The 72,089-nt window shown below is 38.6% G+C and overlaps 4 protein-coding genes and 1 long non-coding RNA gene across 5 annotated transcripts in view; 3 read left to right on the top strand and 2 right to left on the bottom strand.

Moving 5' to 3' along the window:
• Nucleotides 1-2,171, top strand: part of LOC149844321 (protein YCF54, chloroplastic-like) — a 4,308-nt gene extending 2,137 nt beyond the window's left edge. The window contains exon 3 of the mRNA XM_090002140.1: nucleotides 1,784-2,171. Within this exon, the coding sequence (XP_089858266.1) occupies nucleotides 1,784-1,976 (193 nt within the window). The 3' untranslated portion in view covers nucleotides 1,977-2,171. The remainder of the gene's footprint in view (nucleotides 1-1,783) is intronic.
• Nucleotides 2,172-33,149: 30,978 nt separating this feature from the next.
• Nucleotides 33,150-38,575, top strand: LOC149844320 (UDP-rhamnose/UDP-galactose transporter 6-like). The gene is made up of 6 exons (XM_090000499.1): nucleotides 33,150-33,608; nucleotides 33,873-34,188; nucleotides 35,810-35,994; nucleotides 36,119-36,319; nucleotides 37,180-37,341; nucleotides 37,889-38,575. Exons 2-6 carry the CDS (start codon nucleotides 34,059-34,061, stop codon nucleotides 38,216-38,218), a joined length of 1,008 nt encoding a protein of 335 aa, XP_089856625.1. The 5' UTR covers nucleotides 33,150-33,608; nucleotides 33,873-34,058; the 3' UTR covers nucleotides 38,219-38,575.
• Nucleotides 38,576-42,740: 4,165 nt separating this feature from the next.
• Nucleotides 42,741-47,182, bottom strand: LOC149844319 (reticulon-like protein B8). Its single transcript, XM_090001075.1, has 5 exons — nucleotides 47,059-47,182; nucleotides 46,611-46,637; nucleotides 43,580-43,664; nucleotides 43,197-43,338; nucleotides 42,741-43,077 (listed from the first exon to the last, which is right to left on the bottom strand). Exons 1-5 carry the CDS (start codon nucleotides 47,180-47,182, stop codon nucleotides 42,829-42,831), a joined length of 627 nt encoding a protein of 208 aa, XP_089857201.1. The 3' UTR covers nucleotides 42,741-42,828.
• A 1,596-nt stretch (nucleotides 47,183-48,778) lies between these two features.
• Nucleotides 48,779-49,472, bottom strand: LOC149844318 (uncharacterized). Its single transcript, XR_016431190.1, has 2 exons — nucleotides 49,429-49,472; nucleotides 48,779-49,120 (listed from the first exon to the last, which is right to left on the bottom strand). It is a non-coding gene; the product is annotated as an uncharacterized LOC149844318 (long non-coding RNA).
• A 12,445-nt stretch (nucleotides 49,473-61,917) lies between these two features.
• LOC149844317 (uncharacterized) lies at nucleotides 61,918-64,689 on the top strand. The gene is made up of 2 exons (XM_090001073.1): nucleotides 61,918-62,465; nucleotides 63,950-64,689. Exons 1-2 carry the CDS (start codon nucleotides 61,918-61,920, stop codon nucleotides 64,401-64,403), a joined length of 1,002 nt encoding a protein of 333 aa, XP_089857199.1. The 3' UTR covers nucleotides 64,404-64,689.
• Nucleotides 64,690-72,089: the final 7,400 nt, after the last annotated feature.

Here is a 72,089-nt window from a genome sequence, read left to right as displayed (position 1 = left end):
TGTTTCAAAGTCACTGTTACTTTCGAAATCTGTTAGCTACTCTACATATGATAATAATTGATTTATCTTTTGTTTGTGATCAACCTTCAATTTCTTTGTAGGTGAACTTATTCCAACTCCACAATCAAATTCGTTTAGAAATAGATTATTAAAAAGCCGATAACTGTTCTCTTTTCATCTTCATTTCTGAATTCTCCAACACTAACCTTCTCCTCATCTTCACTTCAGAATTCTTCAATACTAACTGTTCTCATCTTCGCGCCTCAGGATTCTCCAACACTAACTGTTCTCATCTTTATCTCAGAATTCTCCAACACTGTATATGGTGAAAACAATTCATTAGTAGGTTTAATATGTGTCCATGTAATTACCCATGCCCAAGTTATGCGTTGCCTCTTTGCCTCGTCCAGAGTCAATTTAGCGTCACAAGACAGAGAAGGAGCTATTACTTTGATTTAAGAGGAGTCACCCATCACTTTGGAGGACTAGTATTTTATACCTATGATCGGTTAAGAATATCATCTCTCTTTCTGCAGTAATTCTTCTATTTATTCTTCTTAGTTGTGTGTAGTTACTGTTTCATTATTAAAGGAATGTAGTTAATATGTTTTATGGAGCTGTTCTACAATCTTCTATGACTCTCAGTATAATTCTGTATTCACTGTTTTCCCTGGAGAAGGATATGTTTTATGCTCTTGTTCTCTGAAATGTTTCTAATGATGATGTTATCAACCTTAAAAGACTGTTCAACCATGTTGAGCAACTTGTTCAAATGTCAAGAGTATTATTTTGACTGTCTTTGTTGAAGAAGTGGCATACTTTATTTTCATGGGGCTATCTGCTGGTAGAAACAAAGGACATCCTGGAAAGGACCCATTTTGATGTTTCTATATTAAGGGCAAGAATGAACACAAACGTTGATGAGGTCCAGAAATGATATAGAGGAAAGAAAAAAAAAGGTGGTGGTGGTGGTGGGGGGGGGGGAGTGGCGCAACAGCTTCATGTCCAGTAAGTGATCTAGAGAACCATAAACAAGTTTTGGTTAAGAATCCTAACGAGAATTTCACACTTGATTTGAGTGAGTAAGAAATTGAAAGCAAGGGAATGCATATAGAAAGCTTGTAGTTTCATCACATGCTCCTGACTTGTTACTAGAATTACAGAATCCTTTAGCTCTGCAGCTATGTCTAAGACCAATTTACATTTTAGGGTTGATTCTCATAAACAGGTCTCAGCAGTGTGTACAGTTCCAGTGAATGAGGCCCTGACAGTGTAAAAGGTTTAAACAGTAGAGATACATGAGTTGCTTTCCATTTCATGCCCAAAGCTTTATTATGCTAGGACTTCTGCTCAAGCATTAAATTCAGAGGTCGATGATAGAAACATTTGAACAGTCTCTTTTAGTTCATGCTCCAAGGAACATAGACTTCTTTGAAGTAAATTAGCAGTTTGACTCTTTTCTTTCAATTTCATTCCTTTTTTTTTCTCCGGAGAATCTGCAGTACCAATCTTAAGGATAAAATACCTAACTAAAACAATTTGACCATTGGACTTTCTTATGCTGTGATTATTCCACCTAAATGATTAAGTTGATCATAAGAAAGTTGAATTAAAAGTTGGTATTTGATGCTAATTTTTTTTTTCAATTTTGCCTTGGTATGTAATAAGTTCTATGCTTTATTTAAGCATTCAAAAGGTGGGCTTTGTGATTTTACTTGTAGTGCATGCCTTTATTTTTGAATAATTAATTGCTATGTTAATATCAAGTGCTATTTTCTGGCAGATTCATTAAGCTGAAATTAGATCGAGTTCTACAAGCAGAGTATGTGGCAGAGAGTCTAGAGGAAGCATTGGCTTGGAATCCAGTGGATCTTAAGTTCCCTGCTCCACAAAAGTGGGATGCCCCTTATCCTAAATATGAATATGGATGGTGGGAACGCTTTTTGCCACCAACCAACACTAGGCCTCAAGAATAGATTATATACTTTTGTTTTCTTTTCTTATTGTTTGAGACAAAATTTTCCCTTTTTTTTTTCTCTTTTGCTTTCTTTTCTTTCTTCACAGCGTCTTGCATTGCTCACTGAATTATGTATCAACTTTAGAGCTGTTAAGTATTTCTGAAGATCAGTTTTTGTCTTCTCAGCTATAAGCAATTCAATATTGTTTGTGTAGTTGGTAGGTAGAAATTTAAATTAAAAGGAAAAGTGAGAAATGATGCAGTGCACTCTATACAGACTACAACAAAAAGGACCATTAATGGCAGTGCAAAGTGCCGCTAACAGCCTTGTGAACTGCAACTATTCATCGAGCGGTAGCTCCCTCAATTGCCGTTTAAAGTGTTATACACTAAAATATAACACTAACCAGCAACTGCTAACCCCGTCCCTAATCTCTCTGCCTTCAAAGTTATAACTGACTTTTACTATGTAAACAAACAATTTCTGAGGGACAATCCAGCCTAGATACTATTTTGGATTAACATAAAAAAAACTGTCTTATGCTTTTGAACTATACAAAATTTTTGGGTCCTGATTGTGTTACTGAATTAGTGGTGAATGGTAGGCATTGGTGTGTAAATTACTCCAATGAAAAATGATTAAGTGAAATTTGGAACTAAAATGGTGTTTGTTTTAATAAGAAATAAGCAAAATACATATTATACATCCATGTTAGTTTTTGATGAGCTCTTAGTTTGCTCGTTTAGAAAATGAGTTCAGTTTTGAGCTTCAATTCACTTTGTTAATCAGACTGTTTTCTCAAATTGAATTGTTTGCGAACCCCTGGCCTCGCTTCATTGTATACCCTTCAAGCTTCCAACGGTACTTGTCCAAGAGTTATGGGCAGTAAATTTCAGAAACGTGAATTTTTTGTTTTCAAAAAGTGCATCATGATGGGAAAAGTAGCAGCTCCTAAACACTTTTATCTCGAACATTCCAAACACTTAATTTTTTTTTTTCAAAAAGTGCATCAAAGTTACATGCATTTTTTGCTTAATCTAAACATGTAGATGCCTTTATCATTGTTTATTTAATAATTGCACTTTGGATTGAATCAATTTAAGCAAAATGTCTGATTTTTCATAATTAAGTTTTGGTGTGATATGAGCCACCGATTTTTATAGCTCTAAAAATATTGTTAAAAATGAAAAGTACCTTATGTGAAGTGTGTCTTACCAAGTAAATAATATAAAACGCATCAATAGGTTCAGGTTAACCACCAATTCGCTTCCTTCTGTATCGATATCTGATTGTATTCCATCGCTTTTGTAATTGGTTGGAGTCTGCACAACCCTAACTTGTCAATCAGAAAAAAAAAAGAACCTGCCTGTATTTTCTTAAGCCATTTACAATGGTTCCAGAGATGACTGTTTTTTTTATAGCCAAGCTGGGGTTAGTCCGACACCTACCAGTTCATTAAGCAAGATAATACAAAAGCTAATTACAAGCTATGTACATCTGGAAACAATAAGGAGGTTTCTCTTTCCAAATATGTGTTGAGCCCGGTACAACCAATTTAGCTAGACGTCTCGCCATTCAATTGTATGATTTTGTTATGGCAAAAAGTTTTTACCGCCCCTTTCGATCTTTCCCCCTTTTGGTTCGGATGGCAAAAGCTATTGTTGTCGGCTACCCTGAATGTGAAGATAAACATTAAGCCTTCTTTTTTATCTCTTATCCTAATCCCCCCACACATTTTAGGCACAAAATTCTCTTTAGAAGGCCTTTAGGATACTTATTTGTTGTTTACATTCAAAGAAACTATTGCTATCAGCTACCCTGAATGTGGGGATAAGCCTTAAGCCTTATTTCTATATCTTATCCTAACCCCCACACTCATTTTAGGCATGAAATTCTCTTTAGAAGGCCTTTAGAAGACCTATTTGTTGTTTACATTCAAAGAACATTCATCTTAAGGATAAACCTCACCTCATATTCATTGAACCTGACAAGTTTCCAGTTTATTGACCCCCTATGTTAGATGGCACAAGCCAATAGGAATCAATCATGTCATCCTCAACCAATCAAGGGATGTCATAGTGTTCATCCAACCAATCCGTTGTTGGTTATTGTGGAGCAACCAGATCTAAAATGCTTAGGACCAGGATCCATGATCCAAAACCTATAACTCATTCTTAAAACCTATAAATGGGGGATACCCCCAAGAACCTGACTCATCTAAGAGACTCATACCTAAGTGCTGATCCTAGAGAGAAGAAATTCTCTAACCCCTTCCTCACTCTATCTCTCTATCACCACGATCCTAGACCCTTATGCGGAGGTGCTACCAGATCCATTCTCCACACCATTACACCTATACGAAGGTGTTGTTGGGTTAGTAGGAAGGTGACTCTTATACCACCATACACACCCCAAGAAGGAGATCTGTCTAAGAAAACCTGCAATTTGAAGCCTAAAAGATTAAATGAACTCTGATTCTGAAAAAAAGGTAACATCTTAATCTATTCGGTTATTTCTACTTTAATTTTGTTTTTATAATAATTTTCTATTATTTACTGCACGAGTACTTATACATACTCTTGATCTGAATCACATGTCATATCGATTTTGCTGGGAGTTTGGACTTTGAACCCAACTTTTCCTGATAGTGGATTGGATGTTATGTGGGACCCAAAATCGCACATAGAATAACTTAATTTCAAGATTCAAGAGGTTTCAGACCAAACAACAAACAAAGTTTGTTGTCAAGGACTAAAACAAAAAGACAAATTCAACATCAGGGACTAAAATAACAAATTTTTTTGCCATCAAGGATTGAAACAACAAAAGTTTTGCAATCAAGTATTGAAACAACAAAAACTTTTTGCCATTAGGACCTAGATGACAAAACCATTTTTCCTTTAGGGACTAAAACGATAAAACCTTTTGTTGTCTAGGTCCCTATGATTTTTTTTCTGAATAGTTTTCTTTTGAAGGTTGTATCTCAACACTCCAACATCGAAATTGAGCAATTTTTGATGTGTTGGAAAGATGAGATTCCCAAATTTAGTTTATCTTTATGATACTAAGCCTAAAATTTTTACATTTTTGTCCCAAAAGTGCATAGGAATTTGTTGTTTCTATTTCACGACAGAAATTTCTAAACAATTTGCATTGCAAAAAGGGGATCTCTATGCTCCGATGTCAACATCACAAGATTTTTCTTTTTGTTGAAAGCTGATTCATTTCCCTACATTTTATTTTTTGTAAAATTTTTTGGAAAATGAAAATTTTTAGGACAAAATCTGATCTAGAAGACTTTTTGTAATATCGTGTATTCTTATACTTATTTAAATTTAGAGGTTTATGAAATGTGGCTAAGTATAGAAGAAAATCAGTAGATTCTCGATTTTAGGCCGATACTTCTGAGTCTGGGCTTGGCTCAGGTCTCATTGACAAAGCCTAAACGAGCTACCTAAAACATGAGAAAAAGTTTTATTTTCAACCTTTAAATTTGGGCAAAATTTGTGTTATTTTCAGGCAAAATTCAGAAGCAAAATTTGAGTTATATATCGTTGGATGCATCTCAAAATTCTGAGCATAATGATATTTTACTTTTTTGAATTCGGGTTACAGTTATCCCAAAAATCATAATTTTTCAAAAAAAGACCACCTCGACGGGTCGGGTTCGGATTTGGATCGGATTGGATCCAATGTATTTGATCCAAATTAATATGGATCAAGACTCTATCCAAGACCCACATTAATCTGAAATTGATCCATGTCAGGACCGAATTGGGGTTTAGATATGGATTTGGATCTTAGATCCGGATCCAGATCTAAAACCCAGACCTAATAAAAAATTCAGCTTTAAATTCATTTTTATATTTAAATTAAAGTTACTTTAGAGTTAAAAAGACTCCCAAAGGGACAAGATACCCTCTAAAAGTTTTTTGATATTTAATTATTAACAATTAATTAATTTTATATAATTTTAATTAATTCTGAATTTCAATTTTTAGAAACTAATTAGGACTCCTTAGTAGAGTCCTTAATGGACTTAAGAAAGGCTAAATAAGGTTTGAGAAAGACTTTTAAAAAAATAGAAACTTTGAAAAGTCAACAAAAAAAGAAATTTTAAATTTTTTAGAAAAGTGAGAGTGAGAGTCACAAAAAGGGGAAGCTCTTTTCTCTCCAGCCCATCCAGAAGGGGTTGGAGAGGGGGGACGTCACCCCCTAGTAAGTCTATATAAGGTTCACAAAAAATAGAGAGAAAGAGAAAGAAAGAGAGAGAAAGAGAGAAAAAGAAAGGAAGAGAGGAAGAAGAAGAAGATCAAGCAAGGAGATCCATTCATCTCCAGTCGTTCGGTGTTTTCAACCCATCCATTCTTAGTTTTTCTTTGATTTATGTATAAGGTATGGGTCTTTCTCTTGTTTCGAATGAGAAAAAGTGCATGAATGAGATTTCCATGCAAAATTTTAGTGGAAATCCATGGGAAAATAGTAAATCTAGATATTTACTCTAGTATGTTTAAATTAAGATTAATGTTTCTTTTCTGGGGGTTTATTTTGGGAAAAATACATATATCAATGCTTGTATTCGTGGATCCCTAAGTTGGGACAGATTTGCCATGTTTGTAACATACACAAATTTGGCCCAGATTTAATGCATGTAAAATCTTGAAAATGGGATGTAAAAATAAGCATATGCATGTATTCTTGTGAATGAATTTGTTCGTACATGCATACCTAACTGAAAATCTGTATAAACATTGGTTATTGGTTTATGAATCTATGCAAACCTGAACATGCATATATTCTTGAATGTGGATATGCATATACATGTTTATTTAATTTCTAAATCTACATACCTAAGCATCTCTGATCATAAATCTTCTTGTACATGCATACTAAATTTTTTTATGCACATGCATGCATACCCGACTGAAAGCCTATTATATAAATTTTTTTTGGGGGTTTGACTGGCTCAGGAGGGGTAAACCTAGGCCCTGCCAAGCCTATCCAATCGGCTGGGTTGGTACAGGCCTGGCATACTAAAAAAAACCTTTATTTACCTTGAGGGTTTTGCGATCTTATCGACAGACTAGCCAAGCCCGGCGCGGCTGGCCAGACCTGGCAACGCCTTGACAGGCCTGGCCTGACAGGCCTACCAAGCCTGTTAGGCTCAGCTCGGCTGGGCAGGTTCTAGAAAAAAAAGTTTTTTTTGTTTTTTGGGCTGACTGGCAGGCCTTGGAAAAAAATGTTTTTCTGAAAAGAAGTTTTGAAAAGAGAAGGGGTTGGCTGTCAAACCCGCCCAACCTTGTTCTGTTGGCCTGACCTGCTAGGCCCTGACAGGCTGTCGAGCCCAACCGAGCAGTCGACTGGGCAGACACTTTATAAAAAAAAAATAGTATTGGCTGGCTGGCTTGCCAGGATTGCCCAAGTCGGACCCAGCTGACTGAGCTCGGTTGGGTTTGAGCTGAACCCCAACCGACTGGGTGAGATGGGTGCAAATGTTTTGAAACATGGGTTTTGTAATGGATTCGAAATATGGAAATATTCTCATGTTTTAGTGAATGCATATTTATGAATGGGTATGTTTTAAAAGTTTCAATATGGATTGTGAATTAGACTATGAAGATGTAATGTTCAGATAATGGGCATAGTTGATATTGTGTGAACAAATTTTTAGATTTGCTATTCGAATTAAATTTGACTGATGCATGCAAAAGAATAAAATGTTTACATGCTTAGACTTGATATACTATGATGAATCAAAGTATTAATGTAAGGTTGCTTTCTTGTGCATGTGCATACATTAAATGAATGTGTTTTGGCGTGTGCATAATGGCATGAGTGTTCACATTGTTTACTTGAGATTATTCTTGAATGAAAGCATGCAAATGGCATGAATTTGTGAACACATGGATATGAATATTGTTGTTCATTTACATCTCTAAATTTGCATTTGTAATTGTGCATTGAAAAAGCATGTAAAATGAATGCATAAGTTGCATGTTTTTTATGATTTTTTGCATATTGATGCATCAATGATCAAAATGGGTCATCGTGAGCCGTGTGAGCCTTGAGCATGTGTTGTTCTCTATATAATTGTTTATGCATGGAAAAAATCACACTTGATATTATTGTTCTAATTGCACTGTTCTATGTTGTCACAAGCTAAGGTTTCGTGATGAGCCTCACATGTTGATTTACGAACCGGTGTTATTAATTTTTCATGTTGAATTGCAAGTTAAAAGAAGTTGAATTAATAACAAGAAAAAAGAAAAAAAGAAGTGTAATCTATGCTTCCTTGATGTCCCTTTTATATTATGAGAATCCTGGACATTGCGGTTTTAGAAAACCGTGAGGATACTAAAACTTCGTGTGCGTTGTTGTGCCCCTGAACCCGATATGGAGGTTTTCCTTCCGGTCATGGTTTTATGGAGATTCCACTACTTTGCCTGAGGGTGTTGTGTAGACACAGTTGTTGTTTGGTATACCAAAAAAAGTAGCATTAGTGAATATTGATTTCCATAATGCCCTGACATTAGATGTTGATTTCAAATGTTTCAATGGATGATGTTGATTCCTGATATCGGTCGATGACTGAGTATGAAACTTAGTAATAAAATACAAATTGTGTGTTAAGCTATAACTGGGGACCTAACTTGACCTCGAGAATGTTTACCCATTTTGAGTATTCACGAGCAGCAATAATAAAAAGATGAACTAATGTTTATATGCATTTAATAGAGACATGCTTATAAAAGAAAACTCTAATAAAAAATAATAATTTATTCATGCATGTGCACTAAAATCATGCATATTCGTGTTATGCATTAGATCATGCATATTTACTTGTTCCCTTATGATGTATTGGTGATTACATGATATTTGCTCCCTATTACATGATAAATATCTTATTTGATCTTTTCTATTGATAATAATTGTTCTCTCTTGCTTAACAATGGTTCTTTATTGCTTGAATGATTATTTGAATTGCGAATTTGTCATAATTGCATTCCTCTAAAATATTGTATGATTCTTATTTATGTTTTTTGTTTTACTTATTTGATTCATTAGAGGGACCTGTACGCAGGATCTTTGATTCTGACACTCCTACTTTTGCATTTTTCACAGTTTCTGAGGCTTATGAGGAGACATGCTTATGCGAGGAGTTACGAGGGCTACACGACTACTTGACAGACTTTTCTTGGGACAACGTGGTTTTATGCTTTTGCTTTATTTATACTTACTTGCACATGTCTTCTTAACTATATGATTTCGATTAATAAAGTTGGTTTATTTTGGATGATGGTAAAATAAGATTCCTTGTGATTTGGTTGTGTTATAACTATAAAGGCCTCATGCCTCTGAAAATGTTTCTGCAATTGTTTGAAAAAAATTGTCACTTTTTTCTCGAGTATGAGTTGGGGTCGTTACAGGTTTGATATCAAAGCACACTACAAAATCTTATATTTTACCATCTTTTTGTATACCAATTTTTTTTTTTGGTAATGGAGCCCTATTCAAAAATGTCAAAAAGTCATGCCTCGTGCTCCAAGTCTCCATCACTAGTAAGGCTATTAGATACTTTTTATGAGAATGTTAAAGTTTTTATGATAAAATGCATGAGTAGTTTAATTTAATTCTTTTTTGGGTGTAAATTAAGAATTTTGATATAATTGTATTGATTATTGTGGGGATCAATCCTAAGGAAGTAGGATTTATCAGGGTATAGAATTCTAAATAACTTTTCTTGTTTTTGATGTATACCCACACCTATTCAGTACGTTCTAATTTCGCGGACGAAATTCTTTTAAAGCGGTAGGAATGTAATATCGTGTATTTTTGTACTTATTTAAATTTAAAGGTTTCTGAAATGTGGCTAAGTATAGAAAAAAATTGGCAGATTCTCGATTTTAGGCTGATGCTTTTGAATATAGGCTTGGCCCAGGTCTCATCGACAAGGCTTAAACGAGCCACTCAAAACATGAGAAAAAGTTTTATTTTCAACCTTTAAATTCAAGCAAAATTTAGGTTATTTTAAGGCAAAATCCAGAAGCAAAATTCGAGTTATATATCGTTGGATGCGCCTCAAAATTTTGAGCGTAACAATATTTTACTTTTCTTAATTAGGGTTACGGTTAGCCCAAAAATCATAATTTTTCAAAAAAGGACCGCCACGACGGGCCGCGTTCGGATTTAGATCAAACTGGATCCAATGTATTTGATCCAAATTAATATAGATTTGGACTCTATCCAAGACCCACATTAATCTAGAATTGATTCAGCCCAGGACACAATTGGGGTTTAGATATGGATTTAGATCTTGGATCTAGATATGGATCCAAAACCCATGCGCAATAAAAATCCAGCTTTAAATTCACTTTTATATTTAAATTGAAGTTAATTTAGAGTTAAAAAGACTCCCAGAGGGATAAGGTACCCTCTAAAAGTTTTTAGATATTTAATTATTATTAATTAATTAATTAATTAATTAATTAATTCTAAATTTTAATTTTTAGAAATTAATTAGGACTCCTTAGTAGAGTCCTTAATGGACTTAGGAAAGGATAAAGAAGGTTCAAGAAAGAGTTTTAAAAAAATTGAAACTTTGAAAAGTCAACAAAGAAAGGAATTTAAAAAATTTTAGGAAAGTGAGAGTCCCAAAAAAGGAAAGCTCTCTCTCTCTCCTACACATCTAGAAGGGGGGGGGGGGCGTCACCCTCTAGTAAGTCTATATAAGGCAAAAAAAGAAATAGAGAGAAAGAAAGGAAGAGAGGAAGAAGATCAAGCAAAGTGATCCATTCATCTCCATCCGTCCGGTGTTTTCAACCCATCCGGTCTTAGTTTTCCTTCGATTTACGTATAAGATACAAGTATTTCTCTTGTCTCTAATGAGAAAAAGAGCATGAATTGGATTTCTATGCAAGAATTCAGTGTAAATCCATGGGAAAAGAGTAAATCTGGATATTTACTCTAGTATGTTTAGATTGAGATTAATGTTTCTCTTTTTGGGGGTTTATTTTGTAGAAAAATACATAGATCAATGCTTGTATTCGTGGATCCCTAAATCGAAACAAATTTGCCATGTTTGTAACATGCGCAAATCTGGCCCAAATTTAGTGCATGTAAAATCTTGAAAACGGAATGTAAAAATAAGCATATGCATGTATTCTTGCAAATGAATTTGTTCATACATGCATACCTAACTGAAAATCTGCGTAAACATTGGTTATTGGTTTATGAATCTATGCAAACCTAAACATGCATATATTCTTGAATGTGGTACAAGCTTATTTGAATTTTGAATCTGCATACCTAATCGTCTCTAATCATAAATTTGCTTGTATATGCATACTAAATTTTTTTATGCATATGCATGCATACCCAATTGAAACCCTATTATATAATTTGTTTTTTGGGGTTTGATTGGCTCGGCAGGGGCAGACCTAGGCCCTACCAGGCCCAGCCAATCGACTGGGTTGGTACAGGTCTGACAGACCCTGCCAGGCCAGCCATTGGGATGGCATACTTTCAAAAAGAAAAAAGAAGAAAAAACCTTTATTTACCTTGAGGGTTTCATGGTCTGGTCGACAGACTAGCCAAGCCCGACTCGGCTGGTCAGGCCTGCCAAGCTTGTTAGGCCCAACTCGGCTGGGTAGGTTCTGGAAAAAAAAGTTTTTGCTCTTTTTTCGGGCTGACTGGCAGGTCTTCAAAAAAAAAATATGTTTCTGAAACGAAGTTTTGAAAAGAGAGGGGGTTGGCTGTGAGACCAACCGAACCCTGTTCAGCTGGCCTGACCTGCCAGGCTGCCGAGTCCAGACGAGCAGTCGATGGGCAGACACTTTACAAAAAAAAATTATTTTTTTTAGTATTGGCTGGCTAGCCTGCCAGGCCTTTCAAGGTTTGCCCATGTCGGACCCAACCGACTAAGCTCGGTTGGGTTTGAGCCAGTCAACTGGGTGTAAATGTTTTGAAAACATGGGTTTTATAATGGATTCAGAATATGGAAATATTCTCATGTTTTAGTGAATGCATATTTATGAATGAGTATGTTTTAAAAGTTTCAATATGGATTGAGAATCAGACTATGAAGACGTAATGTTCAGATAATGGGCATAGTTGATATTGTGTGCACAAATTTTCAGATTTGCTATTCAAATTAGATTTGATTAATGCATGCAAAAGAATGAAATGTTCATATGCTTAGACTTGATATACTATGTTGAATCAAAGTATTAATGCAATGTTGTTTTCTTGTGCATATATATACATTAAATGGGTGTGTTTTGGTGTGTGCATAATGGCATGAGTGTTTACATTGCTTACTTGGGATTATTATTGAATGAAAGCATGTAAATGGCATGAATTTATGAACACATGGATATGAATATTGTTGGTCATGCACATCTCTGAATTTGCATATGTGATTGTGCATTGAAAAATTGTGTGAAATGAATGCATAACTTGCATGTTCTTCATGATTTTTTGCATATGGATGCATCAATGATCAAAATGGGTCATTGTGAGCCTTGAGCATGTGTTGCTCTCTGTTTAATTATTTATGCATGGCAAAAATCGCACCTGATATTATTATTCTAATTGCATTTGCGAATCAGTGTTATTAATTTTGCATATTGAATTGCAAGTTAAAAGAAGTTAAATTAATAACAAGATAAAAAAAAAGAACAATGTAATCTATGCTTCCTCGATGTCCTTTCTATAGTATGAGAAATTTGGACAATGCAATTTTGGAAAACTGTGAGAATACTAAGACTTCGTGTGCGTTGTTGTGCCCCTGAACCCGATATGGAGGTTTTCCTCCCGGTCACAGTTTTATGGAGATTTCACTACTTTGCCTGAGGGTGCTGTGTAGACACAATTGTTGTTTTGGTATGCCAAAAAAAGTAGCATTAGTGAATATTGATTTTCATATTGTCCTGACATTAGATGTTGATTTCTAATGTTTCAATAAATGATGTTGATTTCTGATATCGGTCGAGGACTGAGTATGAAACTTAGTAATAAAATACAAATTGTGTATTAAGCTACAACTAGGGACTTAACTTGACCTCGAGAATGTTTACCCATTTTGAGTATCCGCAGGCAATAGTAATAAAAAGATGAACTAATGTTTATGTGTATTTAATAGGGACATGCATATAAAAGAAAACTCTAATAAAAGATAATAATTTATTCATGCATATTCCTGTTATGCATTATATCATGCATATTTACTTGTTTCCTTACTTATGATGTATTGGTGATTGCATGATATTTGCTATCTATTGCATGATAAATGTCTTATTTGATTTTCTCTATTGATAATAATTGTTCTATCTTGCTTAGCAATGGTTCCATATTGCTTGAATGATTATTTGAATTATGAATTTGTCATAATTGCATCTCTCTAAAATGTTGCATGATTCTTATTTATGTTCTTTTTACTTATTTGATTTATAAGAGAGACCTTTACACAAGATCTTTGTTTCTGGTACCCCTACTTTTATGTTTTTCACAGTCTCTGAGGCTCAGTGAGGGGACATGCTTATGCGAAGAGCTATAAGGGCTACACGACTACTTGACAGATTTTTCTTGGGACAATGTGGCTCTATGCTTTTGCTTTATTTATACTTGCTTGCACATGTCTTCTGGACTAAAGTTGGTTTATTTTAGATGATGGTAATATAAGATTCCTTGTACTTTGGTTGTGTTAAAGGCCCGGGTCTTTGGGAATGTTTCCATAATTGTTTAAAAAAAATGCCATTTTTTCAAGGGTATAAGTTGGGGTCATTACACTTTCTCCTTCACTCAAGTGTTAGAAGTTGATAAAATTTGTTTCTTTTGAAAGTTGACATCCAAAACTTTTTCTGATCTTTTCGAAGCAAAATCTAAAAAAAATATTTTTTTTGGTGAAAAACTCTTGCAAAAATTCTGTTATGTTATTTCGGGATAGATAAGCTCATTGGGTAGTTGGTATACTGAAAAATCACTTTAAGAAAAGGCCACCATCATCAGTTTAGTAGGGGTTCTGAATGCATCAGATGATGTGTGATTAGCTCTTCCTTTGCATGCCTTAAATCTCAGAAGTTGGAATTGTGACTTGATTCCTTTAATTTCTTCTTGCATAGAAAGTCCACATACCCGAAACAAGGTAGCCACAAGTCATGGCATAACTCCAACAGTATGGAGAAAAAAAGTTGTCTTGCATAGATCGTCGTTCCACGACCCTAGGTAAGCCTTCAAAACCTGGATTTTGTATATAACTTTTTAAAAAAAACAAAAAAAATAAAAAAGGTAAAAAATCAAAAATCAAAATAAAAAAAATAAAAAATCCAAAAAAATAAAAAAGTTTTAAAAATCCAAAAGATTTTTCTCTTTTAGGGTCTAATCTATCATCTTCATCATAGGAGATTCTTATTCTTGTCAACAAGTCCAAGAAAGCTTTTTATCAAACCCCCTGTTTTTGTCTTTTTCAGCATGTACAGTGATGTCTTTTCATCAAAATCATATGGGGACAAGTTAGAAGAGTCTGAATCTAAGCATGAAACTCAAAGAGAAATCGAGAAAAATTATATCATTGAGTTACTTGAGTTTAAGTATCTCTTGGAAAGGTATAAAAACCTTTCCTATTTGGTCAAAAATAATAATCTTGAAATAAATTTAGGAACTCCTGAGAATTCCAAGATGATCAAGATTGAAAGTTGCTTGGCAGAAGAAGCGAGAGAAGTTTTTTAGGCAATATACTAATGCTTTTGCTTGAACATTTGAAGATATGCCTGGATTGAATTCTGAGCCAGTAGATCATCGTCTCATATTGCACAAGGATACAAATTTGGTCAAGCAAAAATTGACAAAAAATGATTAAATAGTGAAATTCCAAGTAAAGTATAGCTTGAAAGATATGCTCAAGGTTGACTTTATTTGACCAATTGACTACCTAGATTGCTTAGCGTACATAGTGAGTGTGATGAAGGCCAATGAAAAAGTTAGTGTATAAACTTTAGAGACTTGAACAGAGTTACTCCCAAGGATGATATTACACTGACTAATATCAACCTCATAGTCAATAGTACGACAAACTATAAAATGTTTTCTTTCATTGATGGGTTTTCTGGATATAACCATATTAAGTTTGCCACTGCAAATCAGCTCAGAAAGACATTTATCATTCTATAAGGCATGTTCTGTTACACAATTAAGCCTTTTGGATTAAAAAATGCAAGGACAACATACCAAAGGTCATGGTTGTTACTTTTCATGATCAAATTCATGATTCCTAGAGGTATATGTCGATGACATTCTAGTAAAATCCAAAACTCATGAAGGTCATTTTTAGTCATTAACCAAGGTTTTTGAGTGCCTCCAAAAGTATAAGCTTAGGATAAACTTAGATAAATGTGTCTCTGAAGTCGAGTCAGATAAACTCTTAGGTTTCATAGCCAATAAGAGAGGTATAGAGATAGAATCGACCAAGGTAAAAGTCATTATTGACATGCCTCTTCCACAGAACCTCAAACAACTTATGAGCCTTCAAAGTAAAATTCAGGTCATTAGGTGGTCCATCTCGAACCTAGCAACCCGTTGTGAATCGTTCAAAAAGCTTCTTAGAAAGGTGTTGAGTTAAAATGGAACGAAAATTATCAGAAATCCTTTGATTGTCTAAAGCAATGTCTTCCCAACCCTCCTGTCATAGGAAAACCACTATTGTTGTACCTATCTGTAAGAGAATATGCTTTTGGATGTTTTTTGGACCAATATGAGGATGATGACAAAATAGAATGTACTATCTAATACTTAAGGAAGACTCTATTGGAGTATGAAAAAAGATATACAAAATTAGAGAAAACATGCTTAGCTGTGATTTGGGCAGTTCAAAAACTTTGAAATTACATGCTAGCATGCAAGGTAAAAGTCATATCTAAGCTTGATCTAATTATATATCTTTTTAATAAACCAAATTATTCACAAGAATATATCTTATTAGATATTTTTTTGCTAGATGACAAGTTCTCTTGATGGAATTTGATTTTAATCATATATCCCAGAAATCCACAAAGGGGCAAGCAATAACATATCATTTACCATAAAAGAGAAAACAAGGATACCAGATGATTTTTCGTGAGAATATCCTTACCCTGTAAGGGAAACAACAGACTTGAAAGATGTTCTTTTATGGATCTAGGAATGTTGTGGGGGCAGGCATTGCATTTGTTCTAGTCACTCAATAGGGGGTAAAGATATCTTATTCCTTGAAATTATAATTCTCATGCACCAATAACATGGCTAAAATGAAGATTTAATCAAGAGAATAAAGGTATTGATAGAGCTTGGAGTCAAAGAAAGAGATGTTATAAGAAACTCCTTATTAATCATCAACCAAGTAAACAAGGAGTGACAAACCGAACAAGAAAGACTGATTCCCTACAATAGCCTAGCATTGGACCTATCCAAAAACTTTGATAGGCACATTTTCTCCCACTCTGGTAGGGATGATAATCAGTTCATTGATAGCCTGGTCAGACTAGCATCCAACATCCCAATTAACCCAAATAAGTCAAAATGGACCGTCACAGTAGGCAGGCTTATGAGGCCCGCGTTTGAAGATGAACAAAACATCAAGAACTTTCTTAAAAATGATGAATATCATGAAGATGCAACTTTCATAGACAAAAAAAAACTCTTAGAAGTAGCGAATCTAGGTTTGTCATCATAAGGGGAGTACTTTACAAAAGATGTTTTTTCCAAGAACTTCTAAGGTGTGTAGATAAAGAGAAAATTCAACAAATCCTTAGTTAGTGACATGAGGGCATGCGTGGAGGATACATAGGGGCTTAAATGATGGCTAAAAGAATTTTGAGAGTCTGGTATTATTGGCCTTGATGGCTTCCCAGATCATTTTTTTAAGACATTTTGATATTGTTGTAAAAGAGAATTATGTGAGTTCGTATACAAATTCTATACTAATTGCTCCCTTATGAAGGATCTCAATCATGCTGATTTTATTCTCATCCTTAAGGATGCACAGACAGAGGATACCTCTCATTTCAAACCAATTTTTTTGTTGAGAACTTATAAAATTTTGGCCAAACTGCTTGCATCCAGAATGAAGGTTGATATCTTAAATATCATCTCCCATTTACAGTGTGTGTTTCTTCCTGACCGAAAAATCTAAGATTGTCGACTTTTGGCCAATGAACTTGTCAACTCATTATCTAAAAAAGGTCAACCATTTTCATGTTAAAGTTACATATTTACAAAGCCTTTGATTCAATTAGCTACCCTCTCCTTCTCTCTTGCTTGGAGGCAATGGGTTTTGGAAGATGTTTTATTAATTGGCTCTTTGAACTGTCTCAATTGCACAAATTGCTATTTCCATGAATGGTGAGTGTGGCAAGTATTTTTTAATGCATAGGGAACTTCGCCAAGGTTGTCCTCTTTCACCCTTCTCTTTAATGTCGTAGGTGAAAGTTTGAATACACTTTTTTGGAAAGCCACCACTTGTTTTTTGAAGTATCTTCATTTAATAGAGCTCAAGCATTTCTCCATGCTTCAGTTTGCAAATGTTGTTCAAATCTTTGGGTTGCCTCTCGGCCACAAATAACTTGAATTTGCCTTTTTTTGAAAGCATTTGAGGCGATCTCAGGACTTTCTTTTTTGGAGAATAAATGTTGCCATGGGCATAGCCCGAGTGAGGCAAACAACATAACTTTTTGCATTTGGCATGCCTCGAACTCCCGTGATTCTGCTAAGCAACTGAATCTAGCATCAATATGTGTATTCTCAAACACATGTAAACACACAACGAATAGATACATTTGTCAAGACTCCTTTTCAAGGATCCTTAAACCTTGTCATCGAATAGTCGATCATCACTTACGTGCATTATCATCTCATACCGACAAGCATCTCTAACCAAAGAGCTCAAGCATGCATTGTCACTCCCACAGAAAAGTGCACATTATTACCAAAGCCAAACTGTGCCTCTGCAATGCTACGAACATCCCAACATCCAACACAGGTCATAGAGAGCATAATGCATCACTTAAGCATTGTCGATGCACTCATCTCTCCTGAGTTCCATTTTGAGTAATTGTTCTAAAGATATGACCATCCAAAGACAAAACACATATTGATGACTTAGCCTCACGTGTCATGGAGCATATAGCGACCTCATGGGCATCGTCTTCACATAACCTCATCCACCAAAGGAAAAGGTCTTTCGACTCTCAGTTTGATGACCAATTGATGATTGGTGTCATAGCGATGAGCATCACCCAAACTCATTCATCGACATCGTGCATGCACTTGCAGAACCCCATGTGTTTCGCATGGTTGGGACAACACCGCCATGCCATGAGCACCTTCCACGTGCACATGACCTTCACTCATGTCCCTTAGAGGAATTGCACTATACACGGACACCCCCATGCACTTTCAATGTTATTCATGCAACATATGAGGGGCTTGTGCCAAACTATTACCAAGACAGGCAAACCGACACAACAGAAAGTCCACTATATAGGTTTTGTGGGAGCTACCCCCCCACTGGTAGGAGGAAACAAAATCATGCTTGGGAACACAATAATTTTTTGACTTTTTTATTTTTCGAATTGTAGAGCACAGCTCCAGGGCCAAAGAGTTGGGGCGAAGGCAAGTTCGCTTGTGATGCGTTAGGCTATGTGGATGAGCAACTACATAGTCAGCATAAGACAAATGTTATGTGGTGGTTCCAATATGTGCATAATGCAATGTTGTTTCTCTACATGCCTTGAAATGTTTGGTGTGATAAGCATTAAGTGGAAGAATTCTAGGGTCAAGGTGACATTGAAAATGGTAGTGTTTGCTTATTATGAGTTCCAATCAGAATCCACCAAGAAAGTTGGTTTGTCTCATGTATATGAAAGGATGTAACTTAAGTGTGTTGGACCGAGCATAGAAGCAACTTGTTGGTAGGGTGGTATGAGTTATTTTATTGACAATAAGCAGATAAGGTTATTGCTTGGTTGGCTAAGAGACATGGGTAAGTCAGTGTGTGCCGAAGTTGACACTACAATACCATGCTACGAGGAACAAGTGTGTGATTGACTCCTATCAATTTGTGCCTCTGCTTGTAGGTGGAGCATGACATTTGCTTTGTGCATGATGTGAAGAGTGCACCATTGGATTATTCGGCTAGAAAGATTTACACATTTGAATGAAGGAGACTCTTTGAGTTTCATAATTTCTCTTTCCAAGTGTTCGAGCAAGACGTCAGAAGTGAGAAGCAGATGCGTCTTCGAATAGGACAAATGAAGTTTGTGGGTTAAACGAGTACCAACCTTGAGCAGGATGCTCATTATTATGTTGGTCAATTATTGTCGGTAGATCCTTTAAAAGAATTGGGTAGTGGTGAGAGGTCGTTGTATTTGGCACATCGGCTTAAGTGGGTTTGCAAGTTTTTTCATGTAGGCAAGTAACAGGGGTAAATCATTGTGGAGGACCACAAGGGGTGAGTTGGTGTATGCACGAGAAGCTACCATCCATTCGAGGAGTAGTTATGTCATGGACCATGGAAAGTGCCTTTTAGGGTGCAGACATCCCTATGGCACGTGTTGGTGGCCTCGTCTTTGCATAAAGAGATGACCATGTTGGGCTAGAATTGCTCCTTGGATAGGCTGAAAGTGCCCTTGTTGGGGCTAGGAAGGTGCCTCAGGGTCAGAAGTGCCCCTTGAATGTGGGTAAGGATGACCTGTTGGCACAACAATGCCTTTATGCCTTTGAAGAAGTAGGCCTTTTGGTGGCATGTGTTGGTGACCTATTAACTGTTGTAAGATATGACCATGAATGGCTTGGAGTTTCTCTTGCTGAGGGCAAAAGCATCCCAACCATGAGATAGATGATGGCAAATTTATTGTGCAAGCGAGGATGACCCGTTTATGTTTTGGAATACATTGGGGTCCCATGAGCGAAGAATGCTCAATTTTTTGAGGAAATATGATGACCGAATAGAGTTGAAGCACACAGTGCCAGATGAATGTGCAATGTCAGAAGTGAAGACCTGTTGGAAGATCTCTTTAGTATGCAAAGACAGTCTAAAGGCATCGTCGAGGATGACGATGAGTTGAGTGAGGGCAAGAGTATCACACACCAAGCTTTGAAGCCCTTGTGGCGTGCCATAGAATGGGACGTGGTGTTGTGCGAGGTGCAGAAGAGGTGCGTGTGTTTCCAAGGGTGTGCCACAAAATGTGCTATGTGCCAAAGTTGGCATTGGGCCATGCAAAGATGTGGCATGTGCATATGCATGGTCTAAGGCAACAACAAGCAAGGGTGTGTGCAAGGTGTGGTGAATAATCTCCTACGAAGCATGGGTTGGCTGGCCGCGGTGTGCATGGGGTAGTTGGGTCAACCCCATGGCTAGCAGGCCCATTTTGGGCCTGCTCACATTTTACTGGGCCATGCACGGTGATGATACATGAAATTCATATCATTCTTATCATAAATTCATGCATTTATATGTAATTTTATAGGATAAATAGTCATGTTTGTACTACTTTAGGTACAAAGAAGCCACAGTTCGAATTTCACTCAAAACTGGTTTAAAATGAGAAATATAGAGCTATTTCAAGGTAATCAGATCAATTTTCAAGGTGGTTTGGATCCAAACCTGATCCAAAGCCTTCATATTGGACCTTGGACCAAACCCAAAGTCAATTCAATCCTAGATCCAAAGATCTAAGGTGAGAAATTTCAGAAAGACCCCTCTAAATATGGCGCCAAGAGATAATTTGTGAATTTTTAGAATTTAGGTAGTGTTTTTAAATATTTTCTAACCTAGGCATGTTTTAGAATTTTTATAAAATATATTATTATAAAACCTAACTTTTCTCATTAGAGAAGCCGTCCAAGCCTAGGGATTCAAATCCCTTCTTCTCTTTCATCCCTCTTCTTCTTCTCTAAAGTCGTTTTCTTCCTCTTCATTGATCTCTTCTTTCTCCTCCTTGTTTCTTCTTCTTCTTCTCCTTTCTTTTCATTCTTCTCTTTTGTTCTTCATGTTTTCTCTCTTTATTTTGTTGTTTTGTTGTGTTTTTCTTACAGATCAAAGTGGTTGAAGCTTTTTCTTAATTCGTATTTGGCATGGGTACACCATCTACTTCCATAGCCGGTGGCCGAGAAGCTTCCTTCTATGCAATTGTCAGCCCTCTATGCTTCTCCATTGATCTCCCTCCTCGTTGTTTCGGGTCCAGCCTCAGATCTAGCAAAGAGAACACATGTAGCAGCAGATCTAAGAGACATTTGACATGATTTTTGAAGCCTTGGACTGCTCTCTTCTTCCCCAAACTCGTCGAGCAACCCTTGAGGTGTGCCTTCTCACCCACTGCTTGTAGATTAAGATCGAGTCTAGTTAGGGTTATGCATATTTATTTATTTTTTCATGCATATTTATTTTGTTGCATCGTAGTTTAGATATTTAGGATTAGATCTCTTTCTTCACATTTTTAATCTGGTGTAATTATTTTTATTGAAAAGACATTTGTTTCTTTCTTTTATAATAGAGTAATTAGATTTCTGCACAATTAGATTTCTACATCGTTAGATTTCTATTGTCTTCATAAATTGTTTTGGCCTTCTCTCTATAATGATTAATTTTTGTTTTATTTTTTCTAGCAGTTTAATATATCTAATTTGTAGAAAAAATACTTTTTGTGTCATTTCTTTGGCCGAAATATTGGTGGTAGATTCAAGAACCGATTCTGCCTAGAACCTATCAAGCGATAGGCTTGGAACAGAACAACAACTTGTTTTGCTTCTCCACGCTAATTTCGAAGTCATTTTAAGCTGAAAGTTTGTGAGTAGTTTAGTGTGTGTCTAGAGTATACAGTCTAAATTTGGGATCATTCAGATCAATTGTTCAAGAGATATCAATGTTTTATCAGGGTTCTGTCTTGATTTTGCAGAACCAGTTTCTACATAATCAAGATCCGACCCAACTCTAATCCCCAATTTTTCCAGGCCAGAACACTATGAATTTTTTGGTGATTTTTGTTCTCATGCTTTCTTAGGATTCAAAGGAGTCGTGTCTATATTTTTTTTTTCTGATTTATTAGGTTCATTTTATGGTATATTTTCTTATTTTCTTTTTGCTGCAGAAAAACAAGTTTTACATAGTTAGAATCAAGTGTTTGCAAAATTGTTTTTCTAGTCTTTTCAAAATTAAAATGATTTCTTGTCTTAGTTTAATTTCATTAAGGTAATTAAGGGTTCTTTCTGTCGTAGATTAGATTAGTTGTTAAATTTTTTATAGTTGTGCAATTAGTTTTAGGAAGTTGTTAAATTAGAAGTTTTGCAATTTTAGTTGGTAAGTAGTGTGTGTTTAAGTAGCTTCATTTTTTCTTGAATATTTACTTTTCAATTTAGTTGATTAAGTTTTAGAAAGTTTTGTTCTGCAATTTTAGAATAGGATTAGTTTTCAATTTGCTTCATGATTTAGTTTAGATATTTACTTTCTTGTTTGTTTTTGTTAATTACTTTAATTAAGTAATTTAAGTTAGTTAATTAGTCTAGTCATGGGTTTCTTAGACATTAATTAGTTTTAGTTAGATATATTAATTTAGATGGCTTAATTTTATTTTGTTAGTTTTATTTATTTTCTTTACATTATTGTTGTTTTTTTGTTTCAATTGCTGAATTAATTAGTTGTGATTTGCTTTAAGTAGTTTAGTTGGTAATTTTAGTTGTTAGTTATTCAGTTATTGTCAATATTATAGTTAGTATACATAATTTAGTTTTACATGTTTTCATTAGTATAATTGCTTTTCTTAGTTATTTCATGTTTAATGTTAATTAGATTAGTCAAGCTTTTGTTTTGTCAATAATTTAGATTAACTTAGTTGTGTTTAATTAGTTTTTTAATTATTTTAATTATAGTTAATTCATAGTTAATAGTGTAGTTGCATAAAATTAACAAAATTTTGTCAGACTTTGGGTCATCAGTTTACATGATTTTCTGTAGAGTTTTAACCCGAAATAAGTTTTGTTAGTTTTGTCAAGGTGTTGACTTAAATTCTGAAAAAATTCATATCAATTGGAGTCGATTTGACTGTGTCTTCATCTTGTTTTCGAAAATCGGTTTTCTGTTAAACTGCAGTCTTTATTTCATAATGGTAGGGGTAATTTTTGTTGGTTTTTGACTTAGTTTTTTATAGAATTTTGTATGGGGGTAAGTTGAATACATAAGTTTAATGTTTAAGCTAGGTCTCAGCTGAATTTGACAGCAATTCATTCTGTTTTGATTTTGTCCATAGTCTGTCCAACTCGAACAGTCTCTGTTTTAGCTAGTTTGCATAGTTCAACATAGTTTAGTAATTTCCTTTCATTTTCGTTTATTGCTTTAGTTATTTGCTGCTATTTTCTATTATTTCTAGTGTAGTTAGAATAATTTAGTTGATTACTTTTTTTTATTTTGATTAGTTATTGCGTTAGTTAGTAGTATATATATAAATAATATAGTTTTGCTTTCGCAGGTAGTTCCTCTGCGGCATGCTACTGAACAAGGAGGAGGGCGGGCTATGGTGGATATCAATTAAAGTTTCTTGATCGTGCACGAAAGTGGTCCCGAGCTTAGATTAGAATTAACTTTTGCTTTTGTATCTTTTTATTTACATTGTAATTCAAAAATAGTGTAATTTTTCTTTTTCTTGAGATATTAATAAAGTAAGTTTGTAAGTGAAACGGTGTGCCTTAATCCTGATCCCTGAGGAGACGATCTGACTTGCCACTCTACAACAAGTGCAAAAATTGCTTTTAAAATTATTATTTGGTGCACAGTTCTTGGTTTTAAATTTATTGTTTTAAAAAATGCATCACACAACCTGCAGTGTGCAGCTGCAGGCATGCACAGACGCTTGCTCGCGTGCTGCCACACATGTTGCATTGTAGTGATGGGTGTGATGCTCATGATGTACTATGCCTAACGTGCATGGTCATGCCCATGCATGTACAGTGTTGCAGCAAGCAGCACAACAGGCAGCATGTGCCACAACATGCATTACATGCACGAAACTTCATGAGGATTTTCGTATGTGTATTTGGAAGAATTTGGGTTCAAGATTGAAAATTCACTATGTAAATGGATTAAGGGAAACATGTTGGTGAAGTCGCTACCATGATCGCCAAAAACTGTTGTTAAAAATTTTTGAATGTGAGAAAGAGGGACTTGCTCGAATTACGTAAAATTTCTTTTTGAACTGTGGGGATGTCATTTGCAAGCTCTAACCATCCTTTGCCCAAAAAAAAAGGTAAAGTTAAGGCAGGTTTTCAATTTCTATAGCTTGAATCATACTACCGCAGATTAAGGTATGCAAACAAATATAAAAAAAGTGTATAAATACTAATTAAAAGATTAAATGAAATAAAAGTAAAAGTATTAATGATTTGAAAAATACTTTTTTCAGACTCGAAGGTCCGTTTAACTTTTAGGCTCCTTTTGGTTTGTCAGCACCTCCACATAGGTTCGAGGGTTCTTCAATGGTGTCGGGACAAAGTACTAATAGGGTTTGACTAGGCTTGTTCTACAAGGCCAACACTTAGGTATTCAATTTTCAAATGTCTAGGATCTAAGAGAAGTGTCTTATTTATAGGTTTTTTGGATGGAATATGAATTATTGGGTCTGTTGGATCCAGATCTGACCCAAATAGGTCCAGGTCTATCCTAAATGGGGATAAAACCTATCTGTAATAGTCTCATTTTTTGAAAAAACTCGCAAAAAAGGGGAAAACAGTTAGAGATAAGCTAGGAATGAGTCATTTGGCTTATCCGTGCATTCGGTGCAGTGGACGACAAAGAGGTTGTGACGACATTCCCTTTTGTTGTCCCCAATAGTGGATGGTGTTCTGTTTTGTTGCTCTTAAGAGTGGACGGCCGACATTCCATTTTGTCGTCTCCTATAGCTGACGGGTCAACTAGGGATGGGACAAGACTGGACGGTAGAGGCACTTTGTCATCCCCAATACCGAATGACACTCCCTACCAAATGACAATCCCTAAAATTTAGAGATTTTTTTATATTTTAGGTATTTTTTGATATTTTTGTGATATTTTTCGTAGAATTCTAAGGGTTATACTTAACTTTTGAGGGGTTTTCCCAAATTAGGATAAGAATGACTCGGTTTTGAGATTTTTGCTTTAGGACCTAAAGAAAGGCTTTCCAACAATGTTATCATTTTAGCATCTTAAAAAAAATTAGGTGTCTACAATTCCTCATCCTCTCCTCCACGTTAGGCATATATGTAACTGCTTTTGATATTTCTGAATAAAGTTTCTTTCATTCCCTCTAAAAAAAGAAAAAGAATACTTTCAGCAATCTGAGAAGGCGTGATCCACAGATACAGGTTTAGAGCAACAACTCCACTGTGCACCCATGTGTCAACTATTCATTTAAAATGGGTGACTGCTGTTTCACGAAGAATGTGACCTGTTATAATAACCATCGACTCGTATTAAGGACATGTGAAAGGATGGTTGTTCATATAGAGTTATCAGTTTTCTAATAATTATTTTTCTTTATGTAGATTGCAGACAACTCTATCTTATAATTTGGTCAGTATAGAATATGCGTTACAGTAGCCTTTGACATATAATATTGGGTTGAATTGAGGTATTTACAACATCTGAACAGGACATAGAGAAAAGAGCTCGCTCAAGGTCATACAATGATACAGCAGGCCCTGCAAAAGAACGAAAAAGATGAGAGCACGTGGTCCATCTGTATTGCCCCCCCAGGAAAAAAAAAGTATGGGTCTGGATCCTTGGTAACGATAACGATTTTTTTTTTTGGTGAGCATACAATGACAATTTTTAATGGGGGTGCAAGGACTAGGCCGTTTTGTAAATTTTTCTTTTGTACCGGTTACGGTTTTATGCTCTTCGTTATATATATGTATAGCCGTCTCCCTTTGATAGTTGGGTATACAAGTTTCGGGTGTATTGGGGATTAGGGTTTTGAGAGCCTTGTATCTTGCCTTTGTATTTCCTCACATCTTACTAGTGATTTTTTTTACTCATTCGCCCTTAGGCTCGAGTGTTGAACTATGCAAATATTGTATCTTCTCTTATTCTTTTCTTCTCTCTATTGTGTTGTTTGCTTAGTTTTGATTGTAGTTTCCATACCAAGCTTGAACCTTACGTACCATACTCGGCCAAGTTTTCACTAAGGCCCAAAAAATAAGTTCTTAAGGCCACATGAGTCTCTAGGGATGGCAGTGGACCGGGGGAAATGGGGCCCCGCCCCACCTCGTCCCATTTGGACCGGGGATGGAGGACATGAAACAAAGATAGAAGTTAAAATCAAAACTTATGCGGGGATGGAGGCAGAAATGTATTTATGCTTTCCCCCGCCCCGCCCTGCCCCGTCTCCAATCCTTCTTTAGGGATGGCAGTGAACAGAGGGGAAACAGGGCCCTGCCCTGCCTGGTGTAAAACTTGACATATGAGTCGATTCACGATCCAAGATCCAAATGGATCTTCAAGCGTGAAAGCTAAGTAAAGCAGAAGAGTTTGAACAAGACTCAAACACTCAGTGATTCGAGGTAGTAGTTCTCTGTTTCAACAGAAAAAATAAACCAGAGAAAGTTGCATGACGTGCATGCCTTTCTAACGAATCCAAGATCACAGAATTTGGATTTGTGATGACCGACTTATGACAAAATTCCTGGAACGGACAGACATGACACTTGGCACCCGATTGATGACTAGTTTGACAACTTTGAGAGGGGTTTCAGACCCTCAGACGACAGATTCTGAGAAAACTCCCAATAGAAAAGTTGTTCAAAATTTACTCATCTTTCCAACAAATTAAATTTTTTAATTTTTTGATCAATATTCTGGAATTTATCTTCAATTTATATTGTTGTATTTTCTGTTCTAAAATATATGAATTGTAGAACATGATATGAAGCATGCAGACAATCAAGCAACTATTCGAAGCAGTAGATGGTCGATTCAGCAAAACATCAAAACATAAAAGATATGCTTCAAGATGTAATAATTCCAGAACTTCAATTGGATCAACAAACAACGCTGAAATGAACAAGTTATGACAGAAATACAAAGCTCTAGCAGAAACTTCAAACAACAGAAGCTATCCCAGGTCACATGCAATAGACTAAACTTTGCCAGACATTTTCAACACTTAATGAAAATGAATCAGGCAAAATGCTAAACATCAAACTTTAAGAGTCAAACATTAAATTTCCAACAAGCTATGACTCATAATTTTTTATGCAATAGATAAAGAAATATGATGAAAACACAGAACAGTAGCAGGGATGCAAAACACTGAACATAACTCTGATCTTGTCCAGACATCAAAAACTTGCTAGGAATTTTCATGGCCTAACACAGATGATTCAAGAAAACGATAAACAAAAAAGTCGTAGGGTAAGATCTTGGCTTTCCAACAAGATTGAGATTGCCTAAATAAGACCAGTATCTAGAGAGATACAGTCAAAATATCGGGATAGTGTCAGACACTCTTGAATGCAGAACCCGATTCACGAAAACAAAAACTTTGATTTAGCAAAGATGAACTTCAACAAGTTAAGAAATTTAATTTCAACACAATATCAAAATAACAGTTGCTTAATCAAAATCTACAGTCCCGATTAACAAGTTTCAGATCAATATCATAATCAATCATAAACTTGCAGAAATGCAAAGAACAAGTAGAATGGTGTATCTAATTTTTACAGCCAGCAAACTCGATCTTCCGTAGCAATACAAGCCATTCACGACGAGCTTGAGCAACAGAGGATGAAGATTCGAACGTCCACACAACAGAAGCAAAGACTTCACGCCTTGTTCACAACAGTTCCAACGAACCACAACAAGGTTTTCCATGTGAACCAGCAATACCACCCAACGTCTAGCACCTTTCCAAACTCTTCAGAATTTTTTTTTTCTCTCAAAATTTTCAAATCAATCTCTGATGGACGCCCCCCCCCCCCCCTTCTTCCTTGGTCTCTTAAACTCCAAAAGAGGAGTGTCATAAAGGGAGAGAGGGCCTTTCCAAGGCTTCCTCCATTCCAAGGTTTTGAATGCTCATATATTTGGCTTGAGGTTTAAATTCTTATTCAACAGCTATATTGACTTTCAAGTTAAAGGGAATTCAAATTGAGGGTTGAACTTGTCCACTCATGGGTGGCACCAACTAGGGGTCCAATTTTGGATCTGGATCTTAGGCAAGATCCAAATAAAGTTGAAATCTAAAACCACACTGAAATGCATTAAAATAAAATACAAATAAAAAATAAAAACTACCCTGGATTCCCATACACCCTCTAGTACCACAAATGAAATCCTACAGAGCACTAGAACTATCTGGATTCATAGAATCCGATACCTAAAAAAAATAAAAAAAAATATTTAATATGATTCCTTAATTTGATAAAATAAAATCAAAAAATAAATGCAATCTCTGAGAAGATAAATGCAAAATATCTCAGAAATTGAAATACGATATTCAAAACGGATTTGGGCTTTCGAAGATCTAATTTGACTCAGATAGTTATGCACGATTGGATCTATAATGCATCACATCCTAGATCGAGTCTGGTGAGTTGAATTTGGATCCAACTTGTCTTCAATGTTCGGATCTTCAGAATGCATTGCATCACTGCCCCGCCTCGGCCTGTTTGGACCGGGGATGAAGGACATGAAACGAGGATGGAGGTTAAAATCAAAACCCGTACGGGAATGAAGATTAAAATCAAAACCCGTACGGGAATGAAGACAATGACGGGATTTTAAGATGGGGCGGGGTAGAGACCTTGTCCCCCGCTCTGATGCCATCCCTATGAGTCTTGCCTCTTTGAAGCAAGGTAATCATGGTTTGTCACCTAACATAGGATGATCATAGTTTGAAACTGAAGCTGGGTGTACTCTGCAGTAGACTGGGGAACCTCAAAAAATTTACCCATTGGGTGCCTTGTAGTATGTAGTCGGTAATAAGAGGTTTGCCCTTGACCTAACCAAGAACATAATAAAATTCTAAGAATATGCTCAAAATGCCCAACAAAATTAACCCACGTCTAGAGGGAGGGTCAGGTGCAATGTGATTGCACCCTTTTAGTGTGCTTACACCTGACTACCCTCCATCTGCTGGACCCTACAGCTGACAGGCTGTATCCTGTGGAGCAGCACACCTAAATTGTGCACTCACATTGCACCTGATCTTCCCTAAGCTCATTGCCTCTAAAAGTGAAAAAGAAAAAACAGAAAAGTTCTTGGTTGTCATGTATACTTATGAATTGGCTGAAGGCCCAGGATTGAACCCCTCAGACACATGTGCCTTTCAAAAAAAAACAAAATGTATACTTATGAATTGATCGATTTTTGAAGATACTTTTTTAGATGTCATGAACACCACATCCGTTGGATTTGATTGGTTCAAGCATTATACGTGGTGTTCATGACATTTAAAGCCCAAATGCGTGGGTTCGATCTGTATTTTAATCAATAATTACCTCAAATGATCAAGTTTAGCTCCTGGCAAGAGCAGTTAGTTCACGTCACCTTGTGGTGGGATGTTGCAAGTTCCAACCCTAAATGGTATGGTTGTATAACTGGTAGGGGTCTGCCTAACCCCAGATCGAAAAAAATAATAATAATAATAATAATTACTGCAAATAATATTGCACCGGCAACGGCATAGCAGCCTTAGCAGGTTAATTTCTTTCTTGTCATTGTCCAATTAGGAAGAAATACAGATGCTTTGAATCAATGAAGCTGAAGATCACCTTAAATTATGCATTTAATCAAAACAAAAGCTTAACATGATCAACAATTTTGGACCATGCCATTGCCAAGCACATGTTATTCATTTCTAGTTAACCATTAGATGTTTTATATTTAGCAAACCAGGTCTTCTTAACTTGTCAACCAAACAGGGCCTGAAGCCTGAAGGGGTAATGTGGTTTTAGGATCCATATCCATGATGGAAAAAAGATCACATGCACCAGCCGTTGAAGATGATGTGTGATGGCAACATTTAGAAATGAAATATTATATATATATATATATATATATATATATATATATATTTAGAGAGAGAGAGAGAGACCCACGGGATCATGAGATGATGCACTTGGTATTATAAAATAGGATGATATATAAAAGTCTTAAGGCGTCAAGCACAGGGCAACAGCAGAGCACATGATCTCATTTTGATACTAAAGTAATAATGAAAATCAGAAGCAGCTGCGCCATTTCTTTTTGGTCCTCACGTCCTTGTTGACATTAATTTTCATGAGTCCTTTTGCTTGTAGGCTCTTCCAAAGCATCGTACTTGGTAGTTTCTTGCGTTATGGTGCACAAGTTTTGTGGACGTGATTTTTGTATGACGAGGAGAAATCACTGTTATGGTTTAGACTAATACATCACGGGTCGAGTGGTACCCACAATACATCACTGGACCGATTCGTGATATAAAGCTCTAATGAGAATTTCCTCCCTACCTACTGAAACAGTTTCTTTTCCTGTTGGCTTCGAGTTTGCAGCAAAGATGCACACACACCCAAAGTATCAAACCCATGATGTCCTTCAACTTGAACCCCTTAAGCTGACCCACCTAGTCAAGTGAGGTACTGGGCTTTGCGATTCAAACCATCTGGATTTCCCTTATTTTTTGGTTTTTTATGGTGTTCCCTAGAAATAATCTAGACGTAGAAAGCAAAATGCTGTAGCGCAATACCATTAGAATTCTTTTTGAGAGGAAAGAAAAGAATTATATTAACATTATGAAGAATGGGACGAAGAGAATTCGTCCAAAGTACAGCACTTTACAAATCACCTATGAAAGTACTCTACTCTGGGAGGTACTGTACTGTAGCAACTACTCTGACTTTGAACATATAAAAAGTTGGAGCTAACAAACCCGTCCAGCCACTAAATCATCAACCTAGTCTGTCATGCTCGACCCGTTATACCTTTGTCACACATTCAGCATATTCCATCAATCAGAGAGATATACAAATAATTGTTTGGAGTTGTCCACCAAAACGGAATATAAAAAAAGAAATAAAAAAAAAAAATTTGTCAAATACCCCTCAAAACGTTTCTTTCTAATTCATTCACACATCAAATGCCCCCAATCATAAACCAACGGTGGGTTGTTTTTGGGTTAACCTAACTCATAGTATGAAGTTGTCATTTTTACTCTTATAATTAATAAAATAAAATTACTTGTTTACCCTGACTTTAGAAAGATGTGCAAAGTAAGTTTGAGTATGTGGAGGGCTTGTCAACCGAATGTATAGCAAAAAAATTATTGTCTACAATGATATTTGATCCGTTGACCTCCCTAAAAAAATCACAACTCTAACCAATAGATCAACTCAATAATTACTTGGCCCACTATAACACAATTGGGTTTCGTTTGGTTCCTCAATAATTGTTTAGCTAAATTTCTGAACACAAACTAAATGCATTTTTGTTTGACCCAAAGTTATATATATATATATATACATAGGTGACAAAACTTTACGAATTCAAGAATCAAGATCAATTAGCTATTTCTATGATAGTAACCATGTGAGTTTTAAGGTTTTTATTTAGATCAGACAACCAGTATCACCATCATTGACATTTATTTAAAATATTTAACTAAAACAATGCATATAATTGTAACATCTAAATATCTGGTTAGACTTGTGATTTTTGCAGAAAATTATACTGCTATGCTTTGACTTGAGGAAGTCAGGGCGATTCGTTACTTGTTGACTTCAAAAATTATCTCATTTTTTTTTTTGTTTTGTATCATCAAAATGACTACGCTATCTCCCAACTTATTAAGTTGAACATTTTCTTCTTGAATTTCCACTCTGACCAAGTCGTCCTTTAAATAGACAGCTGATTTTCAAGCTTGCTGAAGAGATGATATTTTCAGCTGATTATCCAAAAAACAAGAAAAGAAAAGAAAATCGTCGTGCCGCGCTGGCCCATTGAAGGAAATAGGCCCCTGACATGCTTACCCTAGTTAGATAATGTACGATGACAAGTCAAACCGAGCCAAGCACCACTTGCAAGTGCTCAACTCGATAATTTTACCAGTTGCTCGTTGCATGGAGCATCTTCTATTAGCCCCAACAGGTAATGTTACGACCCAACATTACGTTCTAGCTTGATACAAGAGTATCCTACTCCTACCACCGAGGTGGTATCCCAAGTGGTAAGCGGGTCCTGTGTCAAGCTGAAGGCTCAGGATCGAATCCCTCGGACACATGGGGGGCTGTTTTTATGGTAGGGGTCCACCTAACCCCAGCTTGCCTTTCAAAAAAAAAAAAAAAAAAGAGTATCCTACTCGTTTCATTGATTGGTACACTTTCTTTGCAAAATCAATGAATCAGGTTTATTTGGGAGGATTAAGTGCAATGTGATTGCACATTTTTAGCATGCCGCTGCACCGAGCCTTGCTGCATGTAGGGATGGCAGTGGACCGGGGTGGGGGACAAGGTCTCCACCCCCACCCTGTTTCAAAATCTGAACTTTCATCCCCACCTCCATCCCCGCACGGGAATGGATTTTAACCTTCACCCCCGTTTCATGTCCTCCATCCCTAGATCAAAGGGGGGTGAGGCTGGGCGGGGGGGCCTGTTTCTCCTCGGTCTATAGTCATTCCTGAAAGAATTGGGGGAAAGGCAGGGATTGAGACGGGAATGGGCGGGGCGGGGGAAAGCATAAGTCCATCCCCGCACGGGGATAGATTTTAACCTTCATCCCAGCCTCTATCCCTGTTTCATGCCCTTCATCCCAGGTCCAAACGGGGCAAGGCGGGGCGGAGCCCACGTTGTCCTCCGGTCCACTGCCATCCTTAGGTGCTCGCATGGTGAGCATACAGCGACCTGCTTGACAGCCACTCATCTTGACATTTCACGAGATGGGTGCGGTGTCCATCTCGATAAATGTTGGGATGGATGGTCTTGGCTGCATAACAATGACCGTTTCTCACTGCCAGCGCTTAGACATGTCTACGGTCAACGCGGCATCTCTTGGTCCGTGACGGAGACGTCCGAACCAAAACGCTGGTTTCCTTCTCGTCTCATAACAAAAGAAAAAACTCATGAGTATTGCTTTCCAAGCTTCAGCCCGTCGTATGCTCTGTAACACGTGGAAATTTCGAATACAAATTTTTTATAAATACAAATAAACGCCATTGCCTCCTCGTTTTCGCCTCTCTCTCTCTCTCTTTTTCTCTCTCTACCAGAGGAAGCACGGCGGTCGTTTTTTCGGATTTTCCGGCGGGAAATCTTGCTATTACGGTCGCGAACTCCCCCCTTCCGGCGAGAGAGTTCACGACCTTCTCCAGTCCATCTTCTTCGTCGATCCATTGCTGGAATTCTTCCGGGATTGCAAATCCGAGTCACCCGACCCATCGTTGACCGGCGAACTCGACGGAGACAGCAAGAAGTCACCGGGAGTATCCGTTCGTTCTCGAATCTGGAAGATATCGCCGGAGATCGATCTATAGGCGGACTCGGAGCTTGCAGTGTCGAAGTTTCCATTCCGAGATCCACCGGGAAACGTACTCACCGGTAGTTCTTCGGTGCTGAAGTTTCCCTTTTCTAAAACATTTTTTCTCCCTTGTTGTGCACGCCAGAGATTCCTGAATCTGGTCGCGTGATTTTTAGGTAATTTGAGATTTTTTGCTTGAGATTTAACGTAAAACGACGGAAATTGTAGGATTAGATCGTTATTTAGTATCGTTTCGATACTCAGAGATCGCCGGAGTTTTCCTTTCTCCTTATTTTCTTTTATTTGTAAGGAGATCATCCGGGATATCGCCTGCAAAATTCAAGGAAACTGGAAATAGTCTGAAGGCTGAAGGCTTCAGCTGGAGATTCTTAGTAATCGTTTTAATTTTCTGAGGTTTTTTTTTCTGGCAACATACTCAGGAGGTGCAGTCGGGACGCTGAAGACTTCGTGAAGGTAGAAGCTATTCGAGGGAGAAAATTTTGGTTTCCCTCTACGGCTTAGAATTGCCTAGTCGGAGGGTATTTTTTTCATGGGAGTGTCGAAAGTTGAATCGTGAAGAAGGAGAGGGCAAAACAAGGATTTTTTTTTTTGCTTTTCGGAAGGGAATGGCATCTCCGAGCAAGGCAGAGAAAAAGGCAGCATTAGATGTTGCGTCATGGATGTTCAACGTTGTTACCTCGGTTGGAATCATCATCGTCAACAAGGCCCTAATGTCCACCTATGGTTTCAGTTTCGGTAATTTCTCGACTATTCATCCGTTACCTGTTATTTCACTGCCTTGTGGAGCCTGATTTCGCTTCAAAATCAATGAAAAATATCGAAAAACGCGTATGTTGGTTATTTGGTAGCACTTCTTTATTCTGCTTTATTGTCTCAAAGGAAGAAAAAAAGAAAAAGCGGTTATGGTGCCTCATTGGTTAGTAGCTTTTATTCTGATTTGTCAATTCAAGGGATAGAAAGAGGAAAAACTTGTCTCGGTCATTAACTGGCACAAGTTATGTGACTAACAGTGGTTAATGCATTTGTATGCTCGCTGCTACATCTTTTCCTGTTTATGAAATCCTGGGTGATGGTGCTCCATTTTGCCGGGATTGCTTTGCTCTTTGCTTAGCTGAAATAAAATTTATTAGCAACCGGGTCTTTCACTTTGATGTGTATTTGGATTCAAATAATGTGACATTATAATTTGGCAGAAATAGTTAAAGGTCAAAATGTAATTCCACGGAAATGTTTACAATGCTTACTCAGCTTGCTTGCTTAGGCTAGTTTGTTAATATTTTGTGCAAATAACTAGAAAATTCGATTGGTAGTTTAGCATTTTAGCAACAAGTTGAACAAGCACAATTTTGACGTCAAAAGGTTACCCTTTCTTTTTTTATGTTTTTCCTGTATTTGTGTTTATATTATATTGGTAGTAGGATGCTCTATTCATATGGGGCTTACCTAGGTAACGCCCTCCTGTTATTGAATATTGATTCATGTGGTGATTTACATATACTGGGGAACAAAGCCTTTTATTCCTTTTTGATAGCTTCACCTCCTGGGATTGGGAAAATTAGCAAAAACACGCTTTAATTGCAGAGAAACATGCTGTGGAGAATTGAATCATGGCCATATCAGTTGTTTCATGACCACCATTATGTGTCAGGATTCCATTTATAATGTCCTTCTCCCACTAGCTTCTTAAAATTTGATAATGTACCGCTCTCATTGTGTTGGTTTTTTAATCCAAATCTCCATATTTCAGGTCTTTGAGTATATAAGAGTATTCAACTTGTCTTTGCATTGTGATCGGGAACCCATTGTTGAACATGCAAAGAATGTTTTCAAGCAAAATTGGTTTTGATAAGATACTTCAATTAAGTTTTGGACTTATTTGAGTTGAAGTTCATATCAATGCATTTTTTTTCTAGTACTTGCCTCGTGTTGGTCTGACAAAATTTCCTTTTTCTTGGCAATAATTTTAGTGGTTTAATCTAGGTTTCTTGGGCTGAATTGTCTCTCTTTAATATTTTTTCCACTTTTTATTGTGAAATTTTTAGTATTTTAATACTTGAATTCGTTTAAGGTTTTTCTGGATTCTTGTTTTGCCTTGCCTTCTCCTACAAGTAGATTCTCTTTTTCCACAATATTTTCTGTGGTGTAAAAGTCAGTTCTATTGTGTGCTGGATACTAGCATTATTAGGGCCCTATGAAGAGATTGTGTTTTTTAATTTCCACTTGTGACTGATTCCGTACTTCTATACGTGATAATATTGTGCTTATTTTAATAATTCATGTTCTACATGTCTCTTTACAGCTTTTCTGATGTAGCACTCATTTAATTTTTCTCTTTACATGCTATAAATTTCTGCAGCAACAACATTAACTGGCCTCCATTTTGCCACCACAACCCTGATGACTCTGGTCCTTAGGTGGATGGGTTACATCCAAGCCACTCATCTGCCACTGTCGGAGCTTCTCAAATTCGTTCTGTTTGCAAATTTTTCTATTGTTGGCATGAACTTGAGTCTCATGTGGAATTCTGTGGGGTTTTATCAGGTCATTACTTTCAACCTTAGCTTTTCTTAATAAGTGATTGATTTCAACTTTAGATGTAATTCATGGAGTTATTTTCTGGTAATACATTGGTTTCTAATGATTGAATCTGTTATTGGGTTGCCAGATCGCCAAGCTGAGTATGATCCCAGTTTCTTGTTTGCTTGAAGTTGTCTTCGATAATATGCGATATTCAAGAGACACGAAGCTTAGTATACTTGTTGTTCTCTTTGGCGTTGGTGTCTGCACTGTCACTGATGTCAGTGTGAATACCAAGGGCTTCATTGCAGCTGCTATTGCTATTTGGAGCACTTCTTTGCAACAATATGTAAGTGAAAGATCTTATAGCCCTTGTGCATGTGATCAACTCAATTAATTTCCCGTTTTGTATCTTTAGCTTGGAAATTTTGTGTCCGAACTCTATGTTTTGTAACAGTTGGGCATACCACAGCTTGAATGAGAATTGAGTCTGGCCAGGTCCTGTGTGCAAACAATGGTTCAGGTGGCTTCGGTCCTTGATATAAGTTGTCAAAGCCTCTGCTAAGTCAGTCCTAGTCATTCATGCTAGTGATGGCTTCATTGTTCAGCTTGATTGCCAACAAGCTGAAATTTACATTGTTTTGATGATTAGTCTCTAAAAAAATACAAAATGCAAGGATGGTTTCTGGTCGGTAGATATTCAAATTTAATTTTCAGGTATGAAGACATCCAATCATTGGTGATGTTTCAGGACTTTGAAACAGTTCAAGTTTCATCGTCTTTTCTACTTTCTTATGACTATAAACCTTTATCTTGAAAAAACACTCAATCCATGTTAAAAGAATTGTATATGATTGAACCATGTTTCTTCAACTACTGCCATTTGTGTGCAAATGCTGCTAGAATTGGAGGAGTCTGTGGGTCCTTTTTGTGGATATGCGAAAATATGGACTTTATGTTGGATTTTGTTATGGCCTATTATTCAAGCCTTTGTGAAAATGACTCAAATCAGTTTCAATTTTATGAATAGTTTCCCGTCTCCATTTCTTTAAACACCTATATATGCTGTGAGAATGTTCATGATTTTCATAAACTTATTTAATTCACATGCATGTGAAAGTATGGTTTGCAACTAAGAATTATTTTTATTTTGTTGGAACAGGCATGTTGAGAAACATTGATAGTTCTTTCTTTTCATTTCTTTGGCAGTATGTGCATTTCTTGCAAAAAAAGTATTCACTTGGATCATTCAACCTATTGGGCCATACTGCCCCGGTTCAGGCTGCAACACTGCTGACCCTGGGGCCCTTCGTGGATTTCTGGTTGACAAATAAAAGAGTTGATATGTATAACTTCAATGTCACCTCTGTGGTAAGTACTTAATGTGATAATTTCATGTATTTTTTAAGGGAATTTCTGTTTAAGGACAAATTTGTCTAGTCCTGATGTAAGTGAACAAATGATGGATCAGAACAGATAGAATTTTCAGAATTTCAGGTGGTTTGTAGCCTTTAAAAAGATAGAAATAAAAAGAAAAGAGTATACAAAATGTCATAATATGGAATATTGAGGAAACCTGTATTGCTTGGTTGAGAAGTTAATGTTATGAGCCCTTAAAAATCTGTTGAAAAGATTGCAGTAGCATCTTGAATTCAAAACGTTATTGTGGCTGATTTTCTTCAGGTTCTTTTATCATCACATGTGATTCATGGTACATCAAGTAATTGTATTACGATACCTGATTTTCACATTTTGCTATTTTGAAATACAAACTTGACTACTTTTGTAGCCACCATCCATTTGTGAGATGTTTATGAGCTATTTACGATATTCAATGTCATGTGCTAACATAGTTGTTTTCTTTCTATTTTTAATCTGTTTTTATTCCGGTGTTGACTCTGTTAATACTTTTATGCAGATCTTCATTGTTTTGTCCTGCACAATAGCAGTGGGCACCAACCTAAGCCAGTTTATCTGTATCGGAAGATTCACAGCTGTTTCCTTCCAAGTTCTGGGCCACATGAAAACCGTCCTTGTTTTATTCTTGGGCTTCTTGTTCTTTGGCAGAGAAGGCCTCAATTTGCATGTAGTTCTTGGCATGATCTTAGCAATAGTTGGAATGATCTGGTACGGCAACGCAACTTCTAAGCCTGGAGGCAAAGAACGTTGGAGTTATCCTGTTCCTGCTGAGAAAACTCAGAAACCCGCTGGTTTGTCAGAACAAAGTGCTCTTGATGGAAAGGTTTAGCAGCTGAGGAGATGAGCTGTGCTTTATCTTTTGACATGTATGTGGGGTCTTACCAATTCCAGTTAACATTTTAACATCAATATCCATGGTATGGTTGACATTCCTTCATCTTGTACGGTATGTTTTGTTCTGTTTCCTTTTCTGTTCTTATTGGAGGGTTGCAGATCAATCGATTCAGATTCCCAGAAAATTGCTGTCTGTGCTCGTTTATGAAGAAAGTTTCCTTTTTTGATATCGAGGATTAAACAGGCATAATTGTTAGTCGATTTGTTCCTTCTTGAATACTTTTCGAGACAAGGAAATTAAAACTCATGTATTCTCCTCTTAATTTATTGAATCACAGGTTATTTTATTTAAGTTTTTGTTAGTTATAATTTTTAGTGTGTGTGTGTGTGTACGCTCTCGTTTGCAGCTTGCTCTCTCATCAACCCTTTGTTGTAATATTTCTAATGTAAGATCGATTGGAGTCTAACGAAAAGGCTTTGTGCTGTAAATTACAAAGGGCTGTCTAGCTTGGCCATTCTCAAAGAATCGCCAAACTTTTTCAGTTATTACATTTAATTGCTTTCATTTCCATTTGTTTCAAAGATGCATTTGGATCGCTCAGTTTGTCATTGCCTTGTCAAATAAACTAATATTTATTTTTGTAACAGCAAAAAATTAGTTATTTTGCCACCGTAAGTCAAAAAGATAAATGAAAATTTTGCAAACACACGCCTAACTTTCGAGATAGTACTATGCCTCCGGCCACAACATGGCCCAAAAAAGTGGGTATAGGCCCTTATTCCGCAAAGTCCATAGCAAACAAGCTTGTGCCGAAAACTTGCATTAAACATTTCATACAGCAAGAGAATCAGTCAAAGAACCAATAAAGTTTTTTTGCATAACTAATTGCTCACGCCGGCTGCTTATGTAATTGCCGTCGTGTTAATCTAATGAAGTTATAACTATGTTAGTTGCTGAATGTTCACAGCATCTTTGGGCAACTATATGATTGGCTAGGTGATTCCAAGCACAGTGACGAATGTCAGGTCCTTTATGAAAACATGTGAAAAAATGTAGCATCATGTGAACATTTGGATGCCATGTATAGACAAGTGATTTCTATTTAATTTTTTTTAAATAGCACCATTATCTAGCACCCATTTATTTTTCTAGTATGTATTATTTAAATTTTTACCATGATTTTCGCATAAGTTGTTTTACTTATTTTAATTAATCTGCCAACATTTTCTCGGTAAATTCACAGGAATAATTACCGTTTTAACTTTGTAATCTTGTGTCACCATGTTTCACAGTTCAAATGTTCTTCGTCCTGGGCTGATGGCAAAAGAATGTAGATGCAATGATATTTCGAATGATGATAACAAACAGGCACTCGTGCCAACAGTGCCTTTTTTCATGGAAATACCATTGAACAGAGTACGGATCCCGTCCTTTGACGTGGGACGGGTTTCATCCTATATTCAATCCTACCCATTCCCATCCAATCAATGGTTAGGATTGGTCCACATTTTCACTTGGATGTGGACTAATCCTAGCCATCCAGATGCTTCAGATGGACGGCTAGGATTGACATGGGACCGAACTGTCTTATGTCAAAGGACGGTATTCTTTCTGCATTAAACAGAAGTACTATCCTATACACTCGTATAGATGGCAGAATGATGAGTGCTTTCACACCTAAAATATCATATACACTCCTACTCGCATAGTGACAAATCTCGCAAAAATATTGCGAGAAATTACCCGAAAGTTAAAAACAGCAATTGCTCCTGATATTTTCAATTTCTCGTAAGTTTTTCAACAAAAACATAAAATGTCGTGTTTTAAATGTGATACTTATGTTTTTGTCACCTATTTATTGTGAAAACCGTGTGGTTTTTATTTTAAATCATTTTTATGTATATTTCTTTATAAAAAAATTATTTTTTATATATTTAATTTGTTTTTTATTGTCGATATTTTGCAGAAAAAAAAACATGAGATTAAAAAAAAAAAATCGAGTGCTTTTCTGGCTGCCGTATTTTGCCGTTTTGTTACTATGCCTATACTCCCGTACGTATAATTGTAGGTCTAAACATGTCTATATATAGAGAAGACATTCGAATTTATTTTTCGACTGACAGAAATCTTAATTGGACGATTGGAACCTGCATTCCCTTCATAAAAACATCTAACATCTAATGAGTTTGCCAAAAGAAAAGGGTGCCACAGCTCCAAAGTTAGGCAACACCAAAGAAATAAACTTGGATCTAACAAGACTACAAGCAAAACATGGCACATTACTTAATAGCTTGAATTCCATTCGTTTCAAACTCAAAACCCAAGCCCAAACAGGATAACCAGAAAAGGTGGAGGGGGATGAAAATAAAGCAAACCACCTATTCTAAAAGAAAAAGAAAAAATTGTCAATTCTGTTTTTTATCTTTCAATGAAACTCTGGTTAGCTTCTTTAGAAACTTTTCATCCAAAACGCTGTACTGTTTCTTGATTTCAATCATTGCCTTGTCAGCAAAACAGTCAACGTGATCCCCATACCTCTCGTACAACGCTGGAACTGTATGCAACATGAAAAATGCTGCACAGAAGATATAGCATGTCTCATTTATAAGCAAAAAATATCTTTAAAAAGCACAAAACATAACAAAATTAATACAACTGAGATTTAGTGCAATATCACCAAAAACCTCATTCTAGAGGCGTCACAGGATCTTATGTGATTAGGTTAGCTCTTTCTCTTTTTCTTTTCGTTTTTTTTTTGAAAGGATTATGTTGGTTCAATTATCATGATAACAGATTCAGTCCCTAGGCTACGAAAATAAAGTATCTTCAAACACGTGTTCCCTGCCCTCCAAGGGGAAAGTCTAACTCTTCTGAGTGACTTGCACCAAAAACCTGCTAATGACTATAATAAGAGTTGCTTCCAAATTGCGGGTCTTGATTTGCACCATGAAGAAGAGCCCAGCGAATGCACATCCCTAATGGTTGCTAATAGAAATAAATAAGTTTTGATACTAGAACACCCCATAATGGGTGTATAGCATATTATAACATTTTTCTGTATATGTTTTTCTTTCTTTAGATAATCATTATGGGGCTAGGCAGAAAACTACTGTATCATATCGTACTTACATGAGAAATCTTCCCTCATAAGAAAATTCCCCTCAAAAAGGTATTGGCAAAAGAAAGCACGAGTACAATTCATTTACGATCGGGAACCAATCTAGAGATTTATCCTTTACAATGCAATCTGAATAGTCGACTGATCTTGGCTAACAGGGGTAAATGTCTCGACTGTATGATCTCTATTTGTGAATACAATGTATCATTTTTCTTTTGAATAGATGTACATGTTCAACGTTTTCCAACAAATTGAAGGTAGGAAGCTGACTATCGAAACACTGCCAATAGCTTTTTCTTTCGATTGAGAATAGAAACCTTAATTTTTCCACTAAATCTAATCTGGGCACTCTTCATCTTCCAAGAGTGTGAACCACCTTTTTTCCATATTAAAGAAGTCATAGGACATAACGAAAGATGCTTGGTTGATTCATCTGCTGGTTTTGATACAAAAGGAAAGCTGTAACAGTAATTGTCTGCCAACATTTCCATCTTCAAGATGAAAATATCAGAAAGATAAGCACAACCCTGCTCATGATAGGCATGCGCAGGATGCTTTGCTTGCAGAAAGATCCAGCCAATCAGCATTTACAAAATGCTTTACAGAGAATTACAACCAATCAGCATATAAACAGTTCACATAGTATTCTCAGAATGCACAATGTAATGGTCTGAAAAAAAGTTCTGACAAATCTTACATAAGAAAATCAACTGCACTTAAGGATGGGCACAGAGAATGGGGGCATATGCATACCAAGTTCCTAAAGATTTCTTTTTACAAATATATAGGCCCTTGCATCTAAAACAAAGCAAAGGAGAGGCTAGAGATACGTGGTTCGGCTTTTACTTGCCTACATCCACGGGGAAATCAACTTAATTACTTTTCCCAATATTCAGTCCTTTATATACATCACGACTTGCCTTTACGAAAGGATCTTTCTCGGATATTATTTTCCTTTTCATAGCTATCCGATATATCAACAATATGCTTTATCCGCACGTCAGGCAGTTTAGCATTATTGGCAACAGCACAAACATTGCCACTGCATAAGGTAATCTGTTCAGCATGATTATCGTTGCCACATGAACCAGCATGCCCATCTTCATCGCCATGTTTGGTAGCTTCACTATATTGCTTGACAAGTGTATGGCGTTGTATGGTAAGTGCATCATGGTTAATAGCATCTACTATTCTACTTTACACTCATTTCTTATCCAAGCTGACCATCAAATTGCCTCTGATGCAGCCACTGCCTAGGACAAGTCCATGCAATCTTCCCCAGCTTATTAGTCATTTAATATGCTTATAGAGAAGCAGGCTGAAGTTTCAGCAGTTCTGCCTAGGCTTGGGCAAACGAGAGAGAGAGAGAGAGAGAGAGAGAGAGATTTCCCACTACATCAATTCTATTCTTGCGTAAACTTGGTCAACAACCAAGTCACAATGGCAATACCCTGTAATATCTTCTATAAATGAGAAGCAACAAAATTTATTCAGAAATAATCCTACAAAACACATCTAACTTTGGGCAGAATGAAAGTAAATCAAATTCACAGAAAGAAAATGCATAACGCCAACTAAGAAACAGAAAAGAGCATAATAAAAAGAGAACAGGGAAATCAACAAAAAAAAAGGGCACAGAAAAGAAGAGATGAGTTATTAACAGACCTATGTAGAATAAGGTTAAGAAACTGCAACAACTGCCAACGAGAGAAAGAATCCATAGTGCAGCACCCACCTAAAGAGAAGTTCCATTAAACAAAGGCAGCAACATAAATCTATCATTAACACAGAAGGTTTTCATTCAATATTGAATTTTTTTAAAAAAAGGGGAAAAAATCGTAGCAAGAAGTATACCATGAGAAATTTCTTCAAGCTTCTTGCTAATGCCACCTCCCTAAAGTTAGCAATGCTTTCATTTATTTCAGCTGTCAAATACACAGCTCCACTCACAAACACATCTTCCTCAAACTGAAACATAGGAAATCTTGGCGGAGACCTGAATCCAGAACAGAAAATAGAAGTATGAGCCTAAGAAAAACTGAGCAACTCACTGGTTGGCAGATGAAGTAAACACAATCCAGAATGTTGATAAATCTGGGACTTGGTGTCATGCACTTAAACCATAAACTGGCAGAAGAAACTTGCGTTTGAAGGAAGGTACGGTGGACCAGATGAACAGCATAGTCAATGACAACATAAGAGAGTGGCAGACCAAAGTAAGCAAGTGATAGCCCAACCATTCAAACAGAATCCAGATGACGGTAACTCCTGCAAGCACGCTTGCAGAGATGCGTTTGTTCCTCCAGAGCAGAATATCAGCAGCTGGAAAACCAAATAAAAAGTGAGAAAAGTAACAGCTCTTTATTTTCTATATTCTCTTAATGAATTTACAAAGCAGTATATATAGCCAATGAGGCTGACAAAATATATTTTATGCGATAAGGATGCATTCTGTTTTCTACAGCTAACTTCTTGCTAATCTTGATCTTCTAGGATAGAGTATCTCAAGTTCTTGCTAAGAATAAGGGATAGTTATCAAACATTTAAGGAAATAGTTATCAAACATTCTCTCCCTCAAACCAGAGCATACTGATTTAAAATGCTCAGTTTGGAGACTAGCAACTGAAACTGATTCTTTCCCAGTGCTTTAGTGAACAAATCAGCCAACTAAAGATTTGTATTCACATATTTTGTTCGAACTACTCCCTTCATTAGTTGTTCTCGAACAAGACAATCTATGTCTATATGATTTGTTCGTTCATGGTATACCGGATTAGAGGCAATGTGTAATGCTGCCCGATTATCACATAAAAGAGTTGCAGGTGAAGAATATGAGATCTTAAGATCAACTAGGAGATATCGCAGCCAAATGAGCTTACACATTGCATTTGCCATCGCCCTATATTTGGCTTCAGCTGAAGAACGAGACACAGTATTCTGCTTTTTTGTTTTCCATGAAACTAGATTCTCTCCAAGGAAAACACAATACCCAGTTACTGTCCGTCGAGTATCAGGACACGCTACCCAGTCTGAATCGAAGTAAACTAAAAAATGACATGAAGAAGAAGCTTTGAAAAACAAGCCTTGTCCGGGGCTTCTTTTAAGATATCGAACTACTCTTAAAGTTGCTTCCATGTGAGGCCTTCTTGGCGAGTGCATAAACCGGCTTAAAACATGTACTAAAAACATAATGTCAGGTCGTGAGATGGTTAGATAGATTAACCTGCCCACAAGACAACGATATTGCGATGAATCTTTTAGAAGTTCTCCATCCGCCGAGCTCAGTTGATGATTTTGTTCTATTGAAAATTCAACCGATTTTGCCCCACTTAGTCCTGCTTCATCAAGGATTTCAAGAGTGTATTTCCTTTGTGAAATGCATATACCAGATTTGGATTTAGAGACTTCAATGCCCATAAAATATTTAAGAGGACCTAAATCCTTCATGTGAAATTGTTTGTGTAGATATGCTTTAACCCGATTAATTTCATCCTCATTGTCACCAGTCAGCACTAGGTCATCAACATAGACCAAAAGTGCAACAAATCTATCATGTTTCTGGTATGTAAACAGAGAGTAGTCGGACTTGGATTGAAGAAAACCAAACTGAAGCAAGGTGGCAGAAAACTTCTCGAACCAATTTCATGGGGCTTCTTTTGAGACCATAGAGATTTATTTAATTTACACACTAAATTCTCCCCCTGTCTCAAATAGCCCTCAAGAAGACTCATATAGACATCTTTGTGTAAATCTCCATATAAGAAAGTGTTATGCACATCCATTTGATACAAGGATAAATTTTTAATAGCAACAATAGAGAGAAGACATCGAACAGTAGTTGCCACAGGAGCAAAGGTTTCATGATAGTCAAGACCCTCCAGTTGTGCATAACCTTTGGCAACAAGTCATGCCTTATACCGTTCTATTGTACCATCTGCTTTATATTTAATTTTGAATACCCACTTATTGACAATAGGTTTAATACCTAGAGGTAATATCATGACAGTCCAAGTATTATTTTTCTCAAGAGCACGGAGTTCAACTGACATAGCCTCTTGCCAACATAGATTTTGAATAGCTTGACTATAGGTAACAGGTTCATGATTATGAGAAATGGCAACTAAGAAGGTTTTATGGGATATTGAGAAGCTATCAAAGGAAACAAAATTAGCCAAATGGAACCGAGTACCTTGCTTGGAAGTGATTGAATTGGATGAGGATTCAGCGGCCAACCAATAAAAGTGCTTTAAGCGTACCGATGGGTGTCGTTCATGAGTGGATTGGCGAAGGGGTTCATGAGTAGATAAATCAAGTTGGATGTTAGCTTCTATAGGTTCAATGATAGGCTCAGGTATAGTAGATTCGGATCTAGTAAATTGATTTAATGGTGAAATTTGAAGAAGGTCTGGTATAGGTAAAGGCAAAACTAGATCAGTGGATATTTCTTCATGATTATAAAAAGAAAAAAATTCTTCATAAAAGATTACATATCCACTAGTGAACACCTCATGTTTTTCCAAATCAAACAACTTATAAGCTTTTTGTGCATAAGCATAGCCAATCATTATGTATTTTCTTGCTCTAGAATCAAACTTAGTTTTATGGTGAGTGTAAACATAAGCTTCAAAAAACTCGTAAATAAGTATAAGAAGGTTTTTTTATTGAAAAGCCTCTCATAAGAAGTTTTTTCACCAAGTTTTTGTATAGGAGTTCGATTAATTTTGTAGGCAGCAGCGAGAACGCATTCTCCCCAAAATTTTAAAGGGAGATTGGCTTGAAACATGAAAGCTCCTGCAACTTTAAGAAGATGGTGATGTTTTCTCTCGACAATGTTGTTTTGTTGTGGAGTTTCTACACAACTATGTTGATGAATGACTCCTCGTTTGGTAAAAAAAATTTGCATTTCAAGAGAGAAAAATTCTGACCCATTATCAGTCCAAATTTTTAAGATTTTTGCTTTAAATTGAATTTCTACCATCTTGAAAAATTTTTGAAGAAGAGACTTGGTTTCAAACTTATGCCGCATTAAGAAAACCCAAGTACCTATAGAGAAGTCATATACAATGGTTAAAAAATAATATGCTCCAATAAGAGATGCTTGAAAATAGGGACCCCACAAATCACAATGAATAAGTTCAAAGACTTTATTTGAAGAAATTTCACTTAAAGAAAACATGAGTCTAGTTTGTTTGGCACGAGGACAAACTTCACAAGTACAATGTTCTTTCATAGAAAAATTAACTCCATAATCATGAAGCAATTTCATACCCTTGTGAGATGGATGACCAAAACGTTAGTGCCATAGGTTGAAGGTGGAAGTCTTGATTGAGGTCAAGCTTGCTGGTATGCTTGTTGAAACTTTTAAGTGGTAAAGCCCATCATTTTCCTCACACATTCCAATCGTCATCTTGGAAGCAAGGTCCTGAATAAGACATTAATCAAAGAACATGATTGAACAATTCAATGCTTTCGTGATTTTACTGACAGAAAGAAGATTGAAACAAAAAGAGGGAACACAAAACATTTTGCAAGGATAAATTAGGTGTGATGTTAACAGATCCAACATGAGAGACTTCCAATTTTCCTGTAGGGAGACAGACTGGTAAAACTTCAGATGTAAACCAAGACTGGGACAACATATTGAGTGAAGTTACCATGTGTTCACTTGCACCAAAATCTATGATCCAGTTGCAAGCATGTGAAGAACAGGACATACCTGCAAAATTGACCGAAGATGACTGATGTTTGACAAGTTTCATCAGCTGATTGTATTCCTCCATTGTGAGTAAAGGAGCAACATTGGATAGTGTACTAGAGTTACCTTCAGACGTCTTATCCATCGCTGAAGTTGGTAATTCATTATGTTCCAAAGTAGATGGCTGACCTGTCTTTTGTTGAGCTGCAACATTGCTTGTTGAAGAAGATCTGTTATTGGAAGATTTGGCTTTAAATCTAGGTGGAAACCCGTGTAAGAAATAGCATCGTTCCTTAATATGTCCTACTTTATTACAATGATTGCAGACATGCCGATTGCTTCTGAAGTTTGGTTTGAGTTGTCTGGAGATATTCTGTTGAGTGATGAATGTTGTTTTCTCAATCCCGCTAGGAGATATACGTGCTTCTCTTCTTGTATCACAAGAGAGTAGATTTTTGCCACAGAAGGAAAATGATCTAAAAGAAGAATTTGTCCTCTAATGGCATTATAAGAGTCATTCAGTTCTATAAAGAACTGAATGACTTTTCTCTTTGTTGTTGATCATTGATTTCTTTCATAGCACCACACGTGCAATAAGGCAAAATAGAGTATGATAAAAGCTCATCCCACAATGATTTGAGCTTAGTGAAATAGTCTACTATAGACATTGATTCTTATTGGAGCCTTGATATAGCATACTGAATTTGATATACTCTTGGTGCAACACTTTGGGTATATCTTTCTTTGAGATCGTCCTAGACCTCTTTCGTCGTGGTAGCATATATCACACTGTTAGCTAATTTTTTTGAAAGAGAGTTCAATATCCATGAGAGAATCATATGATTACATCGAATCCATATATAGAGACAACTCAGATGAAGTAGAAGCAGGTTTAGCAATGGTACCGTCAATAAATCCGAGTTTGTTCTTGGCGCTAAGGGCCATGATGATGGCTCTGCTCCATGTTGCATAATTTTCTCCATCAAGAACTTGTGTAACCAGAACTATACCTGGGCCATCAGAGTGATGCAGATAATACGGGCTTGCCACATCAACGTTGTAAACCGAGGAGTTAGAAGCCGTGGGTTGAGGATTTGCCGAAGATTGAGAATCAACACTCATGATGAAAAACTCGACATGAGCATACAGAGCCTATGCTTAATGAATTTACAAAGCAGTATATATAGTCAATGAGGCTGACAAAATACATTTTACACGATAAGGATGCATTCTGTTTTTTGAGGCTAACTTCTTGCTAATCCTGATCTTCTAGGATAGTGTATCTCAACTTCTTGCTAACAATAAGGGATCACGATCAGACATTTAAGAAAATAACTATCAACAAAAAGATCAAAGCTCACTCCACACTAAAAACAGACAACACTTAGCATAGTTCCTCCACTGCATGTAAATAATGATTTCTTTGAAAAAAAAACAGGGTTGCCCATCAGTCTGCTGCACGCTAGTATGTATTAGCAAGAGGTGCTTAAAACCACATGATTAAAAAACTAATTGTTCAAATTTATGGATTTAAAAGAGATTTAAAAACAAGAAACACATGGGTAAGAGCTAACTTCACAGCCCACCTACGAGGAGGATTGAGAAGAAGAACATAATTAAAAAAAAAAAAAAACTTAGTGTTGGATAAAGCAACCCATCTACAAATGATTAATGACTTTTCTTCGTTTCTGCAATCATATGATGCATACAGCAACTAGACCGATAAATTTGCAGTCCCAGGTCCCAAGTACAAAGGTCCATTGAAATAAAAAAGAGAAGAAATAATAAAAGTCAAAATTCCAGCAAATACAGTAGGAAGAAATAAAAAATTTTACAAGTAGAACAGAAAGTAAAAATCAAGTAAAAAAAATAGGATCATTCCTTGGGTTTTCCTCCACCCAAGAGGGCGTGAACGGGCTTGTTCTTGCTGCCCAAAACACTCGACGGTCTCTCGCTATCGGAATCCGATGACGATGAAAATTCTTCCTCGATCTTATCCTTCAGCTTGTGGAATATAGACTCTGAGTTCGAATATTCCGTTGTGCCCGCCATTTCTCCCCCCTTGGAAAAAAAAAGCGGGAAACTAGGAAAAAAAAGAAAAATCAACACATATTCTGCAATCTTCATGAATCACGACGAACGCGCAGAACCCAAAGTTTTGAAAATAATGATAGTGTCTATAATTTCTTCAAAGAAAGAGAAAAGATCGCCGTTACTCTGAATTTTCATCTAAATCACATCAACAAATTCGATTAAATAAAAAAAAAATTCCAAAGAGAGCACGATAATTTCATCTTGGGTTTCCAAGAGATGGATGGATGGCATTGAAATCATTCACTATCAAATTTAACAAATAGCAGGAAATTAATTACGAAGGCTGGAAAAATTTACTTAGTGAGGGGTGTTTTCTCCCTTGAAACGTCAGCTGATCAGAGAGAGAGAGAGAGAGAGAGAGAGAGAGAGAGAGAGCACTAAAACGCAATTATATCGAACACGGATCCCATCATATGGTTTCCATCATACATTCAATCCTATACATCCAACAGAACGCCACATAGGATTGAACGTACGATGGAACCCATCCTATTTAAAATGATGGGATCCGTGTATCTCCGGATATTCTAATCCGACGGCCAACACGCTCTCAAGTGAAATTTTTTAAAATCAACGAGGAAATGCCCCCCCGAGTAACGCCAAACAAGTAACATCCCTACACGTGTAACAATAGTGGCGGACTCTCGGTTCGCGTCTCACACGCACGACCCAAAGGCCGAAAGCGCGTGTCCAGCGGAATACCTTTTGGTTGTCCTGTGGTGTTTCACTACACTTTCTAGAGCAATGGTGTTGGGAGCACTTAGATAAAGAAAAAAACTCAACTTGTTCAGAACATCTGTATGCCCGGATAGCAATGTGATGACTTCTTTTTTTGGAAGATGAAAAAGACGAGTGAAACTCGGTTGAATTAGCCAAGTCTAAGGAAAATTTGTGTCCGTGTCCGTGTCATGGGGTCTGGAGTCTGGACTACCCAGCAAGCCCACTGTTTTGGTAGCGCAGAAATGTCAGCCATCGAGACATTCCATCATTTATATCGTGGCCTCCAAAACCTCAATTAAGTAAACTACGATCATGAAACGCACTTGTTCAACAGATATGGTCGTGGTTGAACTATCCAGAAAAATGGTACATCCCTTCGGCAATTGACATGCAATTAGGTTCTGTGTCATGGCCATCCCGAGATCTCCTTCATGCAACTCACTTTGATCAAATCTGACCCTGTAGATGTCATACACGTGGCTTATTTTAGTAAATATCAATATTAAACTTGCCAAAATCCACTTGTGTTAGTATAATACTGTATAAGATTTTTTTATTTTTATTTTTATGAAAGGTAAGCTGGGGTTAGGCAGACCGACCCCTACCAGTTGTACATTTATACCATTGAGTTTTGAACCTGCAACGTCCACACACACACACACTCTCACTCTCTAAGGCAGTTTCATCACTTATCCCATACCAAGTTGCTTCTCACCTAGCCTTTGAGAAGTTCAATTTAGAAAGAAAAGGAATGACTAGAAAAAGAACAAGATGACAGAGTAGACTAGGCCTCGCAGTTGGGGAATACTTTGTTTCTTCTTCTTTTTTTTGCCCATTCTCATCAGCCTTTGTCTCGCCCAAAGGGAACAAAACAACTCGTTCTCACGTGATCTACTACTCACCAAGATGGAGCAATTTACAGGATTGCAGCTCCCCTTTCTATGAGATTTTTATTTTTATCTTCATTGGAAACAACACATACGGATGAAGAAAGATGGTTGGTTCATAGTTGTGTCACGACGTGTAGAGATCATGTGATGCTGCACTGTTGAAACATCTCCAGGAAAAAGCTCACCCGCAGGCAAACATGTTCAAACCAAAATAAATTGGCCTTTTCGTAAGAGATGACCAACAAGAACTTCGTTTTATGGTCCACACGAGGACACTTTGCATAGAGGTCGTCCCACCGGGTGAACCAGGGGTGACCCGATCTAGGCCACTTTAGTAGCTCGGGAGCACTTCCAAGTTCCCAGTATGAAAAGATTTTCTACAGGGCAGGTCACCCCCATCTGAAATACTCGAGCAGCAGCAATTCCCATAGAAGGGAGACAACAAGCAATAGCACATCGAGATTCCCAAACACCCATCTTAGTCGAGGCCAGAGGCAGATATAGATAAGTTCAGAGATACGATAAACACGCACACAGAATTCAGCCACCAAACATAGGGATGGCAGTGGACCAGGGAGTTTAGGCCAACCAACTGATTCACATGATGTAGAGAAACCAAAGGTGCATCGCTGACTGCAGCCAGCAATCACTGGAAACCATCATAATTGGCTCCAACGAATATAAGGAGGGGGGCCTTATTCCCCCAGCTCATTCATCGGAAACATCATAATTGGCGCTAAGTAACAAAAAAAACAATATCGCAGGCATGTGCTGAACTTCAAAAGATCCAAATAATGGACCATAAAAAGGACCCAAAGTCAATCACCAACACAGGAAGAAAAGAAGTAACCCTATGCTGATATGAAATGATATGTAGGAAACCAACATGGAATATGGAGAATGTGCCCTGAGGACAAATTTCTCCTGACACTAGTAAATGTGTGACACAGAGAATGCGCCCATGAACATAAATTTCTCCTGTCACTGGTAAATGTGTGACAATTTTTCCAAATGCCGCCACCAGCTTTTTGTTAATTTCCTACATATTCCTAGCATTACTCAGATTGCAAGCCAACAATGTTGGCTTGGCAGGCACCATGTCAAATACTCTTTTATCTTTCACTGGTGGGTTAATCCAGGGTCAATGCCTTTGGATTACATTAGAGATGTTCATCCAACTTGTCCAACGGACATCTGGTGCTGGAACAGCAAAACCTTCCAACAAGTAGAGACTGTTTTGACAGGGAAGCAGAAAATTTAGCTTGAATTTGGGTGTCCAAGGAACATGATTGTCACTAAAAGTATGTTAGGTAGTGAAAATTTTAAACTTTGTCCACTTCCCACATTGATCGAAGAAAATACATGGATAGAGCTATAGATGGGTTCTCTTAAGAATAGCAGCTTTACAGCTCCAAAAAAATCGTCAGATTAGCTTGATTTGCATTGCTAACCTTAACGAAAGGGCTTGACACATTGGATTAGCCAAAGACATGGAATATTTTATAAATACTAATCCTCAACTCTTAGTTTTCACTTTTCAGTACTCTACATTCTTTTGCACACATATATGCAATACCTTTGTGTAGTGGACCACATACAAATTACTGAAGCCTATCAACAAGTATCGACAAAGAATTTCAGCTATAACACACAATCCAGGACACAAAAGAAATGACAGAATTGTGATTATGTTTAATTACAGGGTACCCTTACAAAAATGCTTCAACAGATCATCAAGTTATAATGAGCTCCCTTTATATGCATTCTGCAGATGGACACCCAATAGCACCTGAACCTACAAATGTATTCCCTGTTAATAAGGCATTACCTTCCAACAAGGTATGCACTGACTATGCACACTAATCACAGATAGGAAACAAGGTGAATGCACAAGAAATTTAGAAAAGCTCTGGATAAAATAGGTCACAAAAACCTGGCTTTCAATGATTTACATGTTTGTTAAGTTCATATCCATTTTACTCAGATTTTGATATCATAGAAATGCACTATTGCTTCTACAACCTCCAACAAGGTCGTCAGTGGCAAGACTTACAAGATCCGACATTCTATGTTTACTATTATAAACAATTTTAGTGTGAAGTTATGCGCTCCCCTGGGGATATATTCGGACCCACCCATAAATACATATTAGTGGGATAAGCAGGGATATTACACTGTGGTCATAATGCAGCTTTTTGCTTTATCCCATATATCTGGATAAGTGGGTACGCCCCAACACCCCATTAATACAAACAGTTGTTCCAAGTTCTTCCTCTTCAATGGACGAGACAAGATAATTGTGAATTAAAGAAACACGCAAACATAATAAGCAAAAGAAGTGCACCCACTGCACCAAAAATTTCTAATTCATAACGTGCAAGAATGCTCCTCAGAGAAAAGAAACATCAGGTGAGAATTGAGCATTTGGATTATCAAATATGATCCTGAACAGGCTACAAGATTATTTAGATACAAATGCTTCAAATCAGTAATGGACTGTCTAATAGGATTCAGATACGAATGCAATCGACAATATACAAAGAACCATTTCAGCATCGAATCAAGATTATCAATGTAAAGGAAAGGTGCGAGCATTAGCATCGACCTGTTTAACGATCCCTACGCCCTTTCAACACACAAGGCTGATTCACGTGATCTGCAAATCCCACATTCACGACATCCCCTCCACAGGATCCACCCAAAAGAAGCAACAAGAAAGACTAAGAAAACCACAGTTCAAAACTCCAGCTTCCGTCGCAACGAGGCAAGTTTATCGGATGCAATCACCCGTTCGCTACTCGGCTTGATCGGAGCTGCAGGGCACTTCTCCAAGATACCATCAATCCGGCTATTGGCACACCTCGGCGTTCTAGGGCTAGAAAAGCAACCGCTTCGCACAATATAGTCCTTGATCTGCTTCAGAACTACGATATTCAACAGATCCTCGTAGACAGACTCAAGAAACTCCCTTTCCTCCATACAGACGCCGGCAGGCGCCGCCTCCGCTTCTTCGTCATCCTCGAAACTCAGAACCCTATAAACCCTAGACTTCCCCAGAGATCCCCAAACCTCCCCGTCCCCAAAAGCTAGGGTTTTCCCAGGCCTGGAATGTCTCAGGGGTGTCAGGTTTAGGCCTAACGGGCCGGGCGCGAACGAATCGAAGACCTCGCCGGCGGGAGTTATGGATCCGTCAGGCGAATGATCAACGGACGGAGAAGAGGACGAGGAGGGATAGAAGTCCGAAGGTATCCCAGAAGAGGAGGAAGCGCAAGTGAGCGGAGTCTCGCTGCGTTTCGGAGCGTCGGCGGCCATGGCGTCCGGAGTCTCCGGACCCAAACTCTCTGTGGTCCTCATCGAGAAGGGGTCGTCTCGTCTCCAAATGTGGCCACCACCTAAACCCTAGTACATTTGTTGGGGAGGGGAGTCCTCTGGGCAGACGTCTGCATAGAAGCAGCGAATCTCTACCGTCACTTCTCCTGAGATATCTCGCCCTCGAATCGCTGGTTTTGCTCCCTCATCCTCTTCATGTGCAGAGCAAAAACTCAAGTCCCTGGTCGTCGTCGTCTTCTTCGCTTCTTCTCTGCGAGGTACAGTACTAGCAACAAACTAGGGGTGGCAATCGGGTCGGTTTGGCGGGTCAGCATACCTCAACCCGAACCAGACCCGACCCGCTAACCCGCTTAATAAACTGGTTGGGTCGGGTAAACGGGTTGGCAGGTTAGCGGGTCAGGTTGGCGGGTCGGGTTGGCAGGCGGGTTGGCGGGTCGGGTTGGTGGACGGGTTGGAGGGTCGACCCGACCGCCTAACCCGTTTATTAAACGGGTCATCCGGGTTGGCACACCCCTAACACGAACCCGACCCGTTTAATAAACGAGTTAGGCCGGTCGACCCGTTTATTAAACACATTCATTTTTGCCCAACCCGAACCCGCCTAAGAGGCGGGTTGGCGGGTCGTGTCAGGTTTTGCCACCCCTACAACAAACCTACCTTTACTTATTTTTAGTTATTTTACTAACTGCGATATCGGGAACGGAACGGGGCAAAGCTTAAGTCCATCCATCCCTGCCTTCATTCTCCCATTGATTTTAACCTCAATCCTTCACCTCATGTCCTCCACCCCCGGTCCAAACGAGGCGAGACTGGGCTAACCTCGTTTTCCCCTGATCCACTGCCATCCCTACGATCGATTTGGACTTGTGTACCCTTTGGTCCAATATTTCAGTCTATGCGGTCTCTGTGATTGATCAAATCTGAAATACTGCACTTCATCCCCGGTGGTGATCGAGAAATCTTGGACCTCCGCCCTGAAGTAATTTAATAAATAATAAATTTTTGAACTTATTTCAAAATATATAATTTTATAAAATAAATAAAAATATTTTAGTCATTTTTATTAACAAAGATAAAGAGGTGATGCAGGGCTGGAAAAGAGTAACATGTAGGATCTTGATTTTCACCTCCATCTAATTAGGCTTGAACACCAACATATAGGAATTAAGTCAGGGTATGTATCTCTACTCTTTTGTGTTACTGTCCAAAGAGACTCCTACCTTCTTTTTTTTATGTTTGAAAACGGTCATTACCTTAGGACAAATGTCTATACGACGGTAAATCTTATAACTTTCTATTCTCATTTGATAAGATGAAATTGTGCCGACTATTGTGTGAAATCAGCAGATGCTGAAAAATAAACGATTAATCGCGACTTAGCGCTTCAATATTGACGAGAGAGAGAGAGAGGTGGTAGGCTGGCATCTGTTTTCTTATATATATCATGATATATATAATGAGATTTGATACCATATTAAAATAAATAAATAATAAATTATAAAAGATTTTTTTATCAATTTAATCTTTTTGTTCATGTGAATTTTGCATAATGGGTTTATTAAAGTTAGATATTAACTTTGTTCTCAATAAAAATTTGAATTAAAAGATTTTGATACAAATAATACTTATTTGATTAACCACTATTTATTATATAGTTTTTAAATCATAATTAGTTCAAAAAATTGATCTATTAAAGGTTGACTTATTATTTAGGATTAATCATGATTTTTTATTTTGACAATTAATCACGATTTATCGAGGAGTTCAAGCGGCAAGGTTGACCGATATTTTTTTGCCGATGACAGCACTTCCCAAGGAATTGCCGAGGAAGAGTTGGTGGTTTTGCCATGGTTGGCAAAAAAAAGGAAGAGGATTTTGTGAAACGAGATAAGGATGGTTTTGGGTTTGCCTTATAAGGGAAGAATGATTATGGAAAAGCCATCATTTATTCCAAGTCTCATCAGGCAAGTGAATTTTAGGCTTATATCAAGGGAGGTATAAATTGGTCTAGCTACCAGTTGTCTGGTCATCATCTCTTTAATATGTGTGTTTATTTTCACAGAAATTCAATTTGGAAAAGAATGGTTTAGAGTAAGTTCAGCTATGAATTGGTTCAGCTGGTTCATAATATTTGGGTTTGGTTTAGTTCCTGTACTGATCGGGTTGGTTACCGATATAAGGTAGGCGCATACCATATTAAGAGTGTTGAACTTGGGGAGTTATGAGTTTAGGGTGATTAGTGTTGAACAATGATATCAAGAAGGTTTGGATTAGGTACCTTTGTACATCCATAAAGGTTTTTAAGTTGGTTCATCTAGAGACCTGTTTGGGTTTCATTCACATAGCAATCTGTTCAAGTCTTTATTGGTTTAATTGAGCTGAACTAGAGCTCGGCTCGATCGCCTAAATATCAGCTTGAGCCTCATGAGCCCAAAGACCTTCTAATGGTAAATGAGCTGAGCCCATGCATACACCTTGCGTTAGGCTAGTTTGCCAGATCTACTCGAGACCAAACGGGTATCATGTTGTTGCAGTAGCTCGGATGTTGTTCCGTCTTGCAGATTAATCTTTTGGCCAGAAAGGCTTGCATTTTTTTCTAAATAAAAGAACTGATTGTATCCTATGACATATATATAATACTGTCCTAGCCATCCAACCGAATAAATTTAGACAGTTAAAAGAGGGCGGATCAGGTGCAATCACGTAGCACACTTTGAGTGCCGCTGCAGCCCACTGTCAGCTGTGGGGCTCAACAGAAGATGGGAGTCCGATCAGGTGCAGCGGTATTATATTGCCAATATTGGCGATCCCTTTTTTTTTTTTTTTGCTTCTCAACAGTTTAATGCTCTAAGTAGCTTCAAGGGAACAAGTTTATTCGAGATTATACTTGTTAATCTTACTCAAATGGAAAGTTCGACCAACCTCTCTCTTTTACATGGAGATGCAGAAGCTGCACGTTAATTAGACATACTTCCACATTGCATGTAAGTTTTTTATTATCTCATCATGGAATGCTAGAATGCAATAGATCCTAGGCTCTGCGGCCATCTCATAAAAATCAAGCATGGAGGGGCATCTACCTATAGCTTTTGAGAAACCAGCATGATGGGATGAAGCCTACTTGTGACTCCTAACAAAGCAATCCTTTTTTTTTTTTTGTCTGGAAGTAGTAATAAAGCTATCCAAAATTGAAACCGCACTAGCTTTCCTTTTCCATTAAAGAAAACAGAATGAGCACTTCTTTTCATGAATAGAGAGTTTTTTTTTTTTTTAATACCATATAACAATTCTGATGGATTTACGCAAAAGATGGTTAACCATAATGCAATATATAAAGATACAGAAGGAAAAAATATCCAAACCATGATTGACGGTGCCAGTAATCCCCCCCAAGGGAATTCACTTTTGACCATCAAAAAATAATAAGATGACCCTAGATTCTATAATATTATGCCATCTACAATTGCAAAAGTGGTGTTGCCGACTCTCTTGTAACACCTGAAGCTCACAAAATATTGTGGCTGCAGTTGGTAATCAATTAAACAAAGTTAATCATTGCCTAAAAATTTTGTAAAGCTAACTTTGGGAAACCACTCGAGGTGTAAATAATCATAGTGTAATGCATGAAGTTCTCTTTTGACTCTCTAAAATAGGGCTAACCGCAGATTGTTTCTCGACTTTATATATTTAACTATTCCAACGCTACAAATCGAAGTTGTTCCCTTTTTTATTATCTAGAAGTCTCTTATAAAATTAATATAATTTGGGTTAGTGATCGATACAAAAGCTACCCTTCAGCTAAGCAAGCCTGTTCATTTAAAAAACTAAGAGAAAAAGGGCTCAATCCGGTTAACAAAGCAGGCCTATCCATCCCTAATTATCAATCAATAATCCAATACAGCACTCGACAGACCTTAAACTTTTAGTTGATTCAGTCAAGCATCCTGCAGTGAATCCAAATTAAGTTAAAGTATCCATTAACTTCCCCTCAACAAGAACCATTTACAGGTCTAGAGCCCACAGTTATTTCGTATTTCTCATCACAATTGAAATTTTATATCGGTGATCCGAGTTGTGCTGTGCAGTTTGAGCCCATCACTGAATTTGCTCTTGGGAGATAAAAGAGGCTTACTAGATTTATCCTTCATATGAAGAGTTTGCCAAATAAATTGTTAGGTTTTTCCCTACACAGGCTACCTACCACCACTGACAATATGAATTGTTTACCGGAATAAGGCGGCATTATAAGCAAAAAAAATGAACTTTTAGGGGTGTTTGCATGGAATCAAATAATGGATATTTGAAACATAGCATTGGAGTACGGTCCAAACAAATGTTGAACTTGATATAGTTGTTAAGGAACGAACAAAACCGACGCCTTTTTTGTTCATTTTGTCCAATCCTTAACAAGCCATCAAACATACCCTTAGAGGGAGTGGATCGACGAATTTAGAAGAGGTGACAAATCGCAAAAACTGATGCTTTGCATTTATCCAATAGACAAAGTAGTCAGCAATCTTGCGAGGCATTTCCACCGGCTCCAACGATAAGCAAAAGAATTGTATTAAAAGTGTATAGGGATTATTAATCAAAGGTAGTTTCTCTCCTTTTGACAAGTTTTGCTTGTTTATAGGCCGCTTGTTTTTCAAATGCTTTGAAATAAACCAGTTGTAGTTGTTGGTATGTCATTATTATTATAAGCCTTTGAAGGACCGCGCGATAGTCGCATCCGATGGATGATGATGGTGGTGGAAATAATTCAGCTTGCAAGCCTACTTTGAACTCTTGCATAGAGAGAATTGTACATAGATAACTAACAAGTTTTATAACGTATTATTGTTCTAAGCATTAGAGTTCAACCATGAAGCAGGAAATTTTTTTAACTTGCCTTTGGAAATTTTGCCCTGTTTTTGGCTTGTAGATGAAGCAGGTGCGCTTTTTAACTAATTAATTGTTTTCATTTTCTTCAGGCTTGCATAAGAGTATAAAAACTTAATTTCGCCTCGTGCTATGAGCAGAGCATCATTGCTTTCCTTTCCTGATTCTTCATTCTTGTACTTTTTTTTTTTTTTAACATCAGATTAAAATTATAGTAATTAATAAAGAGAATAATATAAACCACCAGGAGTCGCCTTCAATATCAGTTTACGGCACAAATTGAACAGAAAAAGAAAATTTTCTTGTTTTAATAGAAAATTTTCTACTTAGATTAAGTAGATTGCTGTTTGTTACGTTTATTAGTCTTCAAAAGACGCAGCTGTATTAAAACTAATACAAAAATAAAATAAAAAAACTGTCTACCAGATTGAGTCCGAGCGAAGTAGGTGAAACGTTTTACCAGATCCTCCATATGTTTAATTTGTGCAACTTAGAATGGGTATTGCTTTTAAGTATCTAGAGTAGTCGGTTTCATTTTAGAAAAAGGAGGCCTTTAATTTGTTTGCTTGTTTCTTTGCTCTTGTCCAAGAGTAGACACCCCCCACCCAATTTTATTATTTGTTTATCAAGCGGAAATCATGGTTATTGACATAATATATGTATACCACGTGGGAACAAGAACGATGGGACTCCAATTATTCATATTTCCTTGGATTTTTTTATTGGAATATATTTGGTCCAAACATCGGAACCATGATGGCGGAACAAGGCCATATGAGACACTAGTCCTTGGAAATATTTATCTTATCAGAATCATGAGCATATATAACTCCAAAACAAAGATCGATTGTATTCTTTTGAGCCATGAAATGCGGAACATATCCACACCAAAAGACACGAGATCCGTGGAATCATGGTCTTGATCAGTCAATGGATTTGAATGGCAGGACAGAACACGTCATGGTAGGTGCATACCCACATAAAAATGTATCTTACCACAGTTAAAAAACTGTTCTCACTCAATATTAGAGGGGTGGGTTCAGAAAGAATTGAGATCTGGTGCAATATGATTGCAAACTTTAACTAGTTTGTTGCTCAGCCTGATAACAGCAAGGAATCGGTGTAGCCACCGGGAATGAAGATTTTCAATTAGTACCTTAAAGTTGTTTGGGCCAAAGCGATTGATGGAATCGTGAATATAGAAAGGGAATCCACGTTAGCCAATTCTTTTCAAGTTCTTGTGATGGATTCCTTCGCATTGAGGATGCAGCTGTCAAACCATTCTCTCGAAACAATTTTGGTTCCTTTTGAAACCACCAAGAACAGGCTTCCATGCTAGACAATTCCTCTCAGTTACTTATAGCTCTATCCCAATTTCTCTTGAATTCCTTCCAAGTCATTTCGATCAATCTTCTCAAATACCACTTACCAACATGCAGGCCATCATGATCAGTAAACAAATATGCGTATCCTCCTATCGACAAAGTAGGGTACGATTGGACGTTGAATCATTTTTTTTTTTTAGGTACTCCAAGAGAAAAAACCCTCATCACTGACCAAATTCACATTGGGTAGAAGTGCACCCAGCTTCGACCTTGCAGCAAGAGACGCACGGTAGGTCTTGTGCAGATCTCATCATACAGTAAGAAAGCAAAGAGCCAAGGGATGTATATGGAGTGGCCTCCTCTTGATCATGTGAGACCGAATGGACAATGACAGGATGCAATCCATCAATCATGACATATGGAGGAAGCCAACTAACACAAGAGATTCATTCAATGATCGTGTGCATGCAATATTCAGCTGTGTTGGTTAATTAATACTAGATATGCCTTGACGCATGTGGCAGGGACACGTCATTTTGAGCGTCCCTGTTGACATGAGCAGACATGCTCCAACACAGCAACACCGACACTCACACGTATAAGTATTATTTTAATTGTTTTTAATATTATTCCAGTAAAAATACTCTTTTGTTATTAAAATATAAATAAATAGTTTTTGCGTTGGTTAAAATTTGAAACAGCCCAAGCCCATGTGAAAGCAGATCAGGTCATGCTGAACATGAGCTTTTTTGCTCATGCCAACATCGTCGCCGTCCGTTTTGTATTTTGAAAAAAAAAAAAAAAAAACGGAATAGTTATATGCTACGTGGCATTCATACAAAATGCAAACAGACGGCCACGATGTTGGCATGAGCAAAAAACTCATGTTCAGCATGACCTGATCTGCTGCTTTCCATGACACTTTTAGTGTGCCGCTTAATCATTTCTTGAGACCCTATCCCCAAGATAGAGGGTGATCAGGTGGAGGAGCACACTAAAAGTGTGCAATCGTATTTCTCCTGATTTTTTTTTTCCTCCCTCTCCCTCTCCAGGGTACAGACTGTCAACTGTGGGTCCAACAAAAGAAGGAGGGCGGGGCGAGCTTCAGAAAGTGCACAATGAGATTGCACCTGATCCGCGGTCTGTCTATGGTCAATGATGTACCACCACGTGAAAAATTGAAGGCTTTTCCAAAACAAAGCCCTTTCCCAGGAGACGAACAGTTACTGGTAGAGAGAGAGCAGGGAAGAGAAGTTCCCATGTACCAACGTGGGTCCCACGTAAAAAGTGAAGACGTTGATAAAACATCGGTACGAAATCTTAACCCATCATTTAAATTGAGATAGAGAGGTTTTGAATTAGAGAGGAAAAAGATTATATATCTATGTCCAATGACATGACATTAGGCGCGCATCATATGTCCATCCTAGCCGTCCAACCGATTGCACCCGAGAGCTCCCTTTGAAATTGTGTAGTCGTCGTAGATATACCAAGCAAGTGGTAGGCCAACACATCCTCCCAACTAAAGCCTTCAGTTTGAACTCTCTCTCTCTCTCTCCAATTCTCTTTGTGATTCCTACGTACATCGCCGGGAAATAAAAAAAACGGCCACATCTTTCCATCATTTCTCTCTAGCTAGCTAAATGGGCGTCTCAAAATCAGGCAGGGATTCCGGAGATGATGAAGAGAGATTCTCCCTCAGTTGCTTCGACCTCGATTCCGCTCTCAACACCAACTCCCTCGACGGAGACTCCTACATCGAGATCGACCTCGGCCCCTCCGAGTCCGCAGTCGACGGCGGCGGCGACGTCGTCGATTCTGAATTCGAGTTCGGGGTATCCTTTTCCTCTCCGCTGAGTGGGTATTCTGGCCAGATTCCAGCCGACATGCTCTTCGACAACGGCCGGCTCCTCCCTCTTCACTGCATAACCGCTTGGGCCATGAACGCAGGCTCTCCTTGTCTAGACGATGAGGTCTCGACGCCGGGAAGGAACTGGCCGGAGACATGGAATCGGAAGGAATATTCAGGCGGCGAGAGCTCGGGTCCGGGGCAGATCCATGCGACGAAGAGACCGGCGACAAAATGGAAGCTGTTGAGCTTCAGGAAGTCGTCCTCAAAGGTCGGCGCAGAGAACGACCAGAGTCGGAAACCGATCGGCAAGCGAGAAGATCGCGAGTGCATCTCTGAGAGGTAAGCTTTCTTACTCCGTCAGCTAGGGTAGCTCTGACTTCACGTTAAAGTGGGATGGCGATGGGCTCCGTTCGGTTTGGCCCTCATTGAGTTCAAGATCCTGAATTTCGTTGTGAACCCACAAACAAAACGTCATCCAAACGAAGTTCTGGTTTTAATTTTCCAAGGAATGGGGATTCAATTCCCCATTAACCAAACAAACGTGTCACTCGAAGCCCTCCTTTATCAAAACAATCGCCTGCTAAGAAAAGACGCGCCCGGTCCGTGAGTGGTGTGCCACCATCGTGGTATCTCGATGAGAATCCTAGCTTCTAAAACTTCCAAGAACGGGAAAACTGCCGCTAAGATTTACTAGGCAGTAGCGACCCTACCCTATGATATCTTTAGCCTCTTAGATGCACCTAAAACAGAAACAGTAGTCTGGGTGCACTTTTTTAAGTTTTAAACATTACCTGGAGGCCACTGATTTTCAATGAAAAAACTCCCAGGGTTTCCCCACTTTTTCAAAATCACCCACTCTGCCTCCCACCTCGTTTTCCCCCCAAACAAAGCAAGTTACTGCACAATTCATTTGATGGGAGTGATTTTACTTGTTCTCCTAAATTGCTACTATAATCGTTTAGTTTCTACGTACAGATTGGATCATAAATGTATAAACATAAGAACACACCTTTGGCTAATTTGATTATATGGAGGAATAAACCAATGGTTATTTTCATTATACAAGCAAGATCGGTTGGTTTAGCTTACAGAAATGGCTAATTTGATTCTCTGAAGGAATAAACCAATGGCTATTTTCATTATACAAGCAAGGGTGATTGGTTTAGCTCACTTTTCAGTAGGTTATATATTTACTCACGAGGCTTTCTTGATTGCGTTTATATTGGGCAAATTTGGTTAAGTCGATTATTTATTTTCAAAATGGAAGCGCGGTATACAAAGACAAAAAAAACTCATTTCTTGTTTCGACCCACAAAGCCAAGTTGAGTTGAGGCATCCAGTCAATGGGCAGAGTACATTTGTAAGGTAATCAACCGAGTGCTAAATCTGCTTTCAGCAGAGTACTTTTTGATAAAATGAAACAAAGTTTTTAATGACCTTTTTCTTGATTAAAAAAGAAGTCCTGGAAGCACTTGGATAAAAAAGAAGCATGCATGGCTTGTGTGGCACCACTTGGGGCTTCTTTTAAGGAGCTCAGGGTCTTTTCAGGTAGCCCCATCCCTCTCTCATCATGTAAAATCGTAAAGGAAGGGGAAAACTTTCAAGGGTTTCTTTTCCCCAACGAGTGGTCTTATCTCCGTCCCCACGCATACTTGGCTTTACACGCCCACCAAGGGCGATTGGGCTCTGCGCACGCAAATCCAGAGAAGGGTTTCAATCATGGGAGCCAGAGAAATACTCTATCGTACTGACTCATACACACACACGCGCAATCGCTTCACACGTGCAATTCGACCAATAGGATCCATTGTGATGATTTCCAGGGTCCGGTATCCGGCCGTCGGAATGTCGCCTGAGAACGCGACGGGGGTGAGGAAGCTGCGAGCGAGAGACGTCGGATGGCTGCCGAAGCAGACGTCCGACTCATTCTACGACCAACCCTCGAGGAAAGACAAGGGGGTCAGAAGGGCCAAAGAGATCTTCGACAAGTACTGGAGGATCATGAACCCCTTCCACGCGCACAAGGGGAGCAGGAGCGCAGAGGAGGCAGAGAGCAACGGGAGGAGGAGGAGGAGGAGGGCTTTCGCAGCGGCGAGCAGCTGCAGGGACACGGACGTCCGGAGCTGCCCCACGTCGTTGGTGTCTTCGCCGATCCACCGGAGGGTGAACAGCTTCGCAGGCGCCAGAGAGCTGAACGTGCGCGAGAGGGACTGCTCTGTACAGGCGGCCATCGCCCACTGTAAAAAATCGTTCGGTCTGCTCGATGGAGGTAAATAAGTCTAGGATTCACGATGTAAGACAACCTCTCTTATTTAAAAAAAAAAAAAACCTCTCTCGCTTTCTATCTGTTCAGAATCACCCTAAATCCGACGCTAGTCTATTCCTGCTTCTGCGAAATCAGAAAAAGATGAAGGGGAGGGTACCAAGGCGTTACCTTTCAACGATAATCACGGTTGATGAGAGGGCTAGGTTTGGACATGAGTCGGTCGGCCTTGGAAAACGAAAAGTCATGTGAAGCAATAGGAAGATTTGTGGTACGTGGGAAATGTACGCCTTCCACTTGGTAAGTACTAGAGAGGCAATTAGGGGATGTAAATTATATTGACAGTAATGGCGTTCTAATTTTGGGCCTCTTTTTGCTCAAAAAGGAATTGGACTTGTCTCATTATTCAGCGTACTCAGTATTCCACGTGGACACTTTGCAAGTATGAAGTATTATTAGAGGGCTGTTCATCAAAAATCAATGTGTACTAAGCCTCAGGGACCTTTTACTTGCAATATTCAGGTTGTTCCCTTGCGACTTACAGTGTACAATTGCGCTTAGAGTCTGTTTTGCTTTTGTTGAGTCTGATGTAAGTTGCCTGGTTCAGGTGAATCAATACCCCGAAGGGGCAACCCGTATACTTGAACTGTAATAGCCTGTAGGTAAAATTGTGAATGAAGTAAATGCATTGAGCTTTCTTTTGTTCACCCTCGTTGTAATTGCTTCTTGTGACTGCAATTTCTCTTCCTCTATTCTCTCTTGCTCTCTTGCACTCTGATTACAAGCTTCCGCGATCGGCAAGCGAGCTGACGAGTAGGCTTGGGGCGGTGAGAAAGGACCGTCGCGCCACGCTGGCCCATTGAAGGAAATAGGCTCGTGACAAGTGGTACCAGAGTCCGTTCTCGTGCTGGAGAAGAGACTTCGGAGTCGGTGTCGACAGACACGCCGACAGGCTGCGATTTGTGAGCAAGACATCGTGGCGCCTTATCAAAACTTGCGCAACACCAAAGGCAAGGCAGTTGCTGAAGCTGAGGAGATGGGTTCACCTCGGGGCCAAGAAAAGTTGGCTGCAACTATTAACAAGCTGGTGGAAGAGGTGACTTCGCATGATGAAGTGATTTCACGCGCATGTGAATCATTCAATGGACTGAATGATGTGTTTGCGAGCCTGCAAGAGCAGGTAACCTTATTAATGGGGCAGGTCACTTCGTTGACGACTACAGTGGCCGACTTGCAGACTGAAGTAGGGGAGCTTCAGTTGAAGAACCGTACGTTGCAGCGGACGGTGACCCTAAATGGCGAAAATGGTGAGAGACCATCAAGGATTGATGTACCAAGACCCGCAAAATTCAATGGTTCTTGCGACAGCAAGGCCATTGAGAACTTCTTGTTCCAAGTAGAAGACTACTTGGATATCCAGAATGTGACCCTCGAAGATCTGAGGATTAAGGCTGCAATGACCTTACTTGATGGGGATGATATCGCTTGGTGGAGGCGGAAGCGCAATGACATGGAGAGGGGTCAACATGTGATAGACACCTTTAATGACTTCAAAATGGAATTGCGCAACTACTTCATGTCAAGAAATGAGCAGAGGCAGCCTTATCGGATGGTTCGTGAGTTCAAACATACTGGTTTGTTGCAAGACTATGTCAGAACATTCTAGAAGCTTATGTTGGAGATACCTAACATGCCAGAAGACGACATGCTCAACTGGTTCATTGTGGGACTTCAGCCATCAAAGGATGAGCAGCACAATGATAAAGGTGAGGCGTCAACACGCCATCAATCCGAAAAGAAACAGAACTTCACAAAGCATAACAACAGCAACAAGGGTGCGGTTGTGACATGTTGGTTCTGCGGCGATAGACATATTGTCAGGCAGTGCCCAAAGCGCCTTGTAAAGGACGATGAGCAACCCAATGCTGCACGGGAAGAATGCAATGATACTGAATGCAGTGACACTGAGACCATGCAACCAAGGATGGGGGACATGCGATCGATTAACGCATCTAGAAGTTGCGCAGCTAAGAACATGCAGGTCAGTGAGGAACTTATGTACGTAGAAGTCATTATGAATGAAAAGTCTACTTTAGCAATGGTAGACTCGGGGGCCACACACAACTTTGTCTCACGGGAAGAGGCAGAGCGGTTGGGCTTGAAAACTGGGCCAAAGTAGAGGACTATCAAAAGAGTAAACTCTGAGGCCAAGCCCATCCTTGGTGAAGCAAGAGATGTGGCTACTCAAGTGGGGAGTTGGGTCGGCAAAGCCAACTTCTCTATGGTGCCCCTGGACGATTTCAAGGTGATTCTGGGTATGGAGTTTCTGCGAAGCCAGAATGTTATGATGCTGCCAAAGTTTAACACGTTGACGATCATGGGGTCAGACCTGTCACACACAGTGTAGTGCCTTACGCAGAAAGGCAAGTCTTCCATGTTATCGGCAATGCAACTGAAGAAGGGTGTCAAGCATGGGGAGCAGACATTCTTAGTTCCAGTGCGTGCAGATGAAGGGAAGGTAGAAGCAGCAGTGTCGCCGACTCAAGCCCCACTATTGGAGGAGTTTCGGGGGGTGATGCCACCGGAATTGCCAAAGCGTCTTCCGCCAAGATGCGAGGTCGACCACAAGATTGAGTTGACCCTCGGAGCGAAGCCTCCTGCAATGGTTCTATACCGTATGGGGTCAGCAGAGCTGAAGGAGCTGCGCAAACAGCTAGACGAGATGTTGGACGCAAGCATTGTTCATCCATCAAAAGCCCCATTTGGTGCCCCGGTCCTTTTTCAGATGAAACATAATGGCTCTAAATGGTTATGTGTGGATTACCGTGCCTTGAACAAGGTCACGGTGAAGAACAAGTACCCATTGCCATTGATAGCGAACTTGTTCGATCAGCTAGGCAGTGCCCGTATCTTTTCCAAGCTAGATCTGTAATCGGGTTACTGGCAGGTGAGGATTGCCAAAGGTGATGAACCGAAAACAACTTACGTCACCCGCTATGGTGCTTACGAATTTCTAGTAATGCTATTCGGGTTGACAAATGCTCCAGCCACGTTCACGACTTTAATGAACCAGATCTTCTACCCTTACTTAGACAAGTTTGTGGTAGTCTACCTGGATGATATCGTGATCTACAGCAGCAACATGGAGGAACATGTCGGGCACTTGTGAACAGAGTTTCAGGTGCTGAAGGAGAATAACCTCTGTGTCAAACGAGAGAAGTGTCTCTTCGGGCAGGAGGAGAGCAGCTTCCTTGGCCACGTTGTGGGGCGTGGTGTGCTGCGTATGGATGGGCAGAAGATAAGGGTCATCCAGGAATGGGTTCCGCCAAGCAAAGTGCTAGAATTGCGGTCATTCCTCGGTTTGACAAACTATTATCGGCATTTCTTCAAAGGTTATTCCCTTATTTCAGCGCTCCTCACAGATTTGTTAAAGAAGAATCGGGTATGGCTCTGGACAGGAGTGTGCCAAGATGCCTTCGATGGCTTGAAGAAAGCCTTAGTGAGGGAGTCAGTGCTGTGACTGCCTGATCATTCGAGACCCTTTGAAGTCCACACTTATGCCTCAGACTTTGCCATTGGCGGAGTTATTATGCAAGATGGTCATCCGATCGCATATGAGAGTCGCAAGCTGAAGGATGCAGAGAGGCGTTACACAGTGCACGAACGTGAGATGATTGCCATTGTGTATTGCCTCAGGACCTGGCGGCACTACCTTTTGCGTGCCGAGTTCGTCGTCAAGACGGACAATGTGGCCACGAGCTATTTTCAGACACAAAAGAAGTTGATGCCTAAACAAGCTCTATGGTAGATGTTTTTGGCTGAGTTCGACTTTGCCTTGGAGTACAAGGTTGGAAAACCAATGTTGTGGAGGATGCCCTGAGCCGTAGGGCTGAACTGGCAGTTGTGTGCCCGGAGTCTTCTGAAGTGCATTTGGAGGGTGCATTGTTGAGCCGCATCCGTGAAGGTACGCAGCAGGATCCGACCGCACAACACCTTGTTTCTCTGGCGCAGGCAGGGAAGACTCGGCGATTTTGGCTACAGGATGGCCTCGTCGTAACAAAAGGGAGACGCATCTTTGTACCACGGTGGGGAAGCCTTTGCCGAGAGCTACTCAAGGAGTGCCATGATAAACTATGGGCCGGCCATCCTGGTCAGGAGCGGACCTTAGCACTCCTTGAGTGTGGCTACTATTGGTCGCAGATGAGAGACGACGTTGAGGGGTATGTGCGGACATGCCTCATCTGCCAGCAAGATAAGGGGACAAACCAGAAGGTTGTCGGTCTCCTTGAGCCTCTACCAATTCCAGAACGTCCTTGGGATAGCATCTCCATGGACTTTATTGTTAGTCTGCCGAAGGTAGAGGGCCTTAGTTCTATTTTGGTTATGGTGGATCATTTCTCAAAGTATGTCACTTTCATCCCAGCTTCCAAGGAGTGCCCTGCAGAGAAGACTGCAGAGTTATTCGTAAAGCATATGGTGAAACACTGGGGCATACCAAAGAGCATTGTGAGTGATCGCGATGCTCGCTTCACAGGCAAGTTTTTGCGTGAAGTATTTCGGCTACTTGGCTCTGAGTTGTTGTTTTCAAGAAGCTTCCATCCGCAGACAAATGGGAAGACAGAGCGTATCAATGGGATATTGGAGCAGTACCTTAGGCACTTTGTTAGTGCCAATCAGAAAAATTGGGTGAAGCTCCTTGATGTGACACAGTTTTGTTATAATCTGCAGAAGAGCGAGTCTTCAGGCCACAGTACGTTCGAGATAGCCACAGGGCAGCAACCACTGACCCCGCACACTCTTGCCACACAAGAAAAGGGAAGGTCATCATTCGCCTATCAGTTTGTTCGCGACTGGCACGAGCAAAATGAGTTGGCGAAGGCATTCTTACAAAAAGCGGTAAAGAGAATGAAGAAGTGGGCGGACAAACACCATCGGCTCGCAGGGTTCCAAGTTGGGGACCAAGTGTTGGTGAAGTTATATCCTGGTCGCACAGGCATCTTCCGCGAGCGGCACCGCGGACTACTCAGAAAGTACGAGGGACCCTTCACCATCACAAAGAGGGTGGGCAAGCTGACATACAAGCTGGAGTTGCCCCCAGACTTCAAGGTGCACCCAGTGTTCCACGTGTGCAACCTCAAGGAGTTTCATCCAGATGATGGAGACCCGGAACACAGTGTGCCACAACGCGCTCCCATCATGCAGAGGGCCCCGGCAGCATAACGGGTCGAGAAGCACCTCAGTCAGATCCTTCGCCACAAGTTCAACTACTTGGGACAAGCGAAGAAATACTTGGTGCAGTGGGAGGAAACAGTGGAACCAACGTGGGAGCCTGCATTTCGAATGAACAGCCGCTAGCCGACTGAAGTCAGGGCTTACCAAAAAACAGATGGCATTGAGGACGGCGCATGATTTGAAGGGGGGAGCATGTTCCCTTGCGACTTACAGTGTACAGTTGTGCTTAGAGTCTGTTTTGCTTTTGTTGAGTCTGATGTAAGTTGCCCGGTTCAGGTGAATCAATACCCCGAAGGGGCAGCCCGTATACTTGAACTGTAATAGCCTGCGGGAAAATTGTGAATGAAGTAAATGCGTTGAGCTTTCTTTTGTTCACCCTCGTTGTGATTGCTTCTTGTGATTGCAATTTCTCTCCCTCTATTCTCTCTTGCTCTCTTGCACTCTGATTACAAACTTCCGCGATCGGCAAACAAGCTGACGAGTAGGCTTGCGGCGGTGAGAAAGGACCGTCGCGCCGCGTTGGCCCATTGAAGGAAATAGGCCCGTGACACAGGTACAGGGACCTATTAATAGAAGCCCCCATATGGTTTTTCCAATGTACACACAAGAGCACAAGGGAGATTCACATATTCTAGTTTGGAAAAAGGCCGAACCCCACTTGCGGCAAGGGGACTAGTCAGGTGACTTTCTCTTAGTTTTTATTTTGGTTCTGAATTTGGACTTGGACCTTGAACCCAGATGGGTAACCACTTGCACATGCTCTGGTAGGCAGTTTGCTATTTAAGTTGTAGACATTTTTTATTATCTTAGAGTCATTTTAGACCCGCTAATGAGCACTGACTGCACCAAAAACAGTTTGACCTTGGGCATGATTTCAAAGCTCCCTTGGTTTTAATTTCTAATCATTGGGCTTAAATCTCTATAAACCCAAGCCACCTCCTCATTCCATCCTTGAATTCCCAAACCTTTGCCCTAACTTCTTAACGGGTGTGATCAAGCATTTTTTGTTTCAGTTAGTGCAAACCATAGCTCAAACTTATCACAAGTATGGAGTTCTGGTTGAAGCCCAGAATACTAAAGATACGTTCCTACTAAGTCAGGCAACTTTCACTTCGAAAAAAGCATATCTAGTGCATGCTTCGGTATGACATTTTTGTAAATATAGTTGCATTCCACTCAATTCTCTAAAGGGTGGCAAGATTATTAAATTCCGAGCATAAACCTCTCGATCAGTGCCCTTATTCTCATGACTAACTGCAATTCCTGTATTGAATAGGAAAGGATCCGACTGAGTGAATGAGAAAAATCCTCTTTGTTCATATTTATATGCGATTTCATCTTGAGATGGACGGTTGAATATACTATGACGATGTGAGCAATAGAACTATAGAAGTACTGTGGTGCTGCATAAAGAATGAAACCTTTTTTTTTTTTTTTTTACAGAGAAAGGCGGGGTTGGGCAGACCCCTACTACCTGATTTATTCAAGGAAAAAGAAACATAACAAAATTATAGAGGAGTGCATATAACATTGTGTTGGGATATGTTGCAGGTTCAAAACTATATCCCTACCTGGTATAGTTGTATAACTGGTAGGGGTCTGCGCCTAACCCCAGCTTGCCTATAAAAAAAAAAAAATCCGGTTTTGCTTAAGACATTTATTTCATTTTTTAGGGCGTCCTGAATGATCCCGCTCACGTTCAATCTCGTTCCAAACATCTGACAAAGAAGAAAACAAACTGAACGAATAACAGAGCAGGCTTATTAATGTCAAAATCTTTTTCACGATCATGCATGTGCGTCATTCTCAATAAAATCAGTCGATGCCTCTAGTGGTTCGATCCTTGAATTGGAGATTTGTTGCGGCTTCCTCAGGCTCTTATGCTCTCTGGCTGTTTGGAAGAAGTGGTGTTGCCAAGACACTGCATTGGGAATGGAGTTGGCTGGTTGTAGGAATGTAAACAGGTTGGATCTACCGAGTCCTACCTACCTAATGGGCTTTGACCTAATTGGGTTCGGAGTTGGATGGAAAAATATATGACCGAACCTGGATTCGACTTGCTTAAAACCACCGGATATTTACACTTAATTGGTTCAGGTTTCTAGTTGGATTTCAGTTTGGGTTTGAATATAAAACTCAATACCAAACCAGAACCCAATTATTAGCTACCAACCCCAGCTAGTCGGATTCAGGTTCAGGCAAGTTATATCCAACCCATTTACATCCCTAGTTGGTAGTCCCATTAACACATTTCAACACTATTCACCAGAGGATGTTTTTGGCAACTCCATCCTCAGCACCACATTTTGGCAACACATGAAAATAGTGTCATCATCTCAATGCAAAGCTCTCAAAGTGACACACACAAAGGGGGAGTTTGAGAGCCTGGGATCTTAGATCTAAAGATTTGAGGTGGCATGAGTTTCATGCTAAGTTCCTTGGCTTCTCAAAAGCGGGATCTGTGATAG

This window comes from Nuphar pumila, chromosome 3, assembly GCF_984573655.1.
Source record: "Nuphar pumila chromosome 3, dmNupPumi1.hap1.1, whole genome shotgun sequence".
Lineage (NCBI taxonomy): Eukaryota > Viridiplantae > Streptophyta > Magnoliopsida > Nymphaeales > Nymphaeaceae > Nuphar > Nuphar pumila.
Note: the sequence above shows the minus strand (reverse complement) of the source record. Positions and strands in the feature narration are given on the sequence as shown.

What these genes read in the sequence shown, in the direction of transcription:
- LOC149844320 (XM_090000499.1), top strand. Translation starts at nt 34,059, where the DNA reads ATGGCATCTCCGAGCAAGGCAGAGAAAAAGGCAGCATTAGATGTTGCG. An exon ending in CACCTATGGTTTCAGTTTCG is followed by an intron (nt 34,189 to 35,809) that starts GTAATTTCTCGA and finishes AAATTTCTGCAG; the next exon opens with CAACAACATTAACTGGCCTC. An exon ending in ACTTCAATGTCACCTCTGTG is followed by an intron (nt 37,342 to 37,888) that starts GTAAGTACTTAA and finishes ACTTTTATGCAG; the next exon opens with ATCTTCATTGTTTTGTCCTG.
- LOC149844317 (XM_090001073.1), top strand. Translation starts at nt 61,918, where the DNA reads ATGGGCGTCTCAAAATCAGGCAGGGATTCCGGAGATGATGAAGAGAGA. An exon ending in CGCGAGTGCATCTCTGAGAG is followed by an intron (nt 62,466 to 63,949) that starts GTAAGCTTTCTT and finishes GATGATTTCCAG; the next exon opens with GGTCCGGTATCCGGCCGTCG.
- LOC149844319 (XM_090001075.1), bottom strand. Translation starts at nt 47,182, where the DNA reads ATGGATAAGACGTCTGAAGGTAACTCTAGTACACTATCCAATGTTGCT. An exon ending in ATCTTCGGTCAATTTTGCAG is followed by an intron (nt 46,638 to 47,058) that starts GTATGTCCTGTT and finishes ACCTATGGCACT; the next exon opens with AACGTTTTGGTCATCCATCT. An exon ending in GCTTGAAGAAATTTCTCATG is followed by an intron (nt 43,078 to 43,196) that starts GTATACTTCTTG and finishes ACTTCTCTTTAG; the next exon opens with GTGGGTGCTGCACTATGGAT.